This window comes from Hyperoodon ampullatus (genome assembly GCF_949752795.1).
Source record: "Hyperoodon ampullatus genome assembly, contig: scaffold_694, whole genome shotgun sequence".
NCBI lineage: Eukaryota > Metazoa > Chordata > Mammalia > Artiodactyla > Ziphiidae > Hyperoodon > Hyperoodon ampullatus.
In genome coordinates, this window is record NW_027640457.1 from 1 (window position 1) to 62919 (window position 62919).

Here is a 62919-nt window from a genome sequence, read left to right on the forward strand (position 1 = left end):
TGACTGTTTTACAACTGAGGGGAAAATCTGGAAAATCAGGAAAAGACAAAGAGAGAAGAAAACAATCACAAGTCAAGGGCTCCCGAATTGAAGATGATTTCTCTTATGGAAAAAAAAAAAACCCCACACCTACCCCCAAATGGTTGAATCATGCTTTCATATGCCATTGAAAATACTGTTTTTTTACATTTTTATTGACGTATGGTCGATTTACAATGTTGTGAGAGTTCCAGGTGCACAGCATACTGTGTGTTTTGATTCCAACAGAAAACCAAACCCTTGATGACCGAATTCTCGGTGAAGTCCACCATTATTTCCCGTTATGCCTTCACTACGGTTGCCTGCAGGATGCTGAACAGAGCATCTGAGGACCAGGAAATCACGTTTCAGATGCAGATTCCAGCCGCAGCTTTCATCACTAACTTCACTATGTAGGTGACACCCTGGTCAGAGACCCTGGGTTGAAGATTTCTAGGCGGGAGGGTCAAGGGGAGCCTGAGCTGCTGTGAGGACCACAGTCTTTGGCCGTGAGAATTTATACATTCTCAGTCCAGTGGACAGTTCGTGGGAAAGAAGGTTGATTCCCTCCCCCACTTCCTCTCCCTTCTTCCTTCTATCTCTCCCTCTCCCCTTCCTCCTTTTTCTTACCTCTTCTTTTATCCCATTACTCTCTTCTTTCCTCCCTCCTTTCCTCCCCCCACCTTCATTTCCTCTTTCTTTCCCTCCAACAAATGGGTACCCACCCTGGGCCAGGCGCGCTTCAAGGTGGTTGGTCTACTTCTATGAAAAAAGACAATGTCGCTCTGCTCCAGGAATTCCACTGGGGAGAAACAATAAATAAGCAAACAGATGAATAAATGAGATAACTTCAGACAGTAGCAAATGCTGTGAGGATGGCAAGTAGGATTGAGGTGGCTTGTTTAGTTGGGGAGGCGGATCAGAGGAGTCAGTGTTGAAGTTGAGATCTGAAGGACGAGACACCATGAAACCTTTGATGTACCAGATGGAATATCTGTCTTCTTTTCTCCTGAACTAAGAGGTAAAGAGATGCAAATTAGGTGTATGGGTTTAATTTTAGGTCTGGGCAAGGTTCAAGTTGGTGAATCTTCTTGGAAGTTTGAGCAGGTCTTCTGATTTCCTCCTGGAGAATCAAAGGCCCCATGGCTTGGATCTTCCCATTTGGACCTGTTGAAAATTGCCCTAGAATGAGATGAGTGATACAAGGGGAGTGCCCTGGCCTGGAATGCATTCTTTCTGCACATCCAAGAGGCAAATAAAAATATTTTCTAGGGTTGTCATGGTTATGAGATCCATGTTTGAGTTTGTCTTGGACGGCAAGCTGGCAACGCAGCTGTCTTGTGTTTCAGGCTTATTGGAGACAAGGTGTATCAGGGAGAAATTACAGAGAAAGAAAAGAAAAACAGTGATAAGGTAAAAGAGAAAAGGAATAAAACCACAGAAGACAGTGGGTAAGTACCATTGAATTAAGGAATTAAAAGTCCACTTTAGCCAAGTGTCAAATTTTCTACCCTGTCTACCCATCTTGTTCTCACCCTTTTCTTCAAAGATTTATGTTTTTATTTTTTATCATCATAATAAATAATTAAATATACCTCGTTAGGGACTTCCCTGGCTGTCCAGCGGTTACGACTTCACCTTCCAGTGCAGGGGATGCGGGTTCGATCCCTGGTCAGGGAGCTAAGATCCCACATGCCTCGGGGCCAAAACACCAAAACATAAACCAGAAACAATACTGTAACAAATTCAATAAAGACTTCGAAAATGGTCCACGTCAAAAAAAAATCTTAAAAAAATACATATATATACCTGGTTAACAATATAGTAGCTACAGGTTTATGATGAAAAGGAATATTTTATCACTCCCATTCCCCAGTTCTCACTTTCTAGACACATCCACTTCTGATATTTCTGTAGTTTTCTGGTAGTTACCTCCCTCACTCTAAATATTATGATAGTTTTGCTTTTTAAAAATTTCGTGATAAAAATCAGATATTATCTGTTGATTCTGTGCTGTGAAGAAAGAGGATTTAGCCTGTTTACAATACTCCCACTTTCTCTCTGCATTCCAGTTTTTTGTATTATTATCTTTTTTTTCTTCAGTTAGTTTAAGCAGAGTTATACCATCTTAGACGAGCCCTATTATCTTCAGTGATAATATTCTCTCTCCTTCATGTCATCCTACCTTTTCATTTCCATTTCCAGCACTCATCTCTTCCTACTTAACCATTTACTTTTGCATCATCAGAGTTATCACCGTTAAAATTCTGCTCTGTCGTGGTATTTGTATTCTTTGTCTATAAACTGAATCTCAACACGGAAAACCAATAAATCCATTCACTTTTAATGACTCCGTAAATAACATTAACTAGAGAACCACCTAGTATACTGAGAATAATCAATTTCCCTCTCTACCAGCCCATTTGAAAAAAAGTCATCTGTTCCTGTTGAAGAAAAACGATCTTAGTATCTAGAGGAAAAGGTGTGAGCTTTATGAGGATTATCTTTTCTTACACTACATAAATTGTTCAGAATCAGGCAAGCCACAGTTCCGTTTAGTTGGATCACAGCAGGAATCTGTTTTCCCTGGAGGTCACCTGTGTCAATCCCCCTCCCCTTTGCTCCCTCGGGTCTGACACAAGGAGAGGTCGGAGAGTTCAGTAGTCTTTGAATTCTCTGCTCTTCAGAATTCCTTGAACCTGTGTGACCTTCCTCTAGTGCAGGCCTTTGCTACTCCTCCCAAAACTAAATTCTAGTTTTTCTTTCTAATGTCAACTGAAAAAATATGCACAACCTAAAAATCAAGAATTATGTTTTATTGGAGGCATTACTGAAGACTATAGCCTGGGAGACAGCTTCTCAGCTCTGAGGGACTGTTCCAAACAGGAGCCAGGATATAGAGGAATTTTTGCTGAAAAAAAAAGGTAGTCACACATCAAAAGATTACTGCTAGTCACACACACTGAAAAACAACGGACATCTCGAGTTGATGAATTCAGTGCGATGAATTCAGTGCTATAGGAAGATGCAAGAGTCTGGGCTCGTTGAAATTATTCCTTAGATATGCATCTTAACTGTCTAGGGCCAGTCTCCTGGTTTGCTCCATCCTGAATCCCCTCAGGATGCATCATGGGGGCAGCTGCAGTGGCTGGTGGCTTGATGATGGGGAAACATTGTGGTCCATGCTAAGGCCTCTCGCTGAGAGAGGTTGGCCGGGGCCCTGGGGGACTCGAGGGAACCTGGCTTTCTCCGATCCCCTGTTCCCTTTTCTCTTCCTTCCAGGGAGAAGGGGACGGAGACCTTCAGAGCCTCCGTAGTGCTTCCCAGCAAGGACAAGGCTGCCTTCCTCCTGAGTTACGAGGAGCTCCTGCAGCGGCGGCTGGGGAAGTATGAGCATGTGGTCAGCGTACGGCCCCAGCAGCTGGTGGGGCGGCTGACGGTGGAGGTGACCATTCTGGAGAGGTCGGGCATCGCGGCGCTGGAGGTGCTGGGGCTCCAGAACAGCCGTCGCCAGGGCAGCGGGCGGGGGCAAGGTGAGCGGTGCTGGCCGGATGCACTCAGGTGTCGTGTGCTGACTCCAAGCTGGGCACTGGCATTAAACCAGATGGCACCCCTGCAGCATGGGCCCCAAGAGGAGGGGGAATCTGAAGGACAGCAGCAAAACAAAGACAGTGCCCCGTACATTTTTTTTTTTTAAGCCAGGCTCTATCAGGAGATTTAAATGTTCAAATCATTTGACACTGTCGTATCACTTTTGGGAATCTAACCTTGGTGAGACATCTAAAATATCAGTACTGTTACATGTACAAACTCGTTTGATAATACTTGTAGTAGCAAAAACATTCCTTCATCCTAAGTATTCAACCACACAGACGTGATTAGTAAAATAGGGTTACAAAAACAATTCAGCACGTGATAGAGAAAAAGGAGACAGTTGTACATACACTTTAATGTTAAATATGTTAACTGTGAAGCTGACAAAAGACCAGGAAGTTATATAAAATAATCATTTTATACTAGGGGTAAGGGAGTATGTGGTCATTTTCTAATACTCTTTTTTTATTATTTTATTTTATTTTTCAATACTCTGTTTTTAAAACAAACTTTTGACATTAACGTAAACATCTAAATAATCTGCTATATCTTTCTAAATTTAAATAATGAAAAATATGTGCTGCCAGTTTGACTTAAGACACAGACATTTTTTCTTCATTAGTAAGATTGCTCAATTTGCTTTTTTCTCAAATTTTAATTTTCTAAATAGCACTCTGTTGAAATGATAATGAAAAATTCAATGTAATCTAATTTTAACCACTATATTAATTTCCACTAATAGTTTATATTAAATATTCACTTGCATTGTGCCTTATCCTAAATATATCAGTAAGGCTTTATGTCAAATTGGTGAGAACATAGATGTGCCCCAAAATTCACCGGGGTTAGAATGACAAGATTTCGGATATCTGTGACACTGAGGTCAGGGAAGTGCTGAGTGCTAAGTGATCATGGAATGTGCAGAATCTGAATTCAACCCCTGTGACTGCAAGGAGGGTCCAGAGTCTCCCAATAAGGCTTCTTGTACAAGAATATTTAGGGATGAGTTTGGAAGGAGAGAAGAGAAATAACTCGACATGAGGAATAACAGAATGTCATTATCTTACATGATGCAAAAACGGTCAAGAGCCGGAGCTGGTATGTGGGAGAGTAAACAGTATGGAACATACATGTTCTGCCCCCAGCACACAGTTCAGTGAGTGACTCTGGACGTGACAGTATGGAACATACACGTTCTGCCCCCAGCAAGCAGTTCAGTGAGTGACTCTGGACGTGAGAAGTCGTTCACCCTCAAAGACTGGAGTGTGGATTCAGGTCTATTATAAGTTGACTCCAGACAGTGGGCTGGCAGTCCATCCAGATCTCGTCAAAAAGTTATAGATATCATCAAGGGACCTGACATTCAGAAATGGCATGAGATACATGACACCATTCTTAGGTCATCTAGGTCACTGTGTGTATGGTTAATGGATTTTCAATCAGTTATGAGCTATGTCCTTGAAAAAAGCTGACCTGGGCCATGTGAGACTCAGCTTATGCATCTGTAAACAGGGATAGTAACTGTCTCTTAGGGTCATTGGGAAGCATTTGTGTACATGTGGTGCCGAGTAAGAGCTTAATCATCATAATTATTATTATCCCCTTCTATTTACTTTTATTCTCTGCAAATCTTATCTCCCCTATTAGATCATAAGTGACTTTGAAGCAGGTCTTTGTCTGATTAACCTTTGTCTCCTTACAGTATTAAACACGATGCATTTTAAAGAGTAGATAGCTAATGAGGTGTCTGCAAAGTAGAGAAGAAAAGGAAGAAAAAAAGGAAAGAAAGAAAAAAGAAAAATACACACCTAATCTAATAAGAAAGAACCTTTTAAAATTTAATTTCTCCCTAATCACAATATAGTGGGAAATTTTCCCACGTGGGAAGTATGGTTGTCCTGTTGTAGGAATGAAATGGATGGGTGTCTTGCCAGGTTCAGAACCACTGTGACTCTTCAGAGGTGTCCATGTTGTGGTGTGTGGGTTATGTTTGGAGAGGACAGGTCTGAATCCTGTTGTTAATCCTGTTACTGCTTATCTGCAGGGCCTGTGGGAATCTCAGAGGAATTTTTCCAGACCATTGATCTCTTGGGAATCTGTTTATTTTTAAGAAAATTGTTTTCCTGGCTCTTTGCACCAGAGTAGATATTTTGCCTTCCAGAGCGAGAGGTCTCACAGGCCATTACCCAGGCCAGGTGCAGTGGACCGGGGCCCTTTTGCCCCTCATTCCCGTCCAGAGTTCAGCTGTTCCTCTTCCTGCAAAACGGCAGCCCCAGGAGCCAGAGGCATAGGATGTTGTGATTTTGTCTGGACGCTATTGCGTGTTTCCAGAAAGCATCCAGGATAGAGGTGCAGCTAGAATAGCACTTAGACCAGGACGTGGACTGTAATCGTGTGAATGTGGACCGGAGCCAGCACATGCCTCTGATAGATCTGGCTGTCCTTAAGAGGTCAGACTTCTGGATGTTCTCTAAGCAAATCTCTGACCGCTGGACCCATTGACATCTTTACAGAAGCAATTCTAGATAAAGATGACTATGTGGTAGCTACTAGACTCGGCCCTTGCACATAATATTATCTCCTTCAGCCTCTAGAACAGCCCTCTCTGGGAGCTTTTGTAAAATACTGAGGGTGTGAGTTCAAATTCCGTGTCTCTCCCTAGTTACGTAAAAAGAAGGAGAAAGGCTAAAAGCAGTGGAACCTACCTTTGCCTCAGTTTACTTGTCCGGATGTATGGGGATTGGACCCACGGCTATTGAATCGTAAATGAATGGGCTTTTTCTCAATGTGAAAGCCAATTCGGTGAGATGTACTTTGGAAGCCAAAGCATTATACTTTCTGGATTATTAAAATAGTTAACTCACGTGTGTGGTTCAAACTCCAACAGGATACAAATTGGTATTCGGTACAAGACCAGACTCCCTCTCTCATCCGTCACCCTGCTCCCTTCTCCTCCGGTAACTCTCCTCTAAAATACTTTTATGATCTGTGGGCTCAGTGGAACAGAGTATTTGAAATTAAGACTTTCCTGGAACATCCCTGGATGTGTGATCTTCTCAAGTCATACACCAGGATAGATATTCCATCTACGTGATTGGTTTAAAGCTGGTTATTTCACTCTCTAGGTTAAAATCTCAAACTTCTTATGGCCCTATGGCACCAAAATGACTGCCCTTTCCATGATTTAAAAAAAATAAATAAACTGGAGGGGTGCATAAAACTTTCATTTATGATCAGATCCCTGATGGCTAGGAGTAAAATAAAATGAGATAAACAAAATAAGAAATAAGGTACCTTGCCTGTTTTATCCCCTTTTGCTTTACATCAGTGATGCTCAAACCTGGCTATACCCTACAGTCACAGGAGAGGTTAAAAACAAACAAACAAACAAAAAAAAAACAGATGACTGAGTCCTACCTCAAACACATGAATTAGAATTTATCCGGGTGAGGCCTGGGTAGCTGTATTTTTGGAGTTTGATATTATTTGAATTTTGATGAGAAACAGATTTTTTATGAGCGCTTTTTAACATGCTTATTTATTTGTAAAGCTAAAGAACAATGTTGAAAATTTTTTCTACCACTAAACAGATATGGTTCTATGACTTTCATTGTTTATCGCTTATATTCTTTGCTTTTTGAAAAAGCAATTTTTATTGAAGCTTAGTTTGCACAGCATAAAATTTTCTCATTTTAAATCTGTAATTCAGTGATTTTTAGTACATTGCAGAGTTACGCAACATCAGCACAATCCAAGTTTAGAACATTCCTATCACCCCGAAAAGATATTTGTGCCTACTTGCAGTCACTCCCTGTACCCACCTCAGCCCCAGGCAACCACCAATCTACCTTCTGTCTCTATTTTCAGACAGCTGCATTTTTTTTTTTTTTTTTTTTTTTTGTGGTACGCGGGCCTCTCACTGTTGTGGCCTCTCCTGTTGCGGAGCACAGGCTCCGGACGCGCAGGCTCAGCGGCCATGGCTCACGGGCCCAGCCACTCTGCGGCATGTGGGATCTTCCCGGACCGGGGCACGAACCCGCGTCCCCGCATCGGCAGGTGGACTCTCAACCACTGCACCACCGGGGAAAAGCCCCAGACAGCTGCATTTTTAAAGGCACCCCAGGTGATTCTGATGGTTGGTAAAAGTTAGGAACTTTTACTTTGGACTTTCCACAAGAATTTAGGGATGTTAACTATGTCAGGATCTTGACCTACAGAAGCAGCTTTTTTTTTAAAAAGATGAATTAATTTTATGTATTTTTTTAACCATTTTAAAAAAAAAATGAAGTATAGTTAATTTACAGAGTTGTGTTAGTTTCAGGTGTACAACAGAGTGACTTAGTTCTACATACATATATATTTTCATGCTTTTCCCTTATAGGTTATTACAAAATATTGAGTAGAGTTCCCTGTGCTATACAGTAGGTCCTTGTTGATTGTCTACTTTATGTATAGTGGTGTGTATATGTTAATCCCAACCTCCTAATTTATCCCTCTCCCTACCCCACCTTTCTCCTTTGGTAACCATAAGTTTGTTTTCCATGTCTGTGGGTCTATTTCTGTTTAGTATATGAGTTCATTTGTATCTTTTTTTTTTTTGGAAAAAAATTACATTTTAGGTTGTTAGAATCCCACTTCCCTCAGGTGCTCTGGAAGCAATGTTTGCTGTGCTCTCCATGAGTTATGTCTGCATCCTTTACCTGCTCAGGAACTCAGCTTACAGCTTGCTTTTTAATTGTATCACTCCCGGTAAGCTTCCCATAAGATAATTCTAAGAACCAAGGAAGCTTCATTAGGAAGAAGAGAAACACTCAAAATATACTTTCATTACCTTTTATGTTGACAGATGAGGTTGTTGACACTGCAGGGGTCTTTGAGGATAAACTCATGACCAGCCACACGTCCTGCAGGATCAAGTCACTTTTGACTGCAGACTAGCCTGTGTCCTGCATATCTGTAGATGCCCAATGAGGGGTCGGTTGAATCTGTTTAAAAATCTTATTTCTCTTTTTCTTTGCTTGGTCTGTTAACCTCATGACTCTGTCTTTTGCTGTGAAGGCTCTCAGGATTATAATCAAGGCACCTAGTGTGGTGCCTGGCATAGAATGGGTGCTCAATAAATATTTGTTAAAAGAATTTAGGAATAAATAACTGTCGACAGTGAAGATGCTATTGGATTTTCAATACATTCCTGGTTTAAGTTAGTCAGTTTTGTCAGCTCTTGGGTGTAGCTCTTATTCTGTTGTGAAGGAGGGATTAGGAGACAGAATTTGATTCCAGAAGACTGGTTACAAGAATCTAGATCCCTCCCTTTTCCAGAATTGCCAGATAAAAGACAGAATGCTCCGTTACAGTTGAATTTCAGATAAACAGTATATCCTGTGCAGTATCTGAGACATATTTATCCTAAAAAATCATTTCGTGGTTTATCTGAAATTCAAATGTAACCGGACATCCTGTCTTTTTATTTGCTAAATCTGGCTGCATTGTGACTAATGGTTATTAAAGGCTGCATTGTGACTAATGGTTCACCCCCAGCTCCGGTTCCCCACTGCTGTGTGTCTTTCCCCTGGATCCAGTCTCCAGTCTGCAGCTGGAAGGGCATGGCCCCTCTTGGCCTCTGTACATTTGCCAGGAAGCAATCTGGTTGTTATGTGAGGATCTCCAGCATTGTTCAGTGCAGAAATTATTGAGGTATGAATCATTTGGCTCCATAGTTGGATTTGTTTTTTTTGTTTGTTTTGTTTTTAATGCTGATAGGAGGACCCATGTTACTTGTCTGTTTGGACATTGGCTCTAGTTGGGTCGGCGCTGGCTCTGAGCAGGATGGCTCCGAGACACCGGGGAGGGTAGCGTTCTCTCTTTCACTTGGTACTGGTGACCATCCTGCTCTTCTCTGGGAGGCCTCACTCTGTTTCTTCCTTTCTCCTGCTGTCTTACTTTGCTGTGCGAGGTGGAATGTTGTCCGGGTGAATGGCACTGTCCACCACAAGTGTGGCTGAAACCAGAGGTGGATGCAGGTGACATGTATCAACTAGAGCATCTGCCACGCCCACCAACACACTTTCAAGATGACCCTGTTGAAGGGCCCTTCCATTCATCTGCCCAAGTATGTGCCAATGTGCTGAGTCGTGTCCACGTTAAATGTTCCGCAAACTTACCTTGAGTCCTCACCACGTCCTGTGCTGAACGCCTGGCACCTACAGATGTCCAAGGCATTGTCACTGCCCTTGAAGAACTTAGAGTTGGCAGTTTTGAAAAATTAATACAAGTTTTTTTGTAATTGAAGTGTAGTTGATTTACAATGTCGTGTTAGTTTCAGGTGTACAGCACAGTGATTGTTACACATAAATATATACATATATTTTCTTTATCAGATTCTTTTCCCTTATAGATTACTGCAAAATATTGAGTATGGTTCCCTGTGCTTTACAGTAGGTCCTTGTTGTTTATCTATTTTATATATAGTAGTGTGTGTATATTAACCCCAAACTCCTAATTTATCCCTCCCCGCCTTTCCCCTTTGGTAACCATAAGTTTGTTTTCTATGTCTGTGAGTCTGTTTCTGTTTTGTAAATAAGTTCATTTAAAAATTAACAAAAGTTTTAAATTGTGGTAAAAAGCATATAACATTAAATTGACCATCCTAGTCGTTCTGAAGTGTACAGTTCAGTAGTGTTGAGTTTATTCAAAATCTCCAGAATGTCTTCATCTTCCCAAACTGCACCTCTATATCCATTTAACAACTCTCCCTTCTCCCACTGCCCCAGGCCTTGGCAACCACCATTCTACTTTCTGTCTCTATGAGCTTAACAACTCTAGGGCCCTCGTATAAGTAGAATCATACAGTATTTGTCTTTTCGTGACTGGCTTATTTTACTTAGCATCATGTCTTCAGGGTTCCTCCATACTGTGGCACACAACAGGGTTTCCTTCCTTTTTATGGCTGACTGGTATTCCGTTGTACATGTAGACCACATTTTGTTCATCCATTTATCTTTAGAAGGACACTTGGGTTGCTTCCCCTTCTTGGCTATTGTGAATAGTATTGCTATGAACATGGCGTGTAGGGTCTTTGAGATCCTGCTTTCAGTTCTGTTGGGTATATGCCCCAGAGTGGAATTGCTGGATCATATGGTGGTTCTACTTTTAAGTTTTTGAGGAACCACCATACCGTTTTCCACAGCATTATACCATTTTATATTCCCACCAACAGTGCACAGGGGTTCCAGTTTTTCCACATCCTTGACAACATTTGCTATTTTCTGGTGGGGTTTTTTTGTTTCTTTTTTTTGTTTTATTTTGTTTTGTTTTTTTTTTGGTAGTAGCCATCCTAATGGGTAAGAAGAATTGGCAGTTTTGAATAGTAGTATAAGGACACCCTCTATAAAATGCCACCCACGTTTTCTCAGTGATTGGGCCAAGTTCTGCTTGAGTGCCAGAGGACAACGTTGAAGAATTTACCAGAAATCTCTTAGTCTTATATTATATTCCTTTGTTGTCCTAGCACTGCTTTTGCTGGGCCTTCATTTGGTCCAGTTTCAAGCACTTAGGGCAGCTAATGTTGGAGGTCATCAGTGGACACAAAATGGTATCAAGAAGGGGTAATTCATGTTTTTAGGGGTTATCTGCATTTAGAATGTATGAGGTAGCTGTACTTGTTTTCATGCATAGTTTCTCTGGGCAAGTCAATCAAACAGGGAAAACTGAGGCTCAGTAATGTATCGTTTTGGGGAAAGAAAGAGCTTTGAGTAAGTAGTGAAGTAGTAAGCTAATTTGCTAAGAAATCTGGGCAAACTCCGCTTACCTATACAGTGATGGAGTTGAATTTGAACGCCTTCAGCTGTAAATTTGCATTATCATTCTATGCTATATGTTGTCATATCTATATGATGCTATTTTCCAAAAGGATTTAAAATACCAACTATCAATATAGAGGAGAAAGCCCCCTTCCAATAAGATAACTGCATGTAATAGGGGACTTAACGATGGTATTTAAATTCTTTTCCGTCTTCATTGCCTCAACTTTACCCCTTTTTTCCCCCTGAGACCTATCCAATATAGGTACGGTTGACATACATTATATTAGTTTCAGGTGTACAACAAAATGATTTATTTGTATATAATGCAAAATGATGACCACAATAAACCTAGCGGACATCCCTCACCATACGTGGTTACAGAATTTTTTTCCTTATGATGAGAACTTTTAAGATCAACTCCCTTAGCATCTCTTAAATATGCAACACAGTATTATTAACCATAGTCTCCATGCCATAATTACATCCCCATCACTTTTTCTTTTAACACTCTGCCAGTTTGCTTGAATGTTGTCTTTATCGTGACCATTGGAGGATAGTTGGCCAATTATTCACATGTTTTTGACTTGCCCTTTATTGAAGAAATCTCCCCACTGGAGCCCAGGTGAGAAGGTTACATAAACAAGTATAGACAGTTTAGCCTCTTTTCCAAGGGGAAATGAGTAGACAGTGTTTGTTTGGAAATCCTTTTATAAAATCACCAGGTGTTGGCTGCTTTTCTCCGACAGTTGGCAAACCCAAGGCCCACAGGAAACAGAGACCAGGAAATTTCCCATCCGTTGACCCAAAGAGGTGTAACTTTCAGCTGATGACCTTGACTGTGGTTCTTTGTTCCTAAATCTTTTCACCTTTAGACACTGTACATAGCAGTCAGCTTCCCTTTTCCCCCAGGTGGTTGTCTAGGAGAGGAATGTTTATTTGTGAATAACATCCCTGTTCTCTTCATGCTTTATGCAAAATAGACGACGTGCCTTATCATTACAAGATAGAATCAATGGGAAAAATAGGAATATTTAATGGCACTTGTATGCATGGCTCTTAACTTTATGGGGGCTCCTTGGAGAATCTGGTGAAAGCTACAGACATCTCTCCAGAAAAAAATATACATGTACACTTTCTTTTTTGAAAAAAATATTTATTTATTTGGTTGTGCTGGGTCTTAGTTGCGACAGGTGGGCTCCTTAGTTGTGGCATGTGAACTCTTAGTTGTGGCATGCATGTGAGATCTAGTTCCCTGACTAGGGATCGAACCTGGGCCACCTGCATTGGGAGCACGGAGTCTTAACTGCTGCGCCACCAGGGAAGTCCCTACATGTACACTTTCATGCCAAATTCTGTATATAATTTCAGGGAGCTCTTGGGAAGCTACTAATTCCATTATACTTTATAAAGATTGTTCTCTGTATCAACATTCTTGAATTTCCTGCTAAGAATGTTCATTATGATGTGCCTTTTTTCCTCTAAATAATGATTATTTGTTTTTACTAAGCTCTTAGTGGTGTAGAGAAACCTGTTATGGGAAAATGTAAACTGTGTGTTACCAAAGAGTTTTTTTTCCCTCATGAGTTGCCTTTCATCCTAGACAAAAAGAATAAGAAGGTACTTCTGAAGGGGGAGAGGCTGGAGGCTATTATGTATTGAGCATCTACCATGTGCCAGGCACCATCCTCACTTGCTTTTATATATGATGTCACTTAATTCTGACTGTGATTCTATGATGTGGATTTAAAAGATGTGGAACTGAGGCTCAGAGATATTAAGTCTGTCGTTTTGAGTCTCCCAAATTCTAGAGCCCACTTCCTTCGGTATTATGTGGGTTCTAAAATAACACGTATCTTCTTGTTCGAAAATATGGGGCTTTAGACAGGAAGAGGGCATCGTGGGGATGCTAATGACCTGAGAAGCAGGGAACGGTGGTTGGGAAAAGAGCAGTCGGTGAATCTTCTCAAGGATGCTCTAGAGGCAGTCTTGTGCCCCCGAAGGTCATCTTGCACAAGACCACTGATGCTTGGATTAAAACAGGAGGATGACATGAGAAGACACAGTTTCCTTCAATTCAGAGCAATCACCAAAGTTCACTGCTACCCCTGACCAAGTGGGCACGAAGGAGGGCAAACCAATAGGAGGAAAAAATATGTGGTTTCTCATTAGAAAAGTAGGTCAGATTCTCACTCTTGGTCTGCTCCCAACCTGTTGCCTTGCACTCTTCATTATGTTTAGGACACATCCCGTGATTGCTGAGGGCCCTGCTAATAAATTAGCCCATTGTGCTTACGATTTTGTGGCGGTCACCAGGATGAGCCCCAATTCACAGTCAGGAAAAGCTAAATAGTACTATTATGCTTTGAGATTTTGGTCAGTAACTGTGGGCAGCCTATACTAATCTCATTGATTTTTTTCGTTCTCTAATAAATTTTTTATTAAGATTTTTTCCTTCTCTAATAAAAAGAGGATTTTATTTTCTAGAGATACTACTCTGGAATTTTTCCCAGCAGACCTTTTTTTTTTTTTTTTTTTGATAGGTAGTGGAAAATTCCTTGGGTCACATTGACTGTCTGGTAATTAGTGGGTGGAGGTCAACCTCAGGAACCGGGCTTCTTGGTGAATAACCCTACTGGGCATCAACCCACTCTTTGGGCACATAAAATAAGCCTATTTAGAGGAATCTCATGAATTTTCATCATGCACTAGCAAACATCAGAGGTCAGTAGGAAACAAAAATAATAATACACTATCCTTTCTCATGGCCTATATCAAAGAGCCTAGTCAAATGAATTATGAAGACAGAAATTATACTTTTTAATCCTCAGTACTTTCATTCAACCATGAATGGTATTAATTCAGGGTAATTGTAAAGACCATTTCAATGAGAGAGACTTGAAACATGAAATAGTAAGTATGTCCTGACAGTGTAAAGAGAGTCAAATCTCATTCATGTAGAATTTTAAGGTTAGAGAGAATCTAGTGGCACCCAATTACATATATCAAAGGCACATGACCACTGTCTTTGTGCAGGAACCAGAATCACCTGGAAGGATTGCGAAAATACAGATTCCTGGGTCCCACCTCCAGGGTTTCTGACTCAGAGTTTCTGGGATGAACCCAGGAATTTGTGTTTCTAGCAAGTTCCCAGGTGATACTGATGCTGCTGGTCCAAAACTACGTGGTAGAGCTGGCCTGCATCACCCCTGCAGGTGATGAACCCATCCAGGGTTTGCTGGAACACTTCTAGTGAGATGAGTTGTGAAAGCTGCTTCTGCCAACAGGACATCTTTCTTAGAGCTTAGAGATGCTGCACGCAAGTGCTTCCTTGTAACTCTGTCCCTGGTCCACATTCTGCCAGCTGGAACTACAATGAATACACCTAATCCCCATATAAATGCCTACACAAACAGACTTACCCTAAGATAGAGGTTCATTTGGCACATAATACTGTGTTCCACCCAGGGATTGTTTGTTCAATCTATTGGACTATACAGCTTTCAATGAGTTTAATTTTTTTTTTTAAATTGGGCTATGCCCAGAATAAAGTGTATAAATCTTATGTGTGCAATTTAATGAATTTTTACCTATGTATATACCCAACCAATTACTTTCAGGTCAAGACGTAGAGTATTTTCAACACCCCAAAAGGTCCCCTTATCCTCTTTCCCAGTCAGTATTCACCCCCGAAGGGAACCGCTAGGCTCCTTCAATTGCCATGAGTGAGTTATGCCTGCTCTTGAGCTTTGTGTAAATGGAAACATACTGAATACTTTCTTTTGTATCTTGTGTTTTCACTCAACATGACTCTCAGATTCAACCGTGTTGCGAATAGCAGTAGTTCTTTCCTCTTCGTTGCAAGAAGTATCCCAAGTTTGACACGTTGTGCTGTTTTAGAATTCACTGGCCCTTCTATTTTTTGTACCCCTTTATGGTTGATGATAATGTTAGCTAGCGTGACTGCCCATCATGAATCAGAATGGTGCTAGGTACATCACATCACAACCATTTCAATGGTGTGTTTGGTAGACGATTCATCCATTTTATAGGAGATAACCAGGGCTCAATAACCTGCCCAGAGCCTCAGAGATGATGAGAGGCAGACCCAGTATCAAATGCAGGTCCTTCTGACTCATTTGTGATCCTGAGTTCTAGCTAATGTATTATCTAGCTAATGTATTATAGCTAATGTATTATCATACCTCTCACTCTTTGGGGCTTTACCAGTAATGACAATGAAAGATTGACTCCAGGGAACACAGGCTGGCACTTGTTAGCATGCCCTCGAGATTTTCACAGCTCCTTCTTCAGATGAGCAGATCTGTTGGAAGTATGTTCTCTTGCATACAACTGACTTTCTGTAAGAACAGACTTTCTGTTTGCTAGCTCTCTGGCCACTCCTGAAATCCCTGCCCTCGATAATAAAGTCCAAATAATAGAAGAGTCAGTTCTGCCCGGTGGTTCCTGTTAAGGTTACACCTAAGTGGTCTCTAAAAAATAATTGTCAGTTCTGTTGAAGGAAATGTCTAAGCTTCCTTTGACTTTTGTCTAAATAAGCCCTTAGCAGAAAGAAGTTTATTCTTAAACACAAATTACCATGGGCAAATTTTGCCTCATTTCCTTTTTTATTTTGCTAATTAGGGATGGAAAATTGCTGGTCAGCTTACTCCATGGTATCAACTTGAATAGATTTAAAAAGAGAATCAGATGCTCTGTAGCAGTTTTAATCCGGGCTTTGATTCAGTATCTGGATAAAAAGTCCACATACTGATGTTTACGAATTCCTCATTTTATTTTCATATTCTTCATCATGCATGCAGATCTCAAAAATTTGGGTTTCTGTTGTTCGGTATATAGACATGGTGGTGTATGGATTTACAAAGGTGGGTAGTCCACGAAATAATTCTCTGTAGTGTGTCCTGCTGAAGGAAATGAAGGTTAGGAGTAAAACGAGATGCTCTTTGTCATCACTAATTTTTCTTAAATCACATAAAATCCATTTATCCTCTTTCTGGAATTCTAATTTATATCCTAAGTTTCATGCTGGGGAAAGCTTTGGAAAATGTTTTCTTTAAAGAGTCATAAGTTTTCTGGACAAACAGTATGTTAGGACAACCAAATGATTGATGGAGGAAAAGTGTTCCTTACTGAAGAATTCCATATGGAAGGAATGATAGAATTAGAAAGCAGCCTTCTGCGACTCTAATGAAATAGTGAACAGGCAGACATCATCAGTGATTGATAAAACTGTTAAGGGAAAGACTGATGAGGAACTTTATCATGGGTGATCAGAACCCACCATCAATCTTAACTGCAACTAAAAGTAGACGACTAGATTTGTGTACTTTCTGATGTGATAAAGTAGTAGGGACTCAGCATCATCAAGAAGTGTTCTTGTCCATAGCACTGAAGCTGAGTCTAGCCTGTCTCTAGCTCTACCCACCAGAACACAGGAACTACAGGGGACTGAGTTGTGATTCTCAATCTTAACTGAGCATTAGACTCCCACGGGGAATTTAAACATCCTGATGCCTCGGCTGTGTCGCAGACCAATTAAATGAGCTCTTGGCCTGGGCATTGGTATGTTTTCTACTCCCCCAGATGCTACATTCAATCCAAAGTTGGGGACCAGGGCTTCAGAAGAGCAAGTTAAAAGACAGGACAAGTAAACAATCACAAAATACAGAATGTAAGAAACTCCATAGGACAAATAACCAGTGTTTTACAACACTTATGTGTAGCATTAGAAAAAAGGTGAAGAGGGGGGACACTAGTGGATTAAAAGAGATTTAAGAAACATAAACCAAATGTGATGTGGGGACTTTGTTATGATCCTGATTCAAACAAAGCAACTGTTCCAAGATAGGTTCTAGAGACTCAGGAAAATTTAAATACAAACTGAGTATATGTTGATAATAAAGCACTGAGCATTAATTTTGTTACTTGTGCCAGTGGTTTTGTGGTTACACTAAAAGTGTTCTTGTAGTTAGAGATATATACTGAAGTATTCATGGATGAAGTATGATGGCTCAGATTTGTTTTAAAATTCTAGCAAACAATTGTGAGAGGATACATAAAAACAGATGCAAAAGATTGGTAAAAGGTTGATAATTGTTAAAGTCAGGTGATGGGTACATGGGAGTTCATTTTACTGTTCTGTCTACTTTTGCGTATTTTAAAAATTCTTATAAGAAAAGATTTAAAAGGAGGCATAGAAGTGAAATATATGCTACCATACCTGGTGCATTGTGATATGTTATTTGTACAAAGTTTTGGGAGTTCATATGAAATATAAACCTGAACTAAAATAAAGTCTAACCCTTTGTGTCCATGCAAAATAGATCTTGTTTCTTTTCAGAAAAAATTTATATACTCAGTTATTAACTATCTCTATATCTTGCTTACAGATGATTCTGGGCCACCTCCTTCTACGGTTATCAACCAAAACGAAACTTTTGCCAAAGTCATTTTTAAACCTACTGTGGTCCAACAAGCCAAGATTGCCCAGAATGGCATTTTGGGAGATTTCATCATTAGATATGATGTTAATAGGGAACAGGGCATTGGGGACATCCAGGTAATGGGTTCGTCGTTGCTGTTTCATGTTAGTTGCTTGATACTGTTAGTTACACCTAGAACTAGGGATTTCAATACTTACCTAAGGGAGGGAGAACTACCATTTCTTAGGAAATCTATTTTAACCCCAAATATGTCTCCAAGAAGACCAGCAGTGTTCCCTTGCTGGAGGCTGGGGTTATCTGTTTCCTGCTTCAATAATCAGGAGGCAAATGAAACCTATAATCTAATTTTCCCTGTGGTATTTAGATGAAGTTAGAACGTAATTCGTCTTTAATTTTAATTTAGACAGGCCCATAGCTCCTTTTTCTTAGGTTATGTTGCTCCAAAGACAGGGCGGGAATATCAAAATGTATTAATGTGCATCCAGAGTGTAAGCAGTCTTTATGTCTTAACATGAAAGGTGGTTAGGAAAAACCAGATAATGAAGGGAGCAGGATTCTCAAGTGACAAGGGTCAAGAAGGGATGGATAATTTAAATTGATTTAGTCAGTGTAGTCGATACACTTTTAAAGAATGACCTTATACAGATTAAATTAGCAATTAGTCAAAGATGTCACAAAGAAAGAAAACTACAGGCTAATATCACTGATGAACATAGATGCAAAAATCCTCAACATAATACTAGCAAACAGAATCCAACAGCACATTAAAAGGATCATACACCATGATCAACTGGGGTTTATCCCAGGAATGCAAGGATTTTTCAATGTACGCAAATCAATCAATGTGATACACCATATTGACAATTTGAAGGAGAAAAGCCATATGACCATCTCAATGGATGCAGAAAAAGCTTTCGACAAAATTCAACACCCATTTATGATAAAAACTCTCCAGAAAATGGGCATAGAGGGAACTTAACATAATAAAGGGCATATATGAAAAACTCACAGCCAACATCGTTCTCAATGGTGAAAACTGAAACCATTTCCTCTAAGATCAGAAAGAAGACAAGATCCACTCTCACCACTATTATTCAACATAGTTTTGGAAGTTTTAGCCACAGCAATCAGAGAAGAAAAAGAAATAAAAGGAATCCAAATCGGAAAAGAAGAAGTAAAGCTGTCACTGTTTGCAGATGGCATGATACTATACATAGAGAGTCTTAAAGATGCTACCAGAAAACTACTAGAGCTAATCCATGAATTTGGTCAAGTAGCAGGATACAAAGTTAATGCACAGAAATCTCTGGCATTCCTATACACTAATGATGAAAAATCTGACAGAGAAATTAAGGAAACACTCCCACTTACCACTGCAATGAAAAGAATAAAATACCTAGGAATAAACTTACCTAAGGAGACAAAAGACCTGTATGCAGAAAACTATAAGACACTGATGAAACAAAGATGATACAAACAGATGGAGAGCTATACCATGTTCTTGGATTGGAAGAATCAACATTGTGAAAATGACTATACTACCCAAAGCAATCTGCAGATTCAGTGCAATCCCTATCAAACTACCAATGGCCTTTTTCACAGAACTAGAACAAAAATTTTCATAATTTGTATGGAAACACAAAAGACCCCGAATAGCCAAAGCAATCTTGGGAAAGAAAAACGGAGCTGGAGGAATCAGGCTCCCTGACTTCAGACTGTACTACAAAGCTACAGTAATCAAGACAGTATGGTACTGGCACAAAAACAGAAATATAGATCAATGGAACAGGACAGAAAGCCCAGAGATAAACCCACACACATATGGTCATTTTATTTTTGATAAAGGAGGCAAAAATACACAATGGAGAAAAGACAGCCTCTTTAATAAGTGGTGCTGGGAAAACTGGACAGCTACATGTAAAAGAATGAAATTAGAACACTCCCTAACACCATACACAAAAATAAACAAAATGGATTAAAGACCTAAATGTAAGGCCAGACACTATAAAACTCTTAGAGGAAGACATAGAACACTCTGACATACATCACAGCAAGATCCTTTTTGACCCACTTCCTAGAGAAATGGAAATAAAAATAAACAACTGGGACCTAATGAAACTTAAAAGCTTTTGCACAGCAAATGAAACCATAACGAAAAGACAACCCTCAGAATGGGAGAAAATATTTGCAAATGAAGCAACTGACAAAAGATTAATCTTCAAAATTTACAAGCAGCTCATGCAGCTCAATATCAAAAAAACAACCCAATCCAAAAATGGACAGAAGACCTAAATAGACATTTCTCCAAAGAAGATATACAGATTGTCAACAAACACATGAAAGGATGCTCAACATCACTAATCATTAGAGAAATGCAAATCAAAACTGCAGTGAGGTATCACCTCACACCAGTCAGAATGGCCATCGTCAAAATATCTACAAACAACAAATGCTGGAGAGGGTGTGGAGAAAAGGCAACCCTCTTGCACTGTTGGTGGGAATGTAAATTGATACAGCCACTATGGAGAACAGTATGGAGGTTCCTTAGAAAACTAAAAATAGAACTACCATACGACCCAGCAATCCCACTACTGGGCATATACCCTGAGAAAACCATAATTCAAAAAGAGTCATGTACCACAATGTTCATTGCAGCTCTATTTACAATAGCTAGGACATGGAAGCAACCTAAGTGTCCATCGGCAGATGAATGGATAAAGAAGATGTGGCACATATATACCATGGAATATTACTCAGCCATAAAAAGAAACAAAATTGAGTTATTTGTAGTGAGGTGGATGGACCTAGAGTCTGTCATACAGAGTGATGTAAGTCAGAAAGAGAAAAACAAATACCATATGCTAACACATATATTTGGAGTCTTAAAAAGCTCTGAAGAACCTAGGGACAGGACAGGAATAAAGACGCAGATGTAGAGAATGGACTTGAGGACACAGGGAGTGGGAAAGGTAAGCTGGGACGAAGTGAGAGAGTGGCATGGATGTATATACACTACCAAATGTAAAATAGATAGCTAGTGGGAAGCAGCCGCATAGCACAGGGAGATCATCTCGGTGCTTTGTGACCACCTAGAGGGGTGGGATAGGGAGGTTTGGAGGGAGACGCAAGAGGGACGGGATATGGGGATATATGTATATGTATAGCTGATTCACTTTGTTATAAAGCAGAAACACACCATTGTAAAGCAATTATACTCCAATAAAGATGTTTAAATAAACAAATTAGTTAATTAATTTGCAATTAGTTGGAGGAATCAGGACCATGGATACTTTTGCTCTGTGTACGGAATCTGGCCCTAGACTCTGTTTCATGCTACCTTTGACTTTTATTAGAGATCCCATAGACTATCCATTTTGGTTTGTTTTCCTACCTAATATGGGTACTACCATTTTTACGTTCTTTTCCCTCCACCAGGTTCTAAATGGCTATTTTGTGCACTACTTTGCCCCCAAAGACCTTCCTCCTTTACCCAAGAATGTGGTGTTTGTGCTTGACAGCAGTGCCTCCATGGTGGGAACCAAACTGCGGCAGGTGAGTGAGTGCTTCCTGCCCATTTTTTCCTCTCTCACATTTGCCTGGCACAGTGATGTTCTCAGTGAATAGAATTCAACTGATGACAAATGTCTGCTTTACCATTCAGCTGTTCCTGCCTGTGGGGAACCTTCCTGAACTGATTCAGTTAAGCCATGGACATAAATTATCATTTCAGCCTGGGGGTTTTAGGAGAGCAGAGGGCTGTAGGAACACCTTGAAATAAAGGGGGCTGGCGGGGTAGATAATGTGAATGAGACGGGAATACAACGAGAAGGCCACTCAACAGCACCGTTGTTGATGGAATAATTCCTTTCAGTAGTGATGTCCTTTGAGAACAACGGAATAAAATCATTGGCAGCCCCCTTGGCCTGTGGTTAGAACCAAGGACTTGTATCTCAGTAATTCAGGACTAATATTCTCACAGTATTTAGGATGAATCTTAGAATTCCAGGGATGGGGGGACATTAAGGGGACCTGTAGTCTGTGCTGAAAAATTAAATTATCCTCAAAATACAACTATTTACATTTTTTCACAAACCATAGGAAAAGGCTATTCCTTATCCTACTCTCGTATCATAAATATCAGAAATTTGCATTTATAATATATTTCCAATTTACATAGTGGAAAACAGAACCTTTTCTGTACTGGTTGCCAGACCAACGAATATCTCTACATTCAACAAAGAATTAGGTCTCTTAGGTTTCTTTCTTAATTCATTATCTGTTTTTATCAATTAATGATAAATATGTGTAAATATGAGTAAAATAGTATCTGAAACCTCTTAGGAACCCTCTGTCTCCCCTGTTTCCACCCCTAGGTGCCCCTCCACATAGAATTGAACCTGATCTTAGCTGATAAATTATTGCAAACATTTTCTGTTATTACTTTGTAGTTACTTTCAACATTTATATTTTTTAAAAGATGCAGTATTATATGTATATATAGGCCTCACCATGCGGCTTGTGGGATTTTAGTTCCCCGACCAGGGATTGAACACAGGCCCCTGGCATTGGAAGTGTGGCGTCCTAACCACTGGACTGCCGGGGAATTCCCAGTATAATATATTGATCTTTTCTCCATGACGTCTGATATCCCCCCACCCCAAAATAGTGAAAAATATATTCCAAAATGTGATACAAGGATTTGTTTTAGCTCTTTTCTTTTGGAGGATAGCCAAATATAATTTTTAACTTGTATAAGGGGAAGATAATCTCTCCTGTAAGCTAGATCTTCCTGGTTCTTCTGCATCACATTCGTGTACAGTCAGCCTGCTGACTCCTTCCTTTCTAATACTTTTTCTTCATTCAGCATCTCTGACCTTCCATCTGGGATTCCTTTTTTTTTTTTTTTTGTGCCTGAAGAACATTCACTGGTATCTTTTTAATGGTGGGTCTGCTGGTACAGACTTCTCAGTTTTTGCTTCTCTGAAATGATTTATTTCCCTCTCCCTCTTTAAGGATATTATTACTGGGGATGTCAGTTCTAGGTTGGCAATGATTTTCTTTCAGCTCATTGAAGGTATATTCCATTGTCGCCTGGGTTCCATTGTTGCTGTTGCAAAGTCAATAATAATTTAAACTGTTGTTCCTCTAAAGGTAATCTTTTATGGTCAACTGTCTTGAAGATTTTCCTCTTCATCTTTAGTTCTCTGTAGTTTTAAAATGATGGTTCTAGGTGTGGATTTCTTCTTATTTTTTTCTCCCTGAAGTTCCTAAGGCTTCATGAATTTGGGGATTCATGGGAAAGGCCTCAGCTGTCATCCATGAAATTGCTTCAACTCACTTTTCCTCCTGGGATTCCAATGTTAGATTTTTTTCTCCATATTCTCTGTGTTTCCCATGATGTCTTCTGTATATTCCAAATTTTGCCTTTCCATGCTCCATTCCAAACCTGTCTTCCAGTTCACAAATTCTCCCTTCAGGTCTGATCTGCTGTTAAACTCACCCATTGAGTTATTTCAGGTATTGTGTTTTTTAGTTCTAGAATTTCCATTTGGTTCTTTTTCAGATTTGCTCTCTCACTTTTTAGAATGTTATGTACTAAGTTTTTAATAATTTTTAAAATTTTCTCAAGCACAATACACATAGCAATTTGAAGTCCATATCTGATAATTACAAACTCTAGAGCCACTTAGGAGCTGTTTTGATTGTCACTCATCTTTTCTCCAGTGTGACTGGTTATCTTCAATTGTGTAATGGACATTATATTGCAAATGTTTTGTAGAAATAGTTTGAGGCCTAGGATCTATTCCTCTAGAGAGTTTTGAGTTATTTCTATCAGGTTCCTGGGGGAATAACAATCTGGGATCGTTTTAGTCCATTTTCAGGGCTTGAGATTTTTCTGGGCAGACCAGATGGCTCAGAGCTGGATTGAAGTCCTTTCAAAAACTAGTTTATTTCTATCCTTGGTGGTCTCTGGACATCAACTCTTGGATTCTTAAGCTAAAAAGTGATCCCAGATGCTGAGCCCACCTCTTTAAATTTTCATCTTCTCCCAGATATTTTTCTCACCATTTTATTAACTCTTTGATACTTTCAAGATTTAAAAATATATATATTTTGTTTAACTTTTCAGTTGTTCTTAGTGGGAAGGTTGAATACAAATTGCATGTAGGTTTTACTTATGGGCATCATTTTCCAAAGTTTTATTCACATATAAGTGAAGCATTCTTTTGTTGTGGTTGATTATTTATTGATGTTTCAGAGGCCTTATAACCTTTCCGTATTTACTAAGTACTCTGTAAAGTTCTTTGCTTTATGTACTCCAGGTTCTTAAATGCCATTTGTTTGCTAAGTTGTTTTTGTGCCTTTGGTGGATAATATCAATAGATGTTGACAGAAGAATAATCATGGCTTCTTTTGAGACCACTGTTGGCCACAGAATACAGTGTTAATTAGGCCTTGTATATGATCCAGTATAATAATTCCCATTTGGAATTCCAGTCAGTCAGTTAACAGCTACAGAGTAGGTGCCATGTGCTACATTTCCCTGTGTATCTCATTAAATTCCTATGCACCTATTGCACTTCAGATTTTCTTTTTTTTTTTCTCTTTTCTTTAAGACAACAAGCTTCGTGAGGGCAGGGTTTGGGTTTCCTCTGTAGAAAACAGCATTTGATGAAGATATTGATGATTAAAGTTGCTGCAACCGATCTGAATTCATTAAATATTTTATATTTTGATATTTTTACTTACCATCATATTATAAATTATCCAATTGTTTTAAATATTCTTTCAAAACCTGATTTTAATGGCCACAGAGTAGCACTATTCAACAGAAACTTCTATGAGAATGGGGATGTTTGATACCACTGCTATCCAGTATGGTAGCGACTTGTCACATGTGGCTATTGAGCATTTGAGCAACTGAGGAGCTGAATATTTAATTTTACTTAATTTTAATACATTTAAATTTAAATACCACATGTGGCTGGTGGTTACCATTATTGGACAGTGCAGCTAAAGAATATTTACTCCACCACCATGAGAGACTTTGAAGTTATTTCCATTTTCTGCTAATATAAGCAGCATTGGAATGACTGTCTTCAGTAGAAATCTGTGGCTGTATGCCTGATCATTTTCTTTAGTTACATTTTTTAGAAGTAGGGCAAGGAACACCAACCCATTTGTGGTTTTTGATTCATATTGCAAAAACATTTTTCCATAAAGACTATACCAATTTATAACATTTAAACCTGTTACCAGACTAAGAATCTAAATAAATTAAGCAGTTAAAAGTAATCAGGGCTTCCCTGGTGGCGCAGTGGTTGAGGGTCCGCCTGCCGATGCAGGGGACACGGGTTTGTGCCCCGGTCTGGGAGGATCCCACATGCCATGGAGCGGCTGGGCCCGTGAGCCATGGCCACTGGGCCTGCACGTCCGGAGCCTGTGCTCCACAACAGGAGAGGCCACAGCAGTGAGAGGCCCACGTACTGCAAAAAAAAAAAAAAAGTAATCATGAACCACATGCCAAAATATGTAAGAAATTATAGGTGCATATTTAACTACTTTTGAAGTAAGAAAAGACTTTCTAAACTTAAAAGCAATGAAAGTAATTACAAAGGAACAAAATCAATAACTTCAGCTATATAAAAATTTCAAACTTTTGTTTTAAATAAAAAGGGAACAAAAGACTGGGGAAAACTTTGCAGCAAAAAAGAGGTTTATCTTTAATATATAAAGTGCTATATGAGGAGGAAAGGAGTTTATCTTTAATATATAAAGAGCTACTCCAGATCAATGAAATTAATCCTGTATAAGAAAATGGGCAAAGGATGTGAAACAATTTACAGAGAAGAAATAAGAAGATTCAATAAGATTATGAAAAAGAGTCAATTGTTCTAGTAACTAAAGAAATGCAAGTTTAAAGAAATACGATTTTCATCTTCATAATGTAAATTACTTATAATGACAGTTTCTATTGTATGCATTTGTAGAACTCAACAAAATTATAATATTTAAATGATTTCCTAGTAAATATTAAGAAACACCAAAATGGTAAAATGCATGATCAGTTCTACTGCATGGTCACAAGAAGGCCATTCATCACCCAAAGGCTACAGCAGCTTGAAAGGCTCACATCTTCAGGAGCCTGAGTCACTTCAGGATTTAACCTCAAGCCCAGTCCATGCCAGCACACATGGGTCTTCTTCCACTTCTTATGGGAGAACTATCAATAACCTTCTTACCAAATAACCCCCAGAAAGATAAATCCGGCCCCAAATTGTGCAGACAAAATCAATGAACTGAACCAGGGGATCCTAGACTTACCTTTAATGATAACATAATTCAGGCACTTCTTAAAAATGGAGCATGGAGCATTTTCAATATGCTAAGGCAATTACATGAATTATTTAATTAATGAGTATTTAATCTTTATACCGATTTGGTTGTCATCCCCATTTTACTGATGGAGAAACTGAGGCTTTGCAAAGGTAGATAACACAGCTAGTAAATGGCAGGGCCAGGCTTCAAAGCCAGGACTGACCCTGAAGGCCATAAATCAAACCAAGATGCTGTGAGGTCTCAGTGAAAGTAACGGGGTGATGAGACAGCATTCCCATGTGAAGTGATAGATGTGCAGATGGCAACACGATCAATGCCTTTACATTTCAAGACTCAGTTGAGAAGGCTGCATCTAGAGGGAGGGATTTCCTTACCAAGTGCAGTGTAATGATAGATGTCACTCTGTTTGTTATTCTCCCCTCTTCCTTCATTCCTGGATAGGGAATCCCATTCCTTGCAAGGCACTGAATGTCTGGCATGCACTCTGCTGGCTTCTGAGCCGCAGTGTGGCCGCTTTCCAGGAGAACCACCCTAGAGCAGCCAAACACATGTCAGAAGCCTCCAGGCAATTTCTAAAGCCCAGTGGCTGCCTTGAGTGGTTTTGAAAACCGCTGACTGTTTTAGCAGCTCTCAGCTCCTTGAAGGCCACAGCCCTGAGTGAACAGCTTAGCTTCTTTGTAGAGTCTGGTACACAGTATTGTGTCCCCTGGTGAAGAGGAAGATTACCCCCGAACACAGGGCTTTGGTGATATGTCAGCAGGCTTGGCAACTTCAGCCATGTGTCACGAGTCCACTCGAATGCTGTGAAGAATCATGCATTCACTCTTATCCTGGATGTTCTTGGCTCCCGCATCTTTGGAGGGCCTGAGATACTTCACTGTATTTATCACAATGTTGGGCATATAGTTGGTATTGAGTAAGTACTTAAACAATTGATCTGTAAGGAATTGTAAAGGTCATTTCACCTTAAAATATATTCTTAGTCAAGGGTCTATCAGTACCTGGGGAGCGCCCAAAACTGTGTGCGTTTGGCATTTTCTGGTTCTGGTCCTCACATCCTGGTAGGAATGTGAGCCTGGATGCCGGGACTTAACCAGCCTGGGGGTGGCTTCAGCATCTCCTGCAGCTACTGGCTCAGGGCTCAGCTCTGTTTTCTCTCCACCTGCTCTTGCTGAAAAATACATTGAGATGGCTCTGGTGTTGGGTCAGGCAAGATTTCTGCCTCCCAGCTTGAGTTTGTGAAACTTCTTAGTGAGACGGGGATCTGAAGAGGAACAAAAACTGTGAGCAGGTTAGACCTTTTTTATTCTGTCTGGTTACCTGCTTAACGGGTTGGCACAAGCAAACATACGTGGGAACACTGAGGATAGTAGGTGTCTATTAAATACAGTTTTCTTTGACAAGGGTCTGCATGTTCTTCTCTTTCTTTCCCCTAATCTATATAATTGGATCTACTACTTTTGCCCTCATATTAAGGAGCTTGGCTAAGGGACCCACTTTGGCAACCAAGCAGTGGCTAATATATGAGTTAACAGATGTCTTTCATGCCATAACTTTCTGCAGACTTGCTCCCATAATCGGCGCCATTCTCTGCCAATCCTAGACTCCCATGTGGCTTTGGGAGGTTGTCTTCCTTTCTCTGTTTAATTTAGTCAACAGTTTTAGAGGGCAAAGAACAAGCACAGTGTTGCTTATCTATAATTGCCAAACTAAAATGAGGGGAAATGTGAGCTTGTGAATTGGAGAACTCGCATCTGAATTTCATTCGTGCTTCCTTCACTGGCTTACTTCATGCTCCAGAACCTCGCTTTCTTCTTCTCTGTGCAAAATTGGACTTCCATGTGCTATTTGGACATTCTGTGTGTAACCTTATAGGCAAATGGTCTGTAAGTGCCACGGGTTTGGGAACCATCTTGGTTTTGGTCATCAGAGTACACAGTCCCAGCTCCTAGCATGGTACCTGGCATGTAGCAGGGTAGTGATTTTTGCTGAAAAACCCACCAGAGCATAAATTATTAAATGTAAGTGGCATTTTTAAAGGCATAGTAGCTACAGCCCCTGAGTGACCAGCAGGTACCCAGCACACTAAGGGTTTTCCATACATTTGTTCATTTCATCTTCCAGCAATCCATCGAAATAGACATGGTTATCCTTATTTTATAGATGAGAAGGTGAGGGACAGGAAGGTGACGTAAGTGCACTGAAATATACAAAGTTATATGTAGAAAAGTTTGGAGTCAAGCCCAGTCTACCCGACCCTGAAGCTCTTCCCCGTAACATTCTTCACTGTATCATGAGGCATAACTTCAGGCCAGCGCTCAGGCTTTCAGGCTCTACCTGTTCTTTTTCTTTTCCTGTTTTTTTTTTCTTTCTTTTTTTTAATTGAAGTCTAGTTGACGTACAATGTTGTGTTAGTTTCAGGTACAGCAAAGTGATTCAGATATAGATATTCTTTTTCAGATTCTTTTCCCTTATAACAGCAGTCCCCAACCTTTTTGGCACCAGGGACTGGTTTCGTGGAAGACGATTTTTCCATGGACCAGGTCGGGGCGGGTATGGTTCAGGCAGTAACGTGAGCGATGGAGGGCGGCAGATGAAGCTTCGCTTGCTCGCCTGCCGGCATCACCTCCTGCTGTGCGGCCCGGCTCGTAACAGGAGACTCCCCACCCTATAAGGCAGGGGTTGGGGACCCCTGCCTTATAGGTTATTACAAAATATTGAGTCTGGTTCCCTGTGCTAGACAGTAGGTCCCTGTTGGTTGTCTATTTTATATACAGTACCTATTCTTATGCCAAGTGAGGAGATCACTTGAATGCTACCCATCTCAGGTGAGTGCACAGAGGTCACCTGCCCTGAGAGGCTTCAACCAGCAGTGTGCTGTTGTGAGAAATGAATGGAGCTGCTGCTCTGATACACAGAATTAACTATTAGTGTTTCCTGATTTAGCTTTAAGCACACCTGGGGCGTGTGCAGGGATGCAAGCCTCTCTCCCTCTTATGATTTGGATTGGACAGGCTGAGCGTGAGGATGGAGACCACAGAGGTGCAGAGTGAGGAATCTCTGGGTACCTTGAGGTCCAGTGGTGTCTGCTGGTACATTCCTCTTAGCCATTCTCTTCAAGAGCACGTGGATCTGCCACAGTTAGAAAGGGAGGATGCTGGAAAGCGTTAAGATGTGGAGAGAGAGTATCTTTTCAGTGGTGGGGATCAAAGGAGGGCAGTCTGAGTTTCGCTGAGCAGCCCGGAAGAATGCTGGACAGGGCCAGCCCAGCCCAGAAGGACCTCGGGGAGGTGATCTGGTTGGAGGAGAGAGCTCCCTGCACACGTGAAGGAGCTCAGAAAGGAGGGGTGATGCAAGCGTACAAAGGAGATCATGTCTAAGAAATTTGGAGTCTCCAGAGGTTGGCACCATGCAGCTGTCATGCAAATAAAAAATGGACAGTATAAGGTTTGGGTCCTCCTGCCTTACTTTTTCAGGCTGCAGGCCTTGTGGTTAGCCTCTGAAAGCATGACTCCAGTTAATAACACAATGTCCAGTTTCCCTCTTTCCAGTTTTCTAGGACAGGGGTCAGCAAACTTTTTCTAAAAATAACAGACCAGTGAATACCTTAAGCTTTCCAGGCTGGATGGTCTCTGTCGTAATGACTGAACTCTGCTGTTGTAGTGCAAAGGCAGCTGTTGCAACGTGCAAAGAAATGGGCTTGTCATCTTCCCATAAAATTGTACTTATGAAAAAGAAGTAGCCCCCTGGATTCGGCCCCCAGGCCATGGTTGGCTGACCCCTGATCTAGAGTGATGGCTAATTGGTGTTGTCTAGGAATATTATTTCAGTTGATGGCATTTATCCTCATCTCCTGAGCTGCCTTTGTCCAGACAGTGCCCCTAACAGATGCATGACTCAGAAATACATTGCAAAACAGAGGTCTGGGACTCAGAATATGAGGAAATAAATCATGGGCAGAGGGCAAAATATTTTTACCCTGGGCCACCAATGAAAACTTGAATTTTTTTGTTTCAAAAAAAAAAAAACTTGCTCTTCAACAAAGATCATATAGATAATTTTAAATAAATTGGAGGCACCCATTTAAAAAGTTTGTTGAGGCAGTTAAGATTGAGCTAAATGAGGTCATGTTTAAAAAGTTTTGAGGATCTCTGAATGAAGGTACTATGTGGCTGTCGTAGGAAGGAAACATGAGCAATACAGAGCTTCGAGTACTCTTGTATTATCTGTTCAGAGTGCGGGCCTTGTGGTCAGCATCTGAAAGCATGGTCTTTGTATAACCCAAAGCCTAGCTTCCCCTTCCTGGCATCCTGACCTTGCACTTACGTCTTTCCAGTGGGGATTGCAATCAGCAGACCTTCTCTGTAAGGGGCTAGATAGGAAACTTATGCTACAAGTAATAATGAGATAAATGCTATAAGTCAAAGAGGATTAAATGAGATAACAAATGTGGAATGCTTATCAGAGTGTCAGAAAGCATTGTTATTCCTGGATTGCATCCGCTTGGTTGGCTGATGGAAAGGGGGTACAGTTCCTAAGACCTGCCCAGGTCTGACATCACAGCCACCTCGTTCTCTTGCTTAGGACCCCACTCTCCCTCAGGATGGCATCTTGGCTTTGACTCCAGACTTCAGATTCTCCAAGAATGAAATACATATGGATTATGTGCTGTGGGAGAGGTACGAGGCATGGGGATACAAAGATAAATAAGACAGAGCCTTTTCTCCCAAGAGGTCCAGAGAAGAAAAGTCATGTAGAAAGTTGTATGCAAAGTGCTCCCTGTGATAGAGGTACCTGTAGGGTCCAGTCACAGCACAATGTGGGTGCTGATCAGTTTTTTTGAGGGCTGGAGTAGGGGATAATGAATGCTTCCCAGGGGAGGGGATAGTTGAGTCTTTCAGAAGTTAATTCAGGGACGGGATGAGAAGGGAGAGGGAGAGAGAGATAATGTGCAAAAACACAGAGGCGAGAGGAAGAGTATGTATAAGAAAAGCACCAGAGGAAGACAAACACTGTATGATATCACTTATACGTGGAATCTGAAAAATACAACAGACTAGTGAACACGGCAAAAAAGAAGCAGACTCGCAGAGGTAGAGAACAAACTAGAAGTTACCAGTGGGGAAAGGAAAGGGGGGCGGGGCAAGATAGGGAGGGATAGGGGAGTAAGAGGTACAAACTATTAGGTATAAAATAAGCTTAAAGGGTGTATTGTATAACACAAATATAGCCAATAATTTATAATAACTATAAATGGAGCATAACCTTTAAAAATTGTGAACCACTTTATTGTACACCTGTAGTTTATATGTTATACATCAAGTATACTTCAATTTAAAAAAAAGGAAAAGCATCCTATCTAAGTCACTTTAATGAAAGACCTTAGAATTCTGCTGGGGAAAAGAAATATAGATAATCAGGTGTTAATCAAATCCAACATGCCATGTATTCTAGATAGTGGAAAGAATTTGGTGGACAGGAAAGGGCCTGAGGTACTTGACAAAAGATTAATGATGAAGGTGACCTAGGAGCTAGTCCTTGAAGATGGCAGGAAAGGACGGAGTGAATTCTTGGTTGGGGAAAAACATGAAGAAAGCTACGAGACAAGAGTGAATAAGTTATAGCCGTAAGGTTGTGGTAATATTTTGGATTAGATAACTTGAAAACCATTCTGATTGGAGAGGCAGGGATATTGTCCCAAGTCCTCAGGTGCACAGCTGAGCAAGCAGAGGACACCGCAGATTCTCGGCATGGAAGGGGCACCAAGGGGCAGAGTGGTGACAGACACAGGGACACCGCCACTCTCCCAGCCTGCTGGAGGGTGACTCCACTTCCTCGATTTCCTTGTGTGTACGATCCCCATGTGCTGATATGTGCTGTGTATACTTCTTTCATAACTGTTCCACTGTTTCTCACTGACTGTGGCTTTTTCACAGCCTCCCCACATCCTTCTGTTATATTCTTGATGTTCGTCAGGGCACATTTCTGGGTATTTAAAGAGAGTAGCCTAGGTGGACCTATGCCAGGGACACAGAAATCATAAGAACTCATACCTAAGGGAAAGTTGGATGGGTCAAGGGGTTGTCAGAGAGTCAGACACCACAAAAATCTGTAGACTGAAATGGGTAGGGCTCCAGAATCCAAGCATGCAGTTGGGCAATATAAACTTCAGAATCTAGACCTGGCACTGGGGACCAAGAACTCAGTCCTCTTAGTCAGTAGGTGTGTCAGAACGTGGGTGAAGGACCCCATTTACAAAGATCTGTAAACTTAGGTGAACTTTTCTGGGTTAGCATCCTCTTATCTACTTCCTGTTTGAGCAGGAAGCCATACCTGTGAATGAATACCTGGAGCCTATGACCACCTGGATAGAAGTGGTGAGGTTATATTCTTGGCCAGAGTAAGAGGGATGGCATCAGCCATGTGAGCAAATCGTGATAACTACTAACCTTCCATGTGAAGAGAAGTGAAAAAGATTATCTCTTTTGAGTCTTGAGTTATTTCTACATCAAGCACGAGAAATAGATGTGCTTACTACATCATAAAGAATCAAAGAAATGTTATTGGCAAAGAGCTTTTTAGAAAAATGTACCATGACATTATTAGGTAAATACCTGATACATTTGTCAAAGCAAAGTCAAAACATTAGGTGATGGATTGTAATGTTATCCAGAGCATTCATATGAGAGTTTGCTTCTCAAGTTAGAATAATGTTATCCAAACACAAAGACTCATGAAATATAGTTATGTTTATATTGCAAAAGATGCTCTAATATCTAAACCTATTCAGACTTTTTTTTTATTTAGCCAGAATTTAGTTGTTAACAACTATTCTCTTTTAGAACCAGTCCTGAAGTAATACTGGAATTTAGATCTGAACTTTTACTAGAACAGTGCTTTTCTCTTGCTATGAAGGAACAGCCATTTAACATTTTTACACAGATTGGGTAATCAGAACCAGAGTTATAACATAATTTAGCACAGTATTGCATTGAAAGAGCATTTGAAATTAGAATTCAAACAGTAAATGAAATTACAATAGCTTAAAATAATGTATTTTTAAATACGGGAGCCTTATGATTTTGCTTAATTTTGAAAATATGCTCTTCATAATAGTACAGACAATGTAGAGACCGAAGAAATAGTTTTCTCCATTTACTCCTAGGTGAAATTTCAAGTTAATATTTAGCACTTACTAAACTGTTTTAAAATATTGGAAAATATGATGACTTCTATCCCCAACTTTCCAATTATATAAAGAAAGCTTCTGAGTTTCTGCTCTTTCTCTAAAAGGAACACTTTGGCCAGGAGAAAAATAGTTTTAGTTTCTTTCAACAAGATTCCTCATATTGGACAGAGACACATTTTGATGGTTTATGTTTCTTTTATTACAGTTTAAAGTTTTTATTTTTAATACAAATTATATAATGTGTTCCATTTCAGGAGCTATTTACGGCAGAGAAGAGACAGGAGGGCACCAGGCTTTGTGTCATCACTGTTTTCCTTTATGAGTTTACATAACCTCTTGAACTGTGCCTATACTGTCATCAGTGGGGTAACATTTTTAATATTTCAGGTTCTTCTCTGAAATCAATCTGTTGCTAGATTCTTTGGAAAGTGTAACAATGATATAGACAAATATATTATGGAGAAATGGTCTTTCTCACTCAATTTATTGCCTTGCTCCTAAAATTGGGATTTTTTTTTTTTAAAAACCCAGTTACTTGGTGGGTCAGTCTCGATACAATTTCGGAAAACTTCCCTTCAAATCATTGAAAGACCTGTAGCATGTCCATGTAAGGTTGTGCTGCCTTTTGCAGAATCCGTGTGAAATGCCATGGTCTTGGAATACTGCCACTGAAGCATAACTGTTGCCCAGGGACTGGCAGCATCCAGCTGGCTTGTTGTGGCTGCTCTGGTCTTAGCCGTGACCTTGACCCCAGGGTGACGTGGGGTGTATGCCTTCAGAGGGCACAGAGAGAGGCCGGGATGGTGGGCATCTCCGTCCTCCTCAGTGCCGGCTTAGACAGGTGGTTTGAGGGTGCAGGGAGCACCTAATGTTGCAAACTTTGATGGGATAACAGACTGTTTTTTATTTCTGTCTGTCCTTCCATTGGAAGGACTCCATTGCCAGTCCTGGGCACAGCGGGGTCCCCCTGCTGGCATCAGGAGGGACTGCAGCTCACAGGAGGATGAGCTGCACACACTTCCCTCTGGTCCCCACCCGTGTCCCTTATCTCCACCCACCTGGGAAGGGAGAAGGCCCATCTGTGCCCAGTTCCTATTTGGTGTATTCCACTCCCCAATATTACCTCTCAGAAACTTAGGGCTGTTTGCAGGGTATGTATCTGCAGATTATGATTCTCTTTCATGGCTCAAGCAAGACTTAGAAGGTCTTAGATTTCTTTTGTTTTTGATGAGAAAAATCATAGATGCTTTTCTCTCGGGTTCATCCAGAAGGAGTGTGTGGACCCAGGAAAGAGAAGAGGTCAGCTCCCCGGGAAACATTTTAGAACAAGGCAAGTGGTAGGACTGCTTCGGAGCACAGCAAGTCCGTTCTGCGGAAAAGCATGGCGTGGCTAGTATCTAGTACCCTTGAACTTGGATTTCCTCTGTGATGTCACAACCCAGGGTCTGTGGCACAGAAGCCTTTTGTGTCAGAGTTAGTTGCTGGTGAGTGTGGTTTGGCAGGGACACAGAAGTGTCTGAGGAAAGCTGCGTCAGCGGGCACCCCGATGGAGTGGGCAGGCAGCTGGGTTTTCCATGGGCTCCACTGATGGGTCAGCCTGAGGGCGTGATTGCACGATGCTTGTCTCCTGGGGGATGTCTAAGAGTTGTTCACGACACAGTGGTCAGCACAGGGGGTGCTCACCCCCGCGAGGCTCTGCCGAGAGCCTCCAGCTGCTCAGGCTTAGCTTTGCATGGAGGGGGAAGGAAGGGCCATCCCTTGTCTGTAGGACGGCTTAATGCAGGGCCCGGAGCCCGCAGGACAGAGCTGCCCGCACACACTCCCTTCCCCGGGAGCAGCCCTCGTGAAGGGGGAAAAGGGGGCTGTACCTCCCGGGGCCCAGCCCTGCGCCTTTCCGCAGACACCATCAGGGAAGCCTACAGAGTTCCGCTTCCTGAAGACCCACTTGAGCAAGAGGGACCATCACCAACCATGTTGAATGAATAGAGGATCTGAAACCGAGAGCTCGTCTTTATTTATTCACATGCGCCTTGTTCCTGAAAGAATTTAAATGGACAGAGATGAAAAGGCTTACTGAATAATAAACCAAAGGCAGCTCTGGAATTAACTCCTAAGACAGTTTTCAAAGGAAAGACTTCTTTCCCCTCCTTTCCACCCAAGGAAAGTACCTATAAGAAGAAGGATTCTGGGCTTCCCTGGTGGCGCAGTGGTTAAGAATCTGTCTGCCAGTGCAGGGGACATGGGTTCAAGCCCTGGTCCAGGAAGATCCCACATGCCCCCGTACCTAGAGCCCGTGCTCCACCACAAGAGAAGCCACTGCAATGAGAAGCCTGCGCACCGCAACAAAGAGTAGCCCCTGCTCACCGCAACTCGCAGCAACGAAGACCCAACACGGCCAAAAATAAAAAATAAATAAGTAAATTCAGGGAAAAAAAAAGAAGAAGGATTCCTCACCATGGAATAGTTTCAAGCAGGGACTCATCCCTGTTCTCTGTGATTCTACGTGGCCCAGATTAAAAGGAATCTTGTCTAAATGCTCCTTCCAGGCCAAGGTGTTTCTTCACTATCTGAAAAATAAGAAGTTTTTCCTCTATTCATTGTATCTGTGTACCTTTTGTATCTTTCTTCAGTCCAAACACAACCTGGAATGTCATAAGGAGCCCTTCTCATTACATGTACAGACTGGTCTTTGCAGGTTGCCCTCTGGGACCCACAGGGAGTGGGTCTGATCAATTGGTGCCTTCAGGGTAGCTCAGGCCTTCAAACCAGCTTGGATTGTACATTCTCTGCCTTTCTGGGCTTTCTCTGATCTTTCTGGACTGCGCTTACCCTGTTTTCTGGGCTGTACTCTTGGAAAAAGTCTGACCGGGTTTCTGTTCATCTTCAGCGTATAAACGCAGGGTGCAGAAGTCTCAGCTGAAGCCCCCTCATGTTTACTCTTCTATCTGGACCCTTACCTTCCTCCTGCCTGTTCAGCCTTTTACAGAACGCAGAGCTCCCCAGGCCACCCGCCATCTAAGGAGACGGTCGGAGCTCGGAAAGGGTTAACGGATGATGGTGGCTCCAGGCACCTTCTGCCCAGGTCTCTTGGGATGAGGACTTGGAGACCAAAGGTTCTAAGGCAATTGGAAATAGAGCCACTGGGAGCCCACGGGTCTGCCTGCCCTGGTGCACATAAGGATAAGTTACAGCTGTGGCCTTACAAGGTCATAAGAAACCCGTCGTTGCTGAGCTCAGGGGAGGAGGGTGGAGAGGCTCGTAGGACTATTCCTAAAGCAGAGCATCCATCACAATGGGGAAAAAATCAGCAAGGGAGCCAGGCCAGCCCCTCTCGAGGCCTTTAGCATGCTATTTAAGGAACCCTAAGGATGCCAGCAGCTAAACAAACGGCAGCCCTCTAACAAGTTTCCCCAGGTCCAGCCTGCACCCTGGGGTGCCCAGCCAGCTCTGAGCCCCAGAAGCGGGAACATTTCCAAGTGCCTGCCTTAGTGTCGGGCTCCAAACTGTGTCGTCTCAGGGATGGCCGCCGCTTGCTGTGGTCCCATCTGTCACCTCCCAGTTGTGGACCTTCAGACTTCCCAGAGGTCTAGACTCTTGGACTGAGAATGACGCCGAGCCCATCTTTGCTCATGCTGGGCTTGTGTTGGCTCTGAGTGGAAGGAAGGATGAGGGGTCAAGGTGAGGCAAGCTTCCAGGAATTCCGTCAGCATCAGTGCTCAGGGCGCTCCACCCACATCTGTGTATTGTCATGATCTGATCTATTTATTTCTGCTTTAATGCTATCCATCATTCAGCTCTTGTTTCCTGCACGTCATCCTTCTCAGTGTTCCCTGTCTTAGCTTCTCAAGGATGGGGGCTGTGTCTCTCTTACTTCCTTTGTATTCACGCCATAGAATTCCCCCCTCTCTCCTTCTTTCTGTCTCAATTACTCATTCAACAGATATTTACTGACACACTGACAGCCCACAATGTGCCAACTGTTGTATTGGGAGGGTGAGGAGGAGCAAGGGGACAGCTGCCTTGTGGAGTCTAGCGTGACAGATGGACAGTTCATTCACCATTCACTCTTTTCTGGAAAAATGTATCAAGACTCTGCCGTGTGGCCGGGCACAGCTGGGTGTGACACAGGAGAGATGGCACAGAGAAAAGCTCCTGCTCTCGGAGGCGTGGAGCTGAGTTGGACAGTCAAGTAAATGCACAAATATGTAATGACATGCTCTCTATCGATGCTGTGAAGGCAGAGAAAAGGATGCCGGGCTTGAGAGGACAGAGAAACGAGTGAGCCCGGAACTAAAGGATGAGGAGGGGCCAGCGGTCATGCAGACTGTAGGGAAGAGCATTCCAGACACAGGGAACAGCAGGTGAAGAGGTCCTGAGGTGGGAAAGGGCTTGAGGAAATAACGATAATGCAGTATGATAAGTGCAGAATAGATGTGTGTGCTGAGAGAGGATCTCAGAGAATGGGGCCATTAATTTTTTGTCATTTAATCTTTTCCCCCCAGTTGTATTGAAATACAGTTCATATTCAGCACTGTGTATGTTTAGGCGCACAGCATAATGGTTTGACTTATTGTGAAACGATTACCACAATAGGTTTAGTGAACACCCCTCATCTCATATAGATCAAAAATGCTTTTTTTTCCTTGTGATGATAACTCTTCAGATTTTCTCTCATAACAACTTTTAAATAGACCACACAGCGGTGTTAACTGTAGTCGTCACGTTGTACATTACATCCCCAGGACTTATTTATCTCGTAACTGGAAGTCTGGACCTTTTGACCACCTTTATCCAATTCCCTCAGCCCCCACCTGGTGCCTCTGGTAACCACAAGTCTGATCGCTTTTTCTATGAGTTTGGGTTTTGTTCTGTTTTTAGATTCCATGTGTAAGTGATACCATATAGTATTTCTTTGTCTTTATCTGTCAGGGCCACACAGGTAGTAAGTGATGGATCCAGGGTGAACCTCAGCCCTCCTGCCCTTACAGTGAAGTGCTTTTCACCCCTGTGAAAGGTAGCAGAGGTCATGGCAATGACAGTACATGGCAATTATGTAATGAGCATCCCCTACCTCATACCTCATATGCCACATCTCTTTCAATGTCTAGCAATAATGCTGTTTAGAGAAGGCAGTGCGTGCTCACAATATCGAGTTGATTGTTTTGGAAACTCTTGTCCAGGCTCCTGGAGCTTTTCTTTTTTCTTTTTTAAAAAAAATTTTTATTAGTGTATAGTTGATTTACAATGTTGTGTTAGTTTTAGGTGTACAGCAAAGTGAATCAGTTATACATACACATACATCTATTCTTTTTCAGATTCTTTTCCCATCTAGGTTATTACAGAGTATTGAGTGGAGTTCCCTGTGCTATACAGTAGGTCCTTATTATCTATTTTATATATAGTAGTGTGTATTTGTTAATCCTAATCTCCTAATTTATCACTTCCCCCCTTTTCCCCCTTGGTAACCATAAGTTTGTTTTCTACATCTGTAACTATTTCTGTTTTGTAGGTAAGTTCATTTGTACCCTTTTTTTAGATTCCACATATAAGCAATATCACATGATAGTTGTCTGACTTACTTCACTCAGTAAGACAGTCTCTAGGTCCATCCATGTTGCTGCAAATGGCATCATTTCATTCTTTTTTATGGCTGAGTAATATTCTATTGTATATATGTACCGCACCTTCTTTATCCATTCCTCTGTTGATGGACATTTAGGTTGCTTCTATGTCTTTGTTATTGTAAGTTTCACTGTAGTGAACATTGGGGTGTGTGTATCTTTTCGAATTATGGTTTTCCCCAGATATATGCCTGGGAGTGGGATTGTAGGATCACATGGTAACTCTATTTTTAGTTTTTTAAGGAACCTCCATACTGTTCTCCATAGTGCTTGTACCGATTTACATTCCCACCAACAGTGTAAGAGGGTTCCCTTTTGTCCATACCCTCTCCAGCATTTATTGTTTGTAGATTTTTTGACGATAGCCATTCTGACTGGTGTGAGGTGATACCTTATTGTAGTTTTGATTTGCATTTCTCTAATAATTAGTGATGTTGAGAATCTTTTCATGTGCTTTTTGGTCATTTGTATGTCTTCTTTGGAGAAATGTCTATTTAGATCTTCTGCCCATTTTTTTGATTGGGTTGTTTGTTTTTTGATATAGAGCTGCATGAGCTGTTTGTATATTGTGGAGATTAATCCTTTGTTGGTTGCTTCGTTTGCAGTCCTGGAGCTTTTCCGTTCGCAGTTTCCGATGGTTTCTTTCCTCTTTCCACAAGTCACGTCTGACTTACCTGCACACCTTTCATTCGCTCAGCATCTCCGGAACTCACCTGTGTCACCTCTCTGCTTTCCTCCAGCCGTCTCTCTGACCTCCTTTGTTTCTTTTCGGGATGCCCTCCCTCGTCTCTCAAGTTACCCAGTTCCTTTGAGTCTCATCCTCAATTCCCCCTTCTCTGTGACACCTTCTCACATCACTCCAGCCTGCAGTGCTTCGTTCTCTTTTAAATTCCAGTGGTATTTATTATTCGTACTCTTCATCTATAACTCATGAAGTGTCCATGCATTCTTTCATCCTCTGAACTTCTCTCTAGCGCCTCCTATGTGTCAGGAGTTCTCTGCTCTGGGTGATAAGAAAATAGATGCACCTGCCTTCAGAGAGCTGACACTGGAGGAAGGGAAAGAGGCATGAAGCAGACTGTAGTCATGACGGGTAATACGCACTTTTCTATGTGAGTATGTTGAGGACAGTGCTAGCCTACAGGAGAGAAGATGTGCGCTCTCTTTAGAGGAGCTAGAAAATGTTGCAAATAGAGAATACAGCATGTTAGCTGGGTTTTGAATGACAAGGGGCTTGTCAGATGAAACAGGGGCATGAGGCAGTAAGGAAGAACATTCCAGGTCTAGAGAATAGCAGCGGTGAAAGATACAGAGGCTTGATGCACTGTGGATTCCAGCAGACATGATGGTTCATATATGAAACACCCATTCGTGTCTTATATAAAATTGTAGCATATTAATGCTGGGTTTTTTTCCAGCTAGGTGACAAAGTTCCTTGACATTTATCCGAGTCCCTTTATGTAACAGGCACTTAATTTTAACCCTGAGATTGTCCCTGGTGTGCAGTTTCCAAGCCAGGGGATGCGTGGACTCATGCGCTCAGACATGACTGGTTTTGCTTTTGTGTTTGCCTAGACCAAAGATGCCCTTTTCACGATTCTGCATGACCTCCGACCCCAGGACCGTTTCAATATCATTGGATTTTCCAACCGGGTCAAAGTGTGGAAGGACCATTTGGTGTCAGTTACTCCCAACAATATCAGAGACGGCAAAGTCTACATTCACCACATGTCACCGACCGGAGGTAAACGTGCATCCTGCTTTGCCCATTCGCCTCGACGGGATACGTGAGTAGCTAACTTTCTGCCCAGAGACGAGGATTTGAAAGCTGGCGCTGATCACAGGAAAGGAGATAACAGGGGAGAGCTTTCCCAGGAGCTTGTCTCTCCTCTTCCAGGCCCCAAACTAAGATGGTCAAGTAAGTTAGGTGGGGGAAATACCTGATAGGTTTTGGAGCCTTTCCTGGTTTATCTCACGGATCCCAGACAATGCAGCTCTTTTTGTAAATTGTTTTTTGGGGTGGGGAATGAAAGCCAAATGGATGATTCAGTGTTTTGTGTGTTTGAATATGAGCACCTTAGGAAGCAGCAGATGAAGCTGCCCTCCTGATCCGTTAGATCCCTTGGACCCCAGGTGGCCTGGGCGGTGCTCTGGGTGGAAAGGGGAGGACTCTGAGGTTTTGCACACTTGGCTGGAGGGTCGTGATGAGGTAAGTACTCAGATGCGGGAAAAGGCTGTAAAGGACTCTAAGGTTAGAGAGTCAGAACAGTGTGTTACCACCCGTGCTCGATGTGAGTTCCTTCAACCCTGGACACAGAGCTGACTTCTGCTGTTACATCCATCACTAGGACAATGAATGCGTGGCAGGTGCTCAGTATTGGAGTGTTTATTGGACCTGAACCTGACCCTTTGACACCTTTCTTAAAGGCCCCCGTAGAGACACCATCTCCTGGGTGTCTCAGATAATTCTGCTTTGGATACCTGGAAACATAGAAAACACCCATTTCTGTCCATCCTCTTCCATCTGAGTTTCTCATTGCTCATATATTTATTATTTTCCATCCAAGGCAAAGTTCTGGTTTCCCAAATGAACTTCATTTGGAACTTGATCTTGTTTGGATGGAATTTCGACTTACAAATGGGATTTCCTACCAGTCTCTACAGCAACACGATCTAGTTACTGTTTTACTGGTTGATAGGAGAAATGAAAGGTTATATTTAATATTATAGTGATGATCTACAGCAGGAAGTTGACAAGATGGCCAAGGCTTTGAGGGAAGAAACTCTCCTTCATCTTTGTTTAGCCCCTGTTTCCTGTCATAGCTCCTGACCTACAGTGCATACTCAAAGAATATGCATTAAAATTATTTAAATTATTTTAATGGTACAGCTTACTATGAGAATCCTTTGTGTGTGGGAGGTGGAGATAAAGCTCTAGAAAACAGTTGTGTGTCTTTTGGAATCTAAACCATAGAAACCTTATTGGTTCCTTTATTTTTTCTTGGTACTTCATTGTCCCAACCTCTGCAGGTGAACAGAAAATTAATCTACTTCTCTCAGAAAAGTGTCATTTCAGGAGATGAGCATAGATTCTGAAGCCAGACTGTCTGGATTTGCATCCAGCTCTACCAGCTATGAGTCATTTAACCTCCCTATACTTCAGTTTCCTCATCTGTAAAGCGAGGATAATAATGGACTTGTTATCAGGATGAGATGCGTTAAAATATTTAAAGTACTTAGAACAGTGGCTGCACATAGGAAGTCCTCTCTAGGTGTCAGATACGGCCATTTTACCCAAGTGGTCCCTCTTGCTGGTGCACTTGGGTCCTTTGATGACCCTGGGGGAGCTCTCGGCGGAATGGTTGGGGCAGCTCCCTGGGAAGAAAGCCCCCCCGTTGTTAAGTGTGCGGGAGATGCCCCAACTTAACGGATGTTCAATGACAAGCCGTGCTGTGCTTTGGTGTCTCATGTAAGAAAAGCTAAGTGCATCCTTTGCCTGGGCTCTACTGGGCTTTAAAATGCAGTGAGAGAATTGGCATCATCGTTACGTTCTAGGTTAAAGAGAAAATAAACCACCTGCCTTTTGCTTCATGCCCACATATCCAGGGGCAGCGTGAAACTAGGCTGGGCATTCAGAAAGGCAAGTGAGTGAACCCAAAGAAATGTTAAATACTGTTCCAGCTGTAACTTTCCCTTACGTTCGGGCCATGTGTACATCTTAGAACGAATTATCAATGTGTTTGCACAGTCATAGTCATATGTATTTTAGCCAGAAATTCTGGAGGATGTGAAGCAGTGGGGAAAATTGTCTGGTTCACTCAAATATGGTACCTTTTGCAGGGAGATAAAAATCACTCCAGTCAGGGGAATGGATTGTGGTGATGGGTACACAACTTCATAAATTTACTAAAATTCATTAATTGTGTACTTAAAATAGATGAAATATTTGGGACTTCCCTTGTGGTCCAGTGGTTAAGAATCCGCACTTCCTCTGCAGGGGGCATGGGATGGATATCTGGTCAGGGAACTAAGATCCTGCATACCCATGCAGCTTGGCAAAAAAAGAAAAAAATCCCTAGTGACCAAAATGCATGAAATTTTTGGTATGTCAATAGGCCATTAAAAAAAAAACCCAATGGAGTCAGAAAAAGGAAGTAAGTATTCATGGCTGCAGTAAGAACTCTCAGTTTTTCTTGGCGATGGTAGACCAGCAGCAGCAGAGTTTGAATGAAATTCTTAGCTAATCCAGAAACCTCACATTAGTTGGCAGTTTTGACTTCCACCAACCATCCGTCTCTCCATCTCCCAAGCAAAATACCTGTCCAGCACCTCCCACAGACACTGTCCCCTGACTTTAATCAGAGCTGCAATGACAAGCGTGTCTGAATTAGAAACGGCAGGGGTAGGAGGTGTAAACTTGAAAGCCTTCGCTTGGTGGGGTCCTGACAAGCAGGGGTGATCCTGAAGGGGCAGGAAGCAGGAAAGACAACGACAGCAATAAAAAAAAAAGGGTGAGTGCTTTAGTCAGCATCCTCCAGCCCCAGGACACAAGTGAGGTCGCCGCGATGGTCTCCACATCCCCACCTCCTCATTCTGTGCCGTCCCCTTCCCTCTGGGACGCTTGCTTTCTCTGAATTCCTGCACCCAGCACCCTCCTTCCCTTTCCAAAGCGATTCTCCAAAAAGGAGGTAGAAACCGTTCACACTAAGGGAGTGGAGTCGCCTAAGCTGATGTGCCATCAGACACCTTCAGGACAAGGTTATAGAATTCTCTGCTGTTCCTAGCCATTTGCCAAGTTTCTAGCAGTCTTTGTGACATGGAGTCACCCCGTGAATGCAGGCGGGTGCTTTCCCCATGCGTCACTGCTGCGGGTGCCCATGAGGGGCCCGAGAAGGTGTGTCCAGGTAAAGGAGGTGGCAAGACTCCTCAGGTGTCCTGTTCTATGTCCCGCAGGCACGGATATTAACGGGGCCCTGCAGACGGGCATCAGGCTTCTCAACGACTTCGTGGCCCACAACGACATCGAGGACCGCAGCGTGTCCCTGGTCATCTTCCTGACAGACGGGAAGCCCACCGCCGGGGAGACCCACACCCTGAAGATCCTCAACAACACCAGGGAGGCCGCCCGGGGCCGGGTCTGCATCTTCACCGTGGGCATCGGGGCTGACGTGGACTTCAGGCTGCTGGAGAAGCTGTCCCTGGAGAACTGTGGGCTCACACGGCGCGTCCATGAGGACCACGACGCCCGCGCCCAGCTCATCGGGTCCGTGGGTCTTGTCTGTGTCCTCGGGGCGGGGGGCAGGCTCACTGGGAGGCTCGGACGTGAGGCCAGACCCCGAGTCTGATCATCACTCCTTTCATGGGAGACATCGCCATGGGTCTTGAAACTGGGTGGATCTGGGTTCACGTTCTGGTCCTGACTTGTGACTTGAGGCTTTAAGACTGCCTCAGTCTCCCCAGCTGTGAAATGAGGATTCTGGTCAGATGATAGAATTTAAGGAGAAAACCTACGTGAAGTATTGGCAGGACGGCTTTCACAGGTTAGGTGCTCCGTTAGCTCTTATGGTTATAACTGTCTTCCTGACACTTCAGAGCACTTCCTCATCTCAAGACGCACCTCAGAGATACTGCAGGTCAGTTCCAGACCACAGTGATAAAGCAAATATTGCAATAAAGCGAGTCCCACAGGTGGATTGCTATAACAGTGCACATAAAAGTTATGTTTACATCACACTGTAGTCTATTAAGCATGCAATAGTGTCATGTACATACCTTAATTGAAAAATACTTTATTGCTAAAAAAGGCTAACTATCATCTGACAATGCAGGATTGCCACAAACCTTCATTTTGCGAAAAAATGCTAGGTCTTTGAAGTGCAATAAAACAAGTTATGCCTGTGTTTACTCTAATTCCACCCTGAGAGGGAGGTGGGATAGGTAGCGTCAGCTCCACCTTGCCTGCTAGTTACAATGATCGTGTTTTTATGTTGACGCATAATGGCCAGTTGAAAGTGGTCGCTGACTGTGTTATGTTCTGGGGTGAAGAGGAAACCAGAATTTAAGTCTGGCAAACGGCGAGGGAGCTTGTGAGATAGTGAGTTCTCCGTCATCCGTGGTGTTCAAGCTACGGCTGCACGGCCTCCTGTCTGAGATGTTCTGCTGGGTGGAATGTTGGACTTGGTCGCTTCTAAGATCAGATCCGCCCCCTCCCCCAGACAGCCTGTGATTTCCTCGAGGACGTGACCCGCCTGCAGCTAGTGCAGGCCCCGATTCTCCCTCTCTGTTCCTCCTCTCCAGGTTCTACGATGAGATCAGGACCCCGCTTCTCTCAGACATCCGCGTGGATTATCCACCCGGCTTGGTAGAGCATGCCACCAGGACCCTGTTCCCCAACTACTTCAATGGCTCGGAGATCATCATCGCAGGGAAGCTGGTGGACAGGGAGATGGACCGCTTGCACGTGGAGGTCACGGCCAGCAACAGTAAGAAGTTCGTCGTACTCAAGAAGGATGTGCCTGTGGAACCCCGGCGGATGGGGAACGACGTCCCGGGGAGCCCCAGGCCCAAGGCGGGTGGCCAGGAGGACCCCAACCACCTGGAGCGTCTCTGGAGCTACCTGGCCCTGAAGGAGCTGCTGAGTTCCTGGCTGCAGAGTGACGAGGAGCCCGAGAGGGAGCAGCTGAGGCAGGAGGTACAGGCTCTGGCCGTGAACCATCGCTTCCTCGCTCCGTTCACCTCCATGACGCTCAAGTCAGCACCGCGGACAGAGACCCCGGAGGACGCCTACGGCATGTCGGCAGCCACAGGGCCCGAAACGGTGATGCAGAGCCTGAGGGGCGCCCACCTGCAGCCAGGTAAGGGCACTCTCGGGATGGCCCTTCTGGCTCCTTTTCAGGCCAAGGTCGTCTGTTTTATTTTCTCGTATTATAATTCTTATAAACAGTGTTCTCTACCTGCAGCTCCTAGCCTTCAGAGAGTGGCTTAGCTTGTGTTTGTGTTGTCATAAACCATGAATCTCTATAGAGAAATTCGAGAAAGTAAAGTCAGTCTATCGATAAATCATCAATATTGAGTGCCTCCCGTGAACCAGGCATTCTTGGAGGCACAGGGATGAACAGACAAGTAAACAAATACTCATTTTTAAATGCCTTTCTATATTTTAAGTACTTCAATCCTGTTATTTTATGCATATGCTTGATATTATTTTCCTGAGAAAACAAAATATTTTATAGAGAAAATGAAATGAAATTTTATTATATATTTTATGTACTCATATTTTATTAATTTTACTTATAATTTTCTAAATTAAAGTTTTATTTTTTTAATTTTAATGATTTTGTTTAGAATTAAATAAAATTTTATTTTATTATAGATTTTACTATATAGGAGGAACTAAGTTCTGGATTCTCAAGAGAATCCAGAGTTTAAACACAAAATTCTTGTTTTCTGTCTCAGTGCCATTTGTCAGGGGAAATTAGTAGCACCAAGAATGGGAAAAGGACAGGAAAAGTAATTCAACCAAAGCAGAGGGTTATATTCTCAGTAATATCTGTTTATGGAAAACAGCACTTTTTTATGTGTGACATTTTTCTTAACTTCCTGTCAGGTGCCCACGTCCTCAGGTGAGGGGACTGACATTAACCCTGGGCCTCAGTTGATCCTCATATCCTCAACTCTGAGAATCACCTGGGCATGGCAGGGAGAGCACACAGTTAGGATCCAGACAGAGTTTCAGCTCATGGCTCCTCCTAGCCAGCTGTGTGGCTTGGGGCAGGTTTCTGAACGTCTCTGAGCTTCCATTCCCTCACTTGTAAAACGTAGATAGTAGTATCTTCCCTGAAAGGTTGTTGCAAGGATTAAATGTGTAGAGGCCTTGGTATATAATAAGTGTTCTACACATGTGAGATACCCTTTCCCATGAGGAGTGTAGAACTAGAAATTTATTGAAAAGTTCAGACATGATGTAGGGGTGAAAAAGTGATATGTTGCCTTTTTAGAAAGAGTGGAACTTGTCTTGGCAAAACTAGTACAATATTTGTTCTGATGAAAAGGATGAAAAGTAAGTTGCATGATGTTGTTACAAGATCCACGCCACATCCCGGGAAGATGGCTTTTTGATTAACATCTTGATTCAGTGTCAGCAACTCAAATCTCAACAGCTTCAGGAGAGAGCAATCTCAAATGACATGAGACTCAGAGGGCCAGGAACACAGATGAGGGAATAACTGACTGATTGCTCAGAAGGCTTGTTAGACATAGGATTTCCCTGAAGATGATTTTTTAGTTTTAATTTTATGATTTTTTTGAGTGTCTGTGACAATCTAAGCCTCCTCAAAGCAGCCATTCAGACTGAGATGTCGTTCCTCCTTTGTGGTCAGCCTGATTCTGTCTGTGTCTGGCTGACCAGGGACTAGTTGGAGAAGGGGGCGCTTAAAAAACATTCAGGGCTTCTCTGGTGGCGCAGTGGTTGAGAGTCCGCCTGCCGATGCAGGGGACACGGGTTCGTGCCCCGGTCTGGGAAGATCCCACATGCCGCGGAGCGGCTGGGCCCGTGAGCCATGGCCGCTGAGCCTGCATGTCCGGAGCCTGTGCTCCACAACGGGAGAGGCCACAACAGTGAGAGGCCCGTGTACCGCACAAAAAAACCCAAAAAAAATCATTGAGATACTGTGATCTTCATTTTCTGGGGGGCAAAAATCAGTTAAGAGGAGCATAGAGACAATTTGAAATAAGATATTAATTTTATTGACAGAAAGTAATTTACTTTTAGGTTATTCTTTAATTGAGTGTTTATTTTTGCCTGCTGCTTTGTGAATTGTACTTACACACATGGCTATAGACCTGGATTATCGCATTATCTTTTTCTTTTACATTCTTGTATATTTTTGGTTGTTTTAAATTGCTATTTTGCAAAAAACACATAATGTAACATTTACCATCATAACCATTTTTTCCATTCTTTTTTTTTAACTGAAGTATACTTGCTTTACAGTGTTGCATTAATTTCTGCTGTACAGAAAAGTGATTCAGTTATATTCTTTTTTTGTAATATTCTTTCCCATTATGGTTTATCAGAGAATACTGAATATAGTTCTCTGTGCTGTACAGTAGGGCTTTGTTGTTTATCCATTCTCTATATACAAGCTTACATCTGCTAACCTCAACCTCCCGCTCCATCCCTCCCCCAACCCCCTGCCCCCTGGCAACCACCAGTCTGTTCTCTATATCGTAACCATTTTTAAGTGTGTAGTTCAGTAGTGTCAAGTATATTCCCATCGTAACCACTTTTACGTGTACAGTTCAGTAGTGTCAAGTATATTCCCATCGTTGTGAAACAGATCTCCAGAACTTTTTCATCTTGCAAACCTGAAACTCTGTCCCCATTAAACAACTTTGCTTTCCCCCCTCCCCCATAACGATACCTTAAGAATGATAGAATATTTTCTCCTATTATATACACAGAAATCACAGACAAGAAGAATATTATCTAATTTATAAAGGAATAAAATAGTTACGCCTCGTTGTTTACACCTTCACTTTGTGTTGCGAGGCCAAGAGCCTCCTTTAAAAGAGATGTGTTTAAATTGTCACAAACGTATCTGAGAGCTGTACTTGACTCCTCTCAGCCCTCTGTACCTCTCACTTCCTCCTCTTTAATGAATAACGGTGGTGGATCTCTTCCTTCTCCTCTCCAGGACCAGCTCTCAAGAAACCATACAACCCAAGGATTAAAGTCTCCAAAACCTCAGGTAAAGGAAAGAATGTGCTGGTGTGTGTTTTGAGAGTTGAAATGTTTAGGAAGCGGATGACCAGGAATTTCCCGAAGCCGGTTAGAACATCAGCTCATAGGACGACATGTGAGGACCCATATTTATTTAGTGCAAACCGGCAGCGTGGGGCAGTTCTCAAAACCAGGATCGTCATTAAACCATCACATAAACCCCATGGGTAACACAGTCCTGAGGAGCCTGGCAGGAGCCCTGATAGAAGGGTGGATGGACAGAGCTACACATGCGTCATGATTGAGCTGGAAAGACGTTTGTTTTTAGAGATCTGAAGTATGCTTGCTCCTAGCTTCTGGTGTTACAAATATCTGTGACAATGCAAGGTTTTTAAACATTATTATTTTATTATTTTCATGATCCTTGGCTTTAGAAGGGAAGAACAGATAACAATACCCTAAAATTTCCCTTGGCCATCATCCTGGGATTATAATAAAAATCCGGATGGAATAAGGACACAAGGGCTGGGTTTTATTCTTCAAATGTACACATCTGCCTTTGTAAGTCTTTCTTATTGCCTTGCTGCCGATGTGCTGGGCGTGCAGGTTCACATAGCCCAGGACAACCTGGAGATTAGCTCTGGGGAGGGGAAACACGTGGTCTCCAATGGGTAGCGTGTCCTTCCTTTGAACACACATGCTTTATGGAATGCAGGAAAACTTTCCTCTTGGATGCAGCATGGAGTAATGACTTCCAGACCTCTCCTCTCTTTTTTGGAGCAGGCAGCATCTTTCCTTATAAAGGGATTTGGAAGATTTGAGTAGAAATAATATGGTATGAGCACAAGAAACTCTCAGAGAACTGTCACGTAGTTATATTTGTACCCACAGAGTGCCAAAAACATGGACTTTTATCTTGAATGGGTGTTATTTTTTTCATCTACAAAAGACCAGTACCTTGTATTTCTTTATTAAGTTGCCATTCACTGGGTGCTTGAGGCACTTTACAGTGAGTTGAACCAGATTCTTCCAAAGGCCCTTCTGAGTCACGCTGGGGACAGAGAGGGTGTTTCAGCAGTTCCACCAAGAACACTAATTGGCTTGTAGCTTGAAAACACTGAACTCCTGGCACATACCCCCCCACCATATACAAATGCGTATACATACATGTATACATAAAGTAGAGAGGAATTCAGGAACACATTGTGTTTGGTGTACAAATTAGAGAGAAACTAACCCTCCAATCTCGCGAGAAAAGAGAATTGACGTAGACTCTTGGGAAATATTTTGTCTGTACAGTAAGAGGCAAGACAACAGACAATCTTTAGCAGAGGCAAAAATGAAGAGAATGGGTAAGGAACAGGGGCCAGATAAACTTTGTGGTCTTACCCGCGGACACAAATTTGAGAGCAGTAAAGGCAGTAGGACCCAGAGGAGGGATTGCCACGGTCATCGCTGGCTGCACCACCTGACCTCCCATGGACTCTGTGTCCTTTACTTCTCACCAGCCCTAAACTGGGCTTGGTCATTCCTACTCATGCAAGGGCTGTGTCCATCTGGCGCTGTGAATGACTCAAGGGCCAAGGCACTCTGGTCACAGGACAGGAAGTTCTCATCCACATCTCTTCACTGGGGAGGGCAAAGGGGAAAGAAAGTGATTAGCGGAAGCCACACAGGGAATTGAAGAATGTGAGCTCCGTAGTCATGGGGAGTGTAGGGTGATGCACCGCTTCCCTCTAAAGTTCAGTTGTCTACGTTTGACTGCAGTGTGGTGACAGGAGCATCATATTTGAATTTAGGGGACCTGCATTCAAATATTTACTTTCCACGAACTGACTGCGTAACTGGCGCATCACTTCACCTCCCGGTCACCTTCCTCACGTAGACATGGAGGATCCGTTGTTGACAGGGTTAAGTCGATAACTCATGAGAAAATAGAAAAAGAGTGCTTACACAGAGAAGGTGCCCAATAAATGTCTTTTCTTTCTTTTTCTCTTCCGTTCTCAACCTGTTCTGGCAGCGGATGGAGACCCCCATTTTGTTGTGGATTTCCCCTTGAGCAACCTCACGGTCTGTTTCAACATCGATGGACAGCCCGGGCACATCCTGAGGCTGGTCTCTGATCATGCGGACTCTGGTGAGTTCTGCCTAGAAAGTGAAAGAACTTGAGTTTTGGGAGTGAAAAAAAAAATCCTAATCTTCGCATTCTACCCCACTGCTCAGTGGTACCCCAGGGTCTCCAAATCAGGAGCAGTGGAAACTGATGGGTAAGAAAATACTGTGTCAGGGCCACACAAGAGTTTTGGGAACTATAACCAGACACTGGAATGAAAGCAGACGAACATGTCAACCCCCTTTTTTAGAATTTTTATTTATTATTATTTTTTTCACTTTTAAATTTTTATTGGCATATAGTAGATTTACAATGTTATGTTGGTTTCAGGTGTACAGCAAAGTGAATCAGTTATGCTTATACAGATATCCACTCTTTTTTTAGACTCTTTTCCCATATAGGTCATTACAGAGTATTGAGTAGAATTCCCTGTGCTATACAGCAGGTTCTTATTAGTTATCTATTTTATATATAGTAGTGTGTATATGTCAACCCCCTTTTTATGATATTTTCACCCAAACCTACATCAGCTTCTCCTACCCAGGACATTGGTTAGAAATCACTCAGACCTTCATGCATTCGTTCCTTCCTTCCTTCATTCAGTGGGCACTGAGTGGTCCCTATGTGTGAGAGGAAGTTCTTGGTTCTAGAGGTACAAGAGAGGAAGGAAATTCTGATGAGAAGCCCTCTCGTGAAAGTGGGGGTAGTTTTTCTAACCACTGCTCTCTTCCCCCCCGCCTTCAAGGCGTGACGGTGAACGGAGAGTTGATCGGGGCCCCCGCTCCCCCAAACGGCCACAAGAAACAGCGCACTTACTTCCGCACCATCACCATCCTCGTCAACAAGCCTGAGAGGTCCTACCTGGAGATCACGCCCACCAGAGTCATCGTGGATGGTGGGGACAGGCTGGTCCTCCCCTGCAACCAGAGCGCAGCCGTGGGGAGCCAGGGGCTGGAGGTGTCAGTGTCCGCCAATGCCAAGGTCACCATCGCCATCCAGGGCAACGTGGCCTTCGTCATCCTCCTCCACCTCTACAAAAAGCCAGCCCCCTACCAGCGAAACCACCTGGGCTTCTATGTCGCCAATGGCCAAGGCCTTTCTGGCAACTGCCATGGCCTGTTAGGTAGGTGGCTGCTCTCCACGCTGGCTCACAGCACAGAACTCAGTTTCCCAAAATGAAGCTGATGCTGCCCGTATCTTTACTTGGTTGAGAGTTTCCACAGGAATGTGGTCTTTATGTAGCTCATGAAAAGTCTATTTCTTTTTCTTTTTTTTTTAGCACATGGCCAATTTTTCTTTTTGCTTTTTTTAAATACAATTTTTAAAGGTTACACTCCATATACAGTTACTTCAAAATACTGGCCATATTCCCCGTGTTGTACAACACATCCTTGAGCCTGTCTTACACCAATAGTTTGTGCCTCCCACTCCCTCACCCCTCTCTTGCCCCTTCCCCCTCCCCCCTGGTAACCACTAGTTTGTTCTTTATGTCTGTGACTCTGCTTTTTTTTTTGTTATATTCACTAGTTTGTTGTATTTTTTAGATTCCACATATATAAGTGATATCATACAGTATTTGTCTTTCTCTGGACTTATTTCCCTTAGCATAATGCACTCCAAGTCCATCCATGTTGCTGCAAATGGCAAAATTTCATTCTTTTTCATGGCTGAGTAATATTCCACTGTGTACCACATCTTCTTTATCCACTTGTTAGTTGATGGACACTTAGGTTGCTTCTGTATCTTGGTAACTGTAAACAATGCTGCTGTGAACGTTGGGGTGCACATATCTTTTCGAATTAGTGTGAAAAGTATACTTCTTGCTTCCTGACACTTTTCTAGAATAGGAATGGGCTTATCAACTAATTCGCACAGGCCTTTGGGGAAGGGGAGCAAAGAAATGAGGAGTCCTTCTCTCCAGGTCTGGTTCTTTGCTCTCAGGGAGAGGATGCAAACACATCCCATGGCCCAGCACCAGGTGGGAGATGCATGGCCCCTCCCCGGGCGGCACCCCCATGGCTGGGAACCTCGGGCAGCCCACTCTGCCTGGCTTCCCTCCACGTGCAATTTCATGTGGGCGTTTTTCCCACAAGTAAAGAGGGAGCCACTGCCAGGGCTCGGTTTAGAAAGCAGGATTTCCTGGCACTCGAGCTGGACGCATCTCTGTGCAGCTTGCCTGGGAAGCTCCTCTCCCAGACGCAGACTGCTGTCCCTTTGGCCTTGGCAATGCCCTCACTCGACCTGGAGGATTCTGACCCTGCTTTCCACACCTTCCGCCCAGTGCACACCCACTGAGTGCACACATGGGAGGGGTCCTCCAGAGGGAGGAGAGCGGGGAAGACCGGACCCTTCTTCCCTCGTTATTTGCCCGCATCTCATCCTCCCATCTCAGTAGGAGGCTAGGCACCTCTTTTTGTGGGTTGGGCATCTTTCCCGTGGTAGCTTCCAGAAGTGGAGGCCACTACCAATACACTCAGATCTCTCCTCCCCACACCCTCCCCGGACACTGGAAAAGACGGAGCACCTCTGGGAGACTCCAGCCGAGGACCACAGTCACTGCTCTGATGTCATGCATCCCCTTCCTCTGGGTCACACCCATGTATTTGCTGGCCATCGGTGCCCGAATTGAAGTTAGATTTTGTTCAACCACGTTGCTCGCACTTGACCTAGACCTGATGTCTCTTTTGTCCTCTCAGGTCAGTTCCTGAACCAGGAGGCCAGACTCACCGGGCTCAGCAAGAACCCTGCCCATCTTTCCGTCCCTGAGACAGGTGAGAAGTCTGAGGCCATCCTCGAGGTAAAAGGACACCAGGTCCCAGTGGTGTGGAAGCAGAGGAAAATCTACAACGGGGAAGAGCAGGTGGACTGCTGGTTTGCCCGGAACAACGCCGCCAACCTGATTGACGGGGAGTATAAAGACTACCTGGCAGCCCATCCTTTTGACTCCGAGACCACCTTTGGCCCAGGCACATCCCTGGGAGTCTGACGCCAGCAGCCGTAAGACAAGAGTGTGTGACAGGGAAACGTCTTCGGGGACCCCGTGGTGTGGTTCTTGTCACTTGGCAGGTAGCCGCCGCCCAAGACTCACCCCTGGTGGTGGGGAGGTCTACCCTGTGCTTGAGCAAAGGGTGGGGTCAGGATGTTGAAGCCAGAATGGGATTTCCTGCTCCTCCCCTCCCCCGCCATCTCCAGTAGTAGAGAAAGGTGGTGGCACCAAAGGGACCAGTCACAGTTAAAAGCAAGTCTCTATCTTACACCAGCTGGCTTGTCCATCTCACAGCCTACCACAAGGTGACTCTGATGAAGGAAGGTGGCCATCAAGTCTGTTTTCTCTGTGGAAATGGCCAGGCTTGGGCACTCTGCTTCTTGCCTTATACTAATGCATAGGCATCTCTCCTCCTAGCCCACTGCGTTCTCCGGATGTGCGGCCAACCTCTGCCTCAGGGGAACCTCTCCTTGGGCCCAGGCCACGAGTCATGAAATAGCACGTAGATTTGATCACTGTAAACCATTCAGTCTTTTCTTAGGAGAGGATTTTCTTCTACTGTGATGTCTTGCCCTTGAAAATTTGTTTTCGTTTTTTAAAAATTGACCCAAAATAGAGACTCTGCATCCCAGATACCAGTATTTTTCTAACGGGCTTTGTAAATCACTTAACTTTGCTGTTGGAGATTCTCCTATTTATTCCAGAAAGCTGAGCGCTTCTAATAAACAGGGCAGCCCACATGGGTGTATTTCACTGGCCTGTCTCAGTGCTGGAGCGTCGGCCAGCTGCGTGATGAATCTTTCACTTGGCTCTTCAGCCTTGGTCCTGATTCCGACCTGATTTGCTCTCGGTCCCCCAGGAGGTGATAAATTAGGCTCTTGCAGAACTGGGATGGGGAGGTATTGGCAGCACAGAGCCGACATGCAGGAACCAAACTGCATGTTCTCAGCAGGTAGTGCGGACGTGCTCACAGATCTAAGGAGCCCTCCCACATCCCAGACATGCGAGGCCAGGAAGTCAGCGTGAGCAAGAGGCTTTGGACAAATCTGATTCCATCAGGGAGAGGTTAAAATCAGGGGTCAAGGTGGTGTCAAAAGTCAATGACTGTCACTCCTCATTGTGGAACCTGTGAAGCCCGTCACATTATCAAGAGGAAGGGAGGTTGATGGTGGTCTTGAGACCCCCTCTCTCCCCCTCCTTCCCGGCTTTTTGCTGGACCACGGAGGTTCAGTACGCCTGACCCTCACTGCGGTCAGGATGCAGATGGACACAGGGGGCACTGGAGCCGAACAGCAGGGAAAGGAAGATTTGGGTCAGAGACATGGAATATTTTGACATGAGACCGAATTAAATAAAAGCTTTTGTGCTGGCTTCATGGAACGTTTCTTCCAGTAGGGAGTGACTCTAGAACTTTCATGCCATGTGGAAGCAGACTTAGCACTAGGAGAGAAATCAGAGCTAAGAAAATTGTTTACCGCCTTTGCCCTTGCCTTCCCATTTTCGAATGGGAAACATTTGAGCAACAAAATGACATCCACATGTTTTTTTGGACCAGGTGGCTGCAGGAGTTCAAGTTAGTGCCTGGGTCGTTGGGGGCGGGGGTAGGGGGGTGGGACCGGTTGTGTCTCAGAGTCTCCGTCTCTCTCCACCTTGGGAACCCACCAGAACAGGGCCGGCAGCTGTGTTATTTTTGACTCAACTCAGCTGCCTGTTTTCATGCCAGCAGTGTGAATGCACAGGCCCAGGCTGCTGACAGCTGCTTCCACATTTCAGAGGGAAAGGAGGAGCCGGCGCTGGGCTGGCCGGGACCTGGGCAGGCTCTGCGGGGACTTTCCTGTTGCATAGACCTTGGACCCAGCTGGGCAGAAATCCATGCAGCCACGATGCCAGCCCACTGTGTTAGCGCCTGGAGCCGGGATCTGTGTTCCAGGTGTGGTCTCAAACCTGCAGACAGGGCTTCCCTGGTGGCGCAGTGGTTGAGAGTCTGCCTGCCGATGCAGGGGACATGGGTTCGTGCCCCGGTCTGGGAAGATCCCACATGCCGCGGAGCGGCTGGGCCTGTGATCCATGGCCGCTGAGCCTGTGTGTCCGGAACCTGTGCTCCACAACGGGAGAGGCCACAACAGTGAGAGGCCCGCGTACCGAAGGAAAAAAAAAAAATCTGCAGACAGGAGGCTGTTACTACAGGACCAGATATTCCAACAGGGTGACCGTCCCTTACACTCCTATTCAGAAAAAAAAAACGCACATTTTTAAAAGTATTAGGGATGAGCTTTTAGTTTAGTGTTTTTACTTTAGACTCATCCCACTTTTCCTTCTCCTCCTTTTCAATTGTACATCTTTTTTTTTTTTTTTTTTTTTTTTTTTTTGCAAAAGGTATGTATCAGGGCATTTTCTGTTTTAGCCAGAGACTGTGAGATCTGTGGGCTCCAAACTCCACCCCAAGGTCATACTTCAGGTTTTTTTTTAAGTTGATTGAAAAATGTCATATTTTCGATTGGCCATGAGCGTTGTGAATAGCAAGGTCTTTTCAAGTAAATGCAGAGGCAAGGAGGGATTCTCAGGTGGGAAAACGGAGTCAGAGTACAGTTGGGTGACTTCCCCCACATCATATAAAAGACTTAGAGCAGGGCCAGACTGAGCCTCCAGAGCTCACTGGTTAGCTTTGACACGATGTCACCGTATGGACAGTCGTTTATTTTCCTTGAGCATTTATAAATAAGGCGGGCTTGGGGATACGAAATGAGCAGTCGAATGAGGTTGAGAAGTACGTTGCAATTAGAGGGGATAAACCTCAAGTTACATCATCACTAATGTTAATGGGTCCTAACAAGTTGACTGGCTGAGCTCTTCAGCAAGTCTCCACCCCTGGGACCCTAATCCACTCCCTCATCCGAAAAAGAGAGGCATCTCAATGGGTCGTCTTTAAGGGTCTCCTAATGTAAAGTGTCACATTCTCCAAATAAAATGGGCTGAAAGTTCTCTACCCACTCATGCTAGGCACTTTATCTTCTTCCGTTTGTCTTTTCAGTGGTTTATTAGTTCAGGATGGAGGGAGCGGGTGTTGGGAGAATAACCCATCCTGACCCTCCCTCACAGCCGGGCAGTGTGATGCAGAACCCTGGGAATGGGAGAGAGCACCTCTGTTTCTGTGTGACATAACATTAGGTCTTTAATTGAATCATGTGTCCTCACAGGTGAGTTAGGGATAGGATTCCTTTCTTTAAATGTATGTGTTGGCTGAACTGAATGCTATGGACAGAATGTTTGTGTCCCCCCCGAATTCATATGCTGAAAGCCCAAATTAAACTCCCAAGGTGATGGCATTAGGAGGTGGGGCCTTTGGGAGGTAATTCGGTCGTGAGGGTGGAGTCCTTGTGATGGGATTAGTGCCCTTATAAGAGACCTGAGAGAGATGATTTTTCTATTCTCCACCCTGTGAACATGAGAAGAATGCCTTCTAAAATCAGGAAGTGGGCTGTCATTAGACACCAAGTCAACTGGCACCTTGATCTTGGATTTCCCAGCCTCCAGAACTGTGAGAAATCAGTGTTTGTTGTGTAAGCCACACAGTCTGTGGTATTCTTGATATAGTAGCCTGAGCTGACTAAGACGCTGAATCATTCAAGATGCAAATTCCTTTTCTTTTCTTCAAGCTACCCAGAATGTATACAAACAATGTTGTTATTAAATCTGGACTCTTGGAACCATTCACACATGTTTCAACTAAAATAAACAGCAAATAAAATAACACAGCTAAGCAAATACTTAGAACTCTGACTTTAAATATTTATCTTAGTCAGTTTAAAATAATAAGTAGGGCACAAGATATTTCACCTTCAACAGACATTTTCCTTCAACAAAAATTTGTAAGAGAATGACATCTAAAAACAAACAATACACTGGTATATTTGTTTTGAGGGAAAACGGCTAGAGAGAATAAAACTTGTTGATTCTAACTGCACTGCTTGTTTGTAGGAATTTCTGAATTCCATAGAAATATATGTAAATGGAGCAATTGAGTAATATTGGAAGAATCATGTTAAAACAACACATTACTGGGAACCTGCTGTATGGCTCAGGTAACTCTACTCAGTGCTCTGTGGTGACCTAAATGGGAAGGAAATCCAAAAAAAAAGAGGGGATATACGTATACGTATAGCTGACTCACTTTGCTGTACAGTAGAAACTAACACATTGTAAAGCACCTATACTCCAATAAAAATTAATTGAAAAAAAATAAAGTGACAGAGCCAGCAATAAAGCTAAAAAAAAAAAAAACCAACACATTACTGTGTGGAACAGCCAATGTTCCTCTTATAAAACTGTCAAATTTGTAGAGAAGTGTCTTAAACCTCAGTCCCTTATTTTCTGGGGACTCGGGCATCCCAAAGCTTCTCTCACCTTCTTCTTGGGTCACTTGTTTCCCCACACTGACCATCACCTTGCTCAGTACTTCTTCCGTTGGCACAGGGCATTTCTCTTGATTATGATTCTGGCATCTCTCTCTCCAGTTCCTGTGGTCAGGCCAGATCTTGCTTAGATGTTACATCCTGAATTAGAACCAAAGCAGACCTGGAGCAGGAGTGAGAGAGACATCACTGGGAGGTTGTGTTAAAGAGAAAACTAGCCAACTCCTCATCTCAAGGGCATGAAGTCCACCTCTTCAGGCTTTGGCTTCTTCGTCTCTAGTAAAGGGACTGGACGAGGTCATGTGCTCAGATCCCATGATCCTTATCTTTTGCCTGCACATGAAGATACGTCCTGAACGTCCTAAGTAATACATGCAAAACGATTCAGTCAGTGACCCCAGTCTATTCTGAGATGCAGTGTTCCAGGCTCGGGGATTCAGAGGAAAACAAAGTTCCTGCGTCCATGGAGCCCACAGTTTAGAGCAGGAGATATGCAAAGATTGGAACAGAGTGTGAGAAATCCTGCAAGAGAACTCTGCAGAGGCCCAGCTGAAGGGAGGAAGGAGGTGGGGAAAACATTCCGAAGATGGAGAGTATTCAGCTGCAAGGAAGAAGTGCATATACAGAGGGACCCACGTGAAATATTTCTTCTGTAAGGTTAAGCAGCTGGGAACAGCTTAGGAATTGAAGCCATCGTCTTACTCCATTCAGTTTCAATCAGTTTTGATCTGTGCCCTGTAGATTCGGGGGTTGCTGAGAACCCACATTGGATGACACTCAGTGAATCTGCAGGTTCCTGTCTCCCTGGACACTTGCCTGGGTCTGTCTCCAGCCCCGCATCCATCACTCTTGTCCCCAGGTACGGAGAATGCATCGGGGAAGTCACAGAGTGCCATGATGGGTCCATTCAACCAGCAGGGCTCCTGCTGGCATTTAGCAAAACTTAAATATGTTTTCCTTGAAGTGCATTGGCCTCCATGGCTCCCGCCTTCTGCCTCAGCTTTCTAGACCACCTCACTCCGCAGCTTTCCCCAGCAATTCGCCTCCTCTTGTCCTGAGAAAACTGCAGAAGGAGCTCCCTCGCTTACTCTGTCTCATAGCATCTTTGTCCTGCTGCCTTCGAGGTATAATGGTCCACCTTCTTCCAGGCTCGATCCTTCTCACTCCATCTGGGCAGTTGCCTCAATGACTCCTCTTCTTTCTAGAATCTCCAGACTCTTACTCCCCAGAGGTTCTTCCCTCTTGGTTTTGGATACCCTTCCACACAAGATCGGGCATGTTCAGGGTGGTATGTCCATAGACTCGGACACCCTTCCAGAAGTCTCCTCCAGGCTGAAGCGCTCATCCCTGGCCAGGCCCCTGGGGCTTCCATCTTCTCTTTTATTTCAGTGTCAGGCTTGTGCTAGTGGTCGGTGTTTGAACCCTCACTTTTTTTACCTCCTAGTCAGTTGCTTAAGTCATCAAATTCATCTTCTGTCTTTACCACGTTCATCAAACTGTGTTTCAGACATCACATTACCATTTCTGACATCCAGTTCCAGCGATGGGTGTCTCCAGCCCCTACTACATGACACTTTTGGCCTCTTCCTCTTTTTTGAAATGTTGGATCTCTTGAGATTAGAATTTTTTTTCCCTAGTCTCCTTTCCTGCATGTCTTTCCTCCTACCAACCTGTGGACATCCCCCAAGGTCATACTTGTCCTTTTTAAAAAAATTTTTTTTGGCCACGCCATGTGGCTTACAGGATCTTAGTTCCCCAACCAGGGATAGAACCCGTGCCCCCCTGCAGTGGAAGCGCAGACCTAACCACGGGATGGCCAGGGAAGCCCCCATACTGGTCCTTTATACTCTCCACTCCCTCCACCTCGCGATCTCACCCACTTCACGGTCTCAGCATCTGGCTCTGCGTGGACTTGAGGACACTTCCCTTCCATTTTTCTGGCATCACCTCAAACTTGGGAATAAAAGCAAACTTTCCATCTTCAGAGTCTCTGTATTTATATTAGAGGGATTTGGGATCTGGGAGGAAAGGAAGAAGTTCTAGCACAATCTTAAAATTTTTATTGTTGCATATAAAGGTGGAAGTGTGTGTGTGTGTGTGTGTGTGTGTGTGTGTGTGTGTGTGTGTTGGGTACATTTCCTAGGCCAACTCAAAATTAATTTTTATCGACACAGAGTTCTTTCTGAAAATACTCTGTTAATCATATTATTTTCTCAAAACAACAGCTGTGTTTGTGTAAGAGAAGGGCTGATGTCCTGACTGCTCACTGGGAATTTCTGGTTATATAAGAAGAAAATCACAGGTCCTAAGTTTATCGATGTGTCAATTAAATCACTTCATTGTACTACAAGTATGAAATGCATTGTAAATACATTTTAGTGTGCTTTTTTTTTTTTTTTGCGGTATGCGGGCCTCTCACTGTTGTGGCCTCTCGTGTTGCGGAGCACAGGCTCAGTGGCCATGGTTCACGGGCCCAACCGCTCCGCGGCATGTGGGATCTTCCCGGACCGGGGCACAAACCCACGTCCCCTGCATCAGCAGGCAGACTCTCAACCACTGCGTCACCAGGGAAGCCCTAGTGTGCTTTTTTGAAATGAATAAATTTTATTTGAAATGTATAGAGGCGATGTAGAAAATACAATACTGCAGATACTTGAGCGTGAATGAATGTCTATATGGGAGACCTGCACTGTCGTTCCATCTGGGACATTTCCTACTGGAAGTCTGTTCAATCACTAGGCTCTTTCCTCCATGAAGGTAACATAAGCTCTCTAAGTGCTACAGAATGTTACAAAAGAAACAGACCTTTCCAGGGGAATGCAGAAACAGTATGTCTGAAGGCTCAGCTCCAGTGTAAAGTGTATTTGCTTTTGAAGAAGGCTAGAGTCCAGGAGTATTCTAGAAACTAAAAGTTCTCCTGTCTAACTTGGAGGCAACTACATATCCTTTTGATCTCTTCATTGGCCTGGAAAACTAAATAACACTTTGAGACCTTGTGATGAAAACATAGGATAAAACTTTGTATACGATTGAAGGACAGGAACATTTTGAATTGTTCAATGCAAATTTCCCAGAAGAGAAAATGCTTCAAAACAAGTACATTCACTTATTCATTCATTCGACTAATAGCGAGTGGGTGCTAACCACCGTGGAGGGGATGGAGGGCCCTCCCTAGCCCATCCTGGAGATACTGTTGTGTGTAATTACTTAGAGACAGCAGAGTGCCCTTAAAAAGTTCAGAATAGGGGCTTCCCTGGTGGCGCAGTGGTTGAGAGTCCACCTGCCGATGCAGGGGACGCGGGTTCGTGCCCCGGTCCGGGAGGATCCCACGTGCCGTGGAGCGGCTGGGCCCGTGAGCCATGGCCGCTGAGCCTGCGCGTCCGGAGCCCGTGCTCCGCAACGGGAGAGGCCACAACAGTGAGAGGCCTGCGTACCTACCGCAAAAAAAAAAAAAAAAAGTTCAGAATAAAAACGTGGGTGGGAAGGGGTTTAAAAAGGAAGAGACTGCTTTCAGCCTGGGTGGAAGAGGTACTGGTATTTGATCTGGGTCCTACAGAACAGGTAACGATGGGGGGGAAACGTCTAGGAGTATTTTATATAATAACATTTATTCGTAATAAAAACACTATAAAGGAAAGGAAAATAAATTGTATAGAAGAACTAAAATTTCAGGGAGATGGAATGACCAGCCCTCATCACAGAACTGACATCTGGCTTAGCCTGGATGCAGGGACTCTGCTCTTCTCATGACCCTGGAATGCTTTGGACAAAATAGGAGCAGCTTCCACAGTGATGGCCATGATTGCTGGACACCGAATCCAGGATCCCATCTGTGTGTATCAGCTGAGCATCACAGGGCAAAGAAATAAGGCTGGGGAAGGGGGCTCTCTTGGGTGTCCCTGGATGTTGGACTGCTTTTTTTTTTTTTAACATCTTTATTGGAGTATAATTGCTTTACAATGATGTGTTAGTTTCTGCTTTATAACAAAGTGAATCAGTTATACATATACATATGTTCCCATATCTCTTCCCTCTTGCGTCTCCCTCCCTCCCACCCTCCCTAACCCACCCCTCTAGGTGGTCACAAAGCACCGAGCTGATCTCCCTGTGCTATGCGGCTGCTTCCCACTAGCTATCTACCTTACGTTTGGTAGTGTATATATGTGTTGGACTGCTTTTTGCCACTGGTCTGGGCTCGGAGTGGGCAGGGAATTCTGTGGGCTGGAGACACAGGACTGCTGCAAGTTCATCTTTCTCCCTCTTCCCTAGAAACGACATCCTAGGAAACATCTCCCAGTCGGTAGCTTCCTGAAACAAGTCACCCTCCGTGCAAAGGACACAGAAACACATCTGGGGAGCTGGGGCAAGGAGAGCCCGCTGGGGGGGGGTCCCAACCCCCCACCCGGTTAAATACACAGAAATGGGGAGAGACAGAACTCACGTGCACATCTGGTGGCTTTTAAATGTCACTTGTCTTCCTTGGGAGAGGCACAGGCAATGCAGCTCTTGATGTGATTAATGAGCCTCTGGCTGCACCTGGCAGAGAGAGACAGGCTGAGGAGGTGGAGGCACCAGGAACTTCCCTTTTTCTCTGTCAGACACTCAGCGCCGTGCTAGGGCGATGTGCCCTAGTTTCCACGGAGGCGATAAGCAGGCCTGGCG

At 43.3% G+C, this 62919-nt stretch overlaps 1 protein-coding gene across 1 annotated transcript; it reads left to right on the forward strand.

Moving 5' to 3' along the window:
* Positions 1-272: 272 nt before the first annotated feature.
* On the forward strand, positions 273-53845 carry ITIH5 (inter-alpha-trypsin inhibitor heavy chain 5; the record flags this gene model as incomplete). The annotated part of the gene is made up of 12 exons (XM_079728716.1): positions 273-431; positions 1368-1469; positions 3301-3551; positions 17822-17991; positions 21311-21427; positions 40601-40769; positions 43979-44288; positions 45323-45879; positions 48721-48774; positions 50767-50883; positions 51605-51982; positions 53556-53845. The coding sequence occupies exons 1-12, from the start codon at positions 283-285 to the stop codon at positions 53843-53845; spliced, it is 2664 nt and encodes an 887-aa protein (XP_079584842.1). The 5' UTR covers positions 273-282.
* Positions 53846-62919: the final 9074 nt, after the last annotated feature.